Source organism: Kogia breviceps, chromosome X (genome assembly GCF_026419965.1).
Source record: "Kogia breviceps isolate mKogBre1 chromosome X, mKogBre1 haplotype 1, whole genome shotgun sequence".
Lineage (NCBI taxonomy): Eukaryota > Metazoa > Chordata > Mammalia > Artiodactyla > Physeteridae > Kogia > Kogia breviceps.
Window position 1 is genome coordinate 25858728 of NC_081330.1, and position 72089 is coordinate 25930816.

Consider the following 72089-nt stretch of genomic DNA (forward strand, 5'->3'; position numbering starts at 1 on the left):
GAAAGATCTCATTGAAAGCATTTGATATTGGAGCAAATACCTTAAGAAGATGAAGAAGCAAGCCACGCAAATAATTGGGGAAATAAAGTTCTAGGTAGAGGAAGCAGAATGTGCAAAGGCCTCTTTGAGTAGAACGATTTTCCTGGATCAGCACCAAGATCAGGGCAACTGGAGCAAGAAAGCAAGTGAAAAAAATAGCTAACAGTGAGGTTGGAAAGATAACAGAAAGCCATATTGTACAGCTTTGGCATTTATTCTGAGCGACTTGGGCTGCCACTGGAGTGTTTATGTTTTAAAAGGATCGATCTGGCCATTATGTTGTGTGCATAGAGTGGAAATTAAGGGCGAGGGTGAAAGAAAAGAGAACAGTTAGGGTGGTATTATAATCATCCAGGGCTGAGATGACGGTGATTTAGATGAGAATGGCAGCAGTGGAGGTGGTGAGAATGATCACAAGGTATTTTTCAAGAGTAGGGCCAATAGGAGGATTTACTGATAGACTAGCTTATAGGATGTGAGTGAAAGAGGAGTTAAGAGTGTTTCCAGGATTTCTTTTCCTAAGTACCTAAAATGTATAGACTCAATAACAGACAGGGAGGTAATAGCAGAAAGAAAATTATTATGTTTAGATGAGGAAATATTAGGAATTTGGTTTTAGACATCTTAATTTTAGATACGTATTAGATAAACAGTCTGAGATAGAAACTTGGCAGTTGTATATAGAAGGCTGGAGTTCAGGAAAGTGTTCCTAGCTGGGCATATGGATTCGGGATTCATCAGTATGTATATATTGTCTAAAGCCATTGGGGCAGGATGAGTCTATCAACAGAGTGACTGTACACAGGGAAGACAAGATGTCCCAGCCCTGAACCCTGAGACACTCCAAAGTTAAGAGGTTGTGAGGATGACAGTAATGAGAAAATGAGACTGTAAAGGATCAGATCATGAAGTAAGAGAAAATTCAAGAGCTTTTGAGATCACAAGCAAAATGAAAGTGTTTAGGGGGGATAGATGTTCAACCATGTCAGATGGAATATACATTCTGTACTATAACTAATGTTATTTATATTCTAAGAAGCATGGCATAAATTACTAGAGATGATAAACTCATGATCCTACTACTGCTACTACTGCTAATCATAATAATAACAACAACCTATTTTTATTGAGTACTTTCTATGTAACAGATGCCATAATTAGTGTTTTTCATACATAATCTACATGCATGTATCCTTACAACATCAAAATGGAGTAGATACTATTATTACTTCAATTTTACAGATAGCTAAAATTATCTCTACAGAAAACAGTATTCCCATATTTTAATCTTTATTATAAAACAATTCCAATGAGCTTTTAGAGCTAATGAATTTATTTTTAATAACAGATATGTCATGACATCTCCCTTAATATGCTGAAATTAAGTTCATAGTTAATGTAACCTATGTGTACACATAATTAAAAATTCATTTTAATGCCTCATACATAACTTAAAGGATAACTTTAAAAGTATATTATAATAAAATGATAAGTGTCTCAATATGCAGATACTTGGACTCCACTACTAAAAGAAACACAATGAAGTAGTTAAACTTGTACCTATAATATAGTATCACTACAAATGTGACAGCTAAAAATGCAAACCAATTCAGGAATTTTGAATTTGCCAGTTCAAATACTGTGTAATTTTCTGAATGATGGGCAGGTCTTGATACGTTTTAAACAAACCAGTGTGCAATGTACATTATTCCCTCAATTTACACACTAGCTGCATTATTATAAAAATGTGTTTATTAAAATCAATCAAAATGACTTGGTATGTATCATGAAGTTAGTTTCTAGAGTCACATAGTTTGCCAGGCTCAGATATTCATTTAACATAGATAATATCACTTACCTGAATGTCTAACAGGACATTCAAAAGTTGTTCAAGAAACAGGACCACCATTTTCTGTGGTTCCTGATCATTGCATCCTGCTCATAAAATGCCAGTTGAGCCCACTCCCCACAATTTTCATGACTCAAAATTGTCCCCACAAATTTCCAAAATGATATCTAAGGGTCAGTATCAGTTCTTTTGAGGACCACTGGACTGAAATGTGCTCTCCTACTTTGTGCTCTCTCACCCCTGCAAATGAATTACAGAGGGCATTATAGCTAAGAAGACATTAACTTTCATCCAATCAAAATGTCTTACAATAATAAATTCCACTAGCATGGAAATAATATAAATTCAAAATAAAATTTTGAAACAAATGTTTCATAGCTTATAGGTCGGAATGTGAAGAGCACACCTTTCTCCCTAACTAAAAGCACCAAAACTAGTCTCACCAGGGCATTCCAGCAAAATTCTTCTTTGCCATCATACAGACCCATCCTAGGCTAAAAGCTAAATAAACCATTAATGTAGAGCAAAATTACTTGCAGTTTTTCTAGAGATTCATAAATTATTTATTTTCTAAGCACAAGCAGTAAGAGAAGCAGCTTAGGTTACTGGTATTAAAAATATTTTGATTGGTTCATATATTAGAATTAAGCAAATTAATCTTATTTTTAAAAGTTCTGAATTGGAGAAATGGAAAAAAGTTCTAACCTTATAGGCTGAATATCAGAGATAAAGTTCTAATGTCATAAAGATTCATTGAATTGAAAGTCCATGCTAAATTAAAATATTTTAAGTTTGCTTTTACTCCTGTTTTTATTTTTTAAAATGAGTCATTAATGATATGGACAGTTTTGTAAAGTGCTCATCTAAAAAGCTGATGTATATGTATAACTAATTCACTATGTTTTAAAGCAGAAACTAACACACCATTGTAAAAGTTATACTCCAATAAAGATGTTAAAAAATGTTAAAATGGTAAAGTTTATGTTATATATATGTTGCCACAATAAAGAAACTCCAAATAAAAAATAAATAAATAAAAAGCTGATTATGCCAACATCCAAGATTATCTGGAGAAAGAGGTATTCCAAATGAAGATTTTCTTTTTTAGGCAGTCATTATCTCTTTTTATTGACACTATCATGGATCAACACACTCAAATGTTCTACCTTATACAACTGTCAAGCTTTAGATGGTTTGAAATTTGAGATATATTTCTAAGAGTATGTTTTCAGTGTGCTAAATACATCATCAGTAGCAAAGTACAGATGACATTTGATCTAGCCAACCTAACTGTTATTTTTGTGGCTCAAGCTATAAGCTGCATGGCCCCCATCCCTGCCCCTGCCCTTATATCCTGCCCTTGGTTCCATGAAGTTTTAAAGATGTGCTAGGTCATCATCTGTCCTCCAGGATGACTCCAGATGACTGGAAGAATGAAAAACTCATTAATAGAACCATGGGAGTGATAAAGGGGGGGATTTGGGGGTAGAAAGAGAGTGGAGTATAGCGATAAGAATAGTTGGTGCAGTTTGGGCTCATCATATTTTCAAGAAGATATAAACTGTCTGAAGAATTATTTGGTAATAGTAGAAGCTAGTATTTAAGTAACAGTTAAAGAATTCAGATGTTTGCTGGATACTTTGAATTGAATATTCAATGTAGATTAGCTGTTTGATTATCACACTTTAAATATGTACCAACAGAATAGATAGAAATAGGTGAAGGGAATTAAGAGGTACAAACTTCTAGCTATAAAATATATAGACTACAGGGATGTAATGTACAGCATAGAGAATACAGTCAATAATATTGTAACAACTTTGTATGGTGACAGATGGTAACTGATCTTATTGTGGTGATCATTTCATACCATAAAAGATACTGAATCACTATATTGTACACCTGAAATGAATATGATATTGTTTGTTAATCATAACTAACAATAAAAAAGTTTGGTCTTAGACCTCTATCTCTGTATGCTACCTGAATTAAACAAATAAAAAATTATTCAGAATTTTATGCAAGGCAGAAAAATGGGGGGAGGATGAACTATTGATATAAACTAAAACATGGATGCATCTCAAAATAACTATGCTGAGAAACAATCCAGACAACAAATAGTGTGTATTGTATGGTTTAATTTACTTAAGTTTCTAGAAAATGTAAACTAATTGATGGTAACAGAAAGCAGACCAGTGGTTGCCTGGGGATGGTGGGAAGAGGAGTGGAGAGGAAAGAGTGAGGGAATATGAAGGGCATGAAGAAACTTTTGGGGTGATAGGTATGTTCACTGACTTGTTGTGATAGTTTCACCGTATATCCATATGTCAAACTTAGCAAAATTTACACCTTAAATATATGTAGTTTATTATATGTTAATTATATCTCAATCAGGCTGTTAAAAAGTTATAATGCTTAAAAAAAAGAAATGTGTGCTGGAGACCTAGCAAGGGTAGAACAGGTGGATAAGCCATTTCCATGTAGAGTTGCTATATTCAAAAATATATATATAATAAAGCTGCAGACATGGTCTAGTTCTCCTTGGCCAGCTTATAACCTTTAAGTTACCTTTAAGTTTTGTATAAGGCAACGCTAGTGCTGCTTTGCTATGCACAGATTTAAAGGCAGGTAAGGTTGCAAAGTTCCATTTTATTTTCAAATATGCAACAGGAATTTGGCTTGTGCCTTCTGCAATGCTTTAATAAAGATTTAACACTAATTTCCTGCTTTCTGTCTACAATAAGGGAGACAAGACCACTTTCTTGGCTATCTTGTTTGTTTTCTTACATCAGGAATTCCCAGAAATTAACATGAGTTGGTAAACTATTCTTGAGCTTACTAAAATGTTCCTACCACAAAGAGATAAATTCCAAGCTAGCAATAATCCTTATTGAAAAGTTAACTTCAAGCATGAAATACACTTCTTTTAAAAATATCTTAAAACTGTCTTTGGGAAATGTACTGGAAATGCATGTGAAAGCTTTCTAAGATCTGTTTGTTTGTTATTTTTCCCCAAGATGTACCAAAATGTACTCAGTTTGAATGAAAAAGTTGACTTTCCCCTTGAAATGAGCTTTGCCATATGGATATTCTAAGCTGCATCTTATAACATATTAAGGATAGGGTTTTCCTTCAGAGAAAAGATCTCTCTCAATACCCAACCAGAAAACATTAGAACAGGCTTTTTGTGATTATAGCTATAAACAAAATGAATCCCAGAATGTTTAACAATGTATAAATGAATAATAGACTGAGGTTATAAAGTATTTAATAGTACCATCCAGACTACCTTAAAGAAAAATAAACCCAACTGAAAATAACATTTATTAAATGTGGACCTGCCTACAACCTGCAAAGGAATTACTGAGATTTATGATGCTAAATTTTATGGGAAGGGTACATTTGGAAATATATTTGTGCTAAAGAATCCAGGGCTATTCCTATTGAATTCATATGTTTTAGTTAAACCAGTGATATTGGATCCAGTTGAAAAGGCTTGTGAGATTACTCCAACCACTAAGGCCAAATTCAGTGTAAATGAAGTCATTTAATAACTGCCAATGATATAAAGTCTGAGAATGCAGGTATTGACAGTCCCATTTGATTGAAAGTGAATTTTTAGTGAGTCCCAAATGTGCTGTAAAAAATAATCTGTGCTAAGATGATATGGATAGCATTTATGTTGTGGTCCACATACCCAGTGAGAAATTCATTTGACAGTTCCAATTGCTGTCTTTCTCAATATGGGTTGACTCAATAGTTGGCTATGAATATGTTAAAATTTTCCTCAATGTAAGGATTATATAACTTACATGCATATAAAGTCCAAGTCACTGTGTACAAGATATTTGGGGAATAAAACAATAATTTTACTGTATTATATTTGCCTTAGCATATAATAGAAACTTTAAGGATGAAAAAGTATATTGGTGCTAATATCTATTAAAATTTTGGAAAGAAAAAAGAACGTTTACTTCTGAAAATACTAGGGTGTGCATGATTTGAAAAGGGAGAGCAGAAGAAAAGTTTTAATCTGCATATAAGGTGCAATGCCAAACAGTGGGAAAGTTGGTATGGCAGAGTTCTTAACATAAGGTGCATGGACCTCTAAGGAGACCCTGGGTGATAAAAGTATTTTTCTCAAAAATTTTCCAGTGTAGTATATATACATTCATATGTATTTATATTTATATATTTTAGTTACTCTTAACCAAAACAATGGGATTATACTATATACATTGTTATATTAACTTTTCACATATATTTTAGGCATCTTTCTATATAAATGTATAAAAATAGACATAAATAGTTTTTTGTTTTGTTTTGTTTTGGGGTTTTTTTTGCGGTACATGGGCCTCTCACCATTGTGGCCTCTCCTGTTGCAGAGCACAGGCTCCAGACGTGCAGGCTCAGCGGCCATGGCTCATGGGCCCAGCCGCTCTGCGGCATATGGGATCTTCCTGGACCAGGGCACGAACCCATGTCCCCTGCAGCAGCAGGCAGGTTCTCAACCACTGCGCCACCAGGGAAGCCTGACATAATAGATTTAATGGTCCCATGGCATTAAATGGATGCACTACAATTTAACTAACTCCCTAATGATGAACATATAGGTTGTTTCTCTTTTTTGCACAATTATAGCCACCATTAGAACATAGAATTTCTACATCTAAACCTATATTTATAATTCCAATAGGAAAAGTTCCTAGGTGTTGACTGTCCATATTAAAAGATATATCCAAGGGGAAGAGAGAAGGTGGCAGAAGAGTAAGATGCGGGGATCACCTTCCTCCCCACAGATACATCAGAAATACATCTACACGTGGAACTGCTCCTATAGAACACCCACTGAACACTGGCAGAAGACCTCAGACCTCCCAAAAGGCAAGAAACTCCCCATGTACCTGGGTAGGGCAAAAGAAAAAAGAATAAACAGAGATAGAAGACTAGGGACGGGACCTGCACCAGTGGGAGGGAGCCATGAAGGAGGAAAGGTTTCCACACACTAGAAGCCCCTTCACGGGCAGAGACTGTGGGCGGCAGAGGGGGGAGCTTTGGAGCCACGGAGGAGAGCGCAGCAACAGGGTGCAGAGGGAAAAGTGGAGAGATGCCCGCACAGAGGATCGGTGCCGACCAGCACTCACCAGCCCGAGAGGCTTGTCTGCTCACCCGCCGGAACGGGCGGGGGCCAGGAGCTGAGGCTCTGGCTTCGGAGGTCAGATCACTGGGAGAGGATCGGTGCCGTGCGGCACTCACCAGACCGAGAGGCTTGTCTGCTCACCCACCAGGGCGCACGGGGGCTGGGAGCTGAGCCTCGGGCTTTGGTCGGATCCCAGGGAGAGGTCTGCAGTTGGCAGCGTGAAAACAGCCTGAAGGGGTTAGTGCACCACAGCTAGCCAAGAGGGAGTCTGGGAGAATTCTGGAGCTGCCGAAGAGGCAAGAGACCTTTTTTTTTGCTTACTGGTGTGTGAGGAGATGGGTTTAAGCACGCTGCTTAAAGGAGCTCCAGAGACGGGCGCGGAGCTGCCAAAGAGACAGGAGACTTTTTCTTGCCTCTGCTTCCTGGTGCGCGAGGAGAGGGCTTTAAGCGCGCCGCGTAAAGGAGCTCCAGAAACAGGCGCAGAGCTGCCGCAGAGACAAGAGACTTTTTCTTGCCTCTTTGTTTCCTGGTAAGAGAGGAGAGGGCTTTAAGCGCACCGCGTAAAGGAGCTCCAGAAACGGGCATGACCTGCGGCTCTCAGTGCAGACACCAGAGATAGGTGTGGGACGCTAGGGTTGCTGCTGCCGCCACCAAGAGGCCTGTGTGTGAGCACAGGTCACTCTCCACACCTCCCCTCCCAGGAGCCTGTCCAGCCCGCCACTGCCGGGGTCCTGGGATCCAGGGACAGCTTCCCCGGGAGAACACGCGGCGCGCCTCGGGCCGGTGCAGCGTCACGCCAGCCTCTGCCGCTGTGGACTCGCCCCACATCCACGCCCCTCCCTCCCCAAGGCCTGTGCCAGAGCCCCCGAATCAGCTGCTCCTTTAACCCCGTCCTGTCTGAGTGAAGAGCAGACGCCCTCGGACGACCTACACGCAGAGGCAGGGCCAAGTCCAGAGCTGAACACCAGAAGCTGTGCAAACAGAGAGGGGGAGGTCTCTCCCAGCAGCCTCAGAAGCAGCAGATTAAAGCTCCACAGCCAACTTGAAGTGCCCTGCATCTGTGGAAAACCTGAATAGACAGCGACTCATCCCAAGTTGAGGAAGTGGACTTTGGGAACAAGGTATATTACTATTTTCCCCTTTTTTTCTTTTTGTGAGTGTGTATGTGTGTGCTGCTGTGTGAGATTTTGTCTGTATAGCTTTGCTTTCACCATTTGTCCTAAGGTTCTGACTGACCCGTTTTTGTTTTTTTCTTTTTTAATAAAATTTTTCTTCTTAATAATTATTTTTTATTTTAATAACTATTTTATCCTACGTTATATTGTCTTCTTCCTTTCTTCCTTTCTTCCTTTCTTTCTTCCTTCCTTTCTTCCCTCCTTTCTTCCTTTCTTCCTCCCTTTCTTCCTCCCTTCCTTCCTCTCTTCCTTACACCCTTTCTTCCTCTCTTCCTTCCTTCCTTTCTTGCTTTCTTCCTTCCTTCCTTTCCTCCTTCCTCCCTTCCTCTCTGCCTTTCTTCCTTCCATCCCTCCCTCCCTCCTTACTTCCTTCCTTCCTTTCTTTCCTTTCTATTTTTTCTCCCTTTTATTTTGAGCCGTGTGGATTAATGGCTCTTGGCGCTCCAGCCAGGTGTCAGGGCTGTGTCTCTGAGGTGGGAGAACCAGGCTCAGGACACTGGTCCACAAGAGACCTCCCAGCTACACACAATATCAAACGGCAAAAATCTCCCAGAGATCTCCATCTCAACACCAAGACCCAGCTTCACTCAAGGACCAGGAAAAAACAGTGCTGGACACCCTATGCCCAACACACAGCAAGACAGGACTACAGCCCGATCCATTAGAAGAGAGGCTGCCTACAATCATAATAAGGCTACCAACATCCCAAACACACCAGCAGACATGGACCTGCCCACCAGAAAGACAAGATCAAGCCTCATCCACCAGAACAGCGGCACTAGTCCCCCCAACCAGGAAACCTGCTCAATCCACTGAACCAGCCATAGCCACTGGGGACAGACACCAAAAAGAAGAACTACGAACCTGCAGCCTGCAAAAAGGAGACCACAAACACAGTAAGATAAGCAAAATGAAAAGACAGAAAAACACACAGCAGATGAAGGCACAAGGTAAAAACCCACCAGACCTAACAAATGAAGAGGAAATAGGCAGTCTACCTGAAAAAGAATTCAGAATAATGATAGTAAAGATGATCCAAAATCTTGGAAATAGCATAGACAAACTGCAAGAAACAGTTAACAAGGACCTAGAAGAAATAAAGAGGAAGCAAGCAATGATGACCAACACAATAAATAAAATTAAAAATACTCTAGATGGGATCAATAGCAGAAAAACTGAGGCAGAAGGACGGATAAGTGACCTGGAAGATAAAACAGTGGAAATAACTACTGCAGAGCAGAATAAAGAAAAAAGAATGAAAAGAACAGAGAACAGCCTCAGAGACCTCTGGGACAACATTAAATGCACCAACATTCGAATTATAGGGGTCCCAGAAGAAGAAGAGAAAAAGAAAGGGACTGAGAAAATATTTGAAGAGATTATAGTTGAAAACTTCCCTAGTATAGGAAAGGAGATAGTCAATCAAGTCCAGGAAGCACAGAGAGTCCCATACAGGATAAACCCAAGGATAAACATGCCAAGAAACATAATAATCAAACTGTCAAAAATTAAATACAAAGAAAACATATTAAAAGCAGCAAGGGAAACACAACAAATAACACACAAGGGAATCCCCATAAGGTTAACATCTGATCTTTCAGCAGAAACTCTACAAGCCAGAAGGGAGTGGCAGGACATATTTAAAGTGATGAAGGAAAAAAACCTACAAACAAGATTACTCTAGCCAGCAAGGATCTCATTCAGATTTGATGGAGAAATTAAAACCTTTACAGACAAGCAAAAGCTGAGAGAGTTTAGCAGCATGAAATCAGCTTTACAACAAATGCTAAAGGAATTTCTCTAGGCAAGAAACATAAGAGAAGGAAAAGACCTACAAGAACAAACCCGAAACAATTAAGTAAATGGAAATAGGAACATACATATCGATAATTACCTTAAATGTAAATGGATTAAATGCTCCCACCAAAAGACACAGACTGGCTGAATGGATACAAAAGCAAGACTCATATCTATGCTGTCTACAAGAGACCCACTTCAGACCTAGGGACACATACAGACTGAAAGTGAGGGGATGGAAAAAGATATTCCATGCAAATGGAAATCAGAAGAAACCTGGAGTAGCAATTCTCATATCAGACAAAATAGACTTTAAAATAAAAACTATTACAAGAGACAAAGAAGGACACTACATAATGAACAAGGGATCGATCCATGAAGAAGATATAACAATTGTAAATATTTATGCACCCAACATAGGAGCACCTCAATGCATAAGGCAAATTCTAACAGCCATAAAAGGGGAAATCGACAGTAACACAATCATAGTAGGGGACTTTAACACCCCACTTTCACGAATGGATAAGATCATCCAAAATGAAAATAAATAAGGAAACACAAGCTTTAAATGATACATTACACAAGATGGACTTAATTGATATTTATAGGACATTACATCCAAAAACAACAGAATACACATTTTTCTCAAATGCTCATGGAACATTCTCTAGGATAGATCATATATTGGGTCACAAATCTAGCCTTGATAAATTTAAGAAAATTGAAATCGCATCAAGTATCTTTTCCGACCACAACACTATGAGACTAGATATCAATTACAGGAAAAGATCTGTAAAAAATACAAACACATGGAGGCTAAACAATACACTACTTAATAATGAAGTGAACACTGAAGAAGTCAAAGAGGAACTCAAAAAATACTTAGAAACAAATGACAATGGAGACACGATAACCCAAAACCTATGGGATGCAGCAAAAGCAGTTCTAAGAGGGAAGTTTATAGCAATACAATCATACCTTAAGAAACAGGAAACATCTGGAATAAACAACCTAACTTTGCACCTAAAGCAATTAGAGAAAGAACAAAAAACCCCCAAATTTAGCAGAAGGAAAGAAATCATAAAGATCAGATCAGAAAAAAATGAAAAAGAAATGAAGGAAACAATAGCAAAGATCAATAAAACTAAAAGCTGGTTCTTTGAGAAGATAAATAAAATTGATAAACCATTAGCCAGACTCAGCAAGAAAAAAAGGGAGAAGACTCAAATCATTAGAATTAGAAATGAAAACGGAGACATAACAATGGACACTGTAGAAATACAAAAGATTATTAGAGATTACTACAAGCAACTGTATGCCAATAAAATGGACAACCTGGAAGAAATGGACAAATTCTCAGAAATGCACAACCTGCCAGGACTGAACCAGGAAGAAATAGAAAATATGAACAGACCAATCACAAGCACTGAAATTGAAACTGTGATTAAAAATCTTCCAACAAACAAAATCCCAGGACCAGATGGCTTCACAGGTGAATTCTATCAAACATTTAGAGAAGAGCTAACACCTATCCTTCTCAAACGCTTCCAAAAGATAACAGAGGGAGGAACACTCCCAAACTCATTCTATGAGGCCACCATCACCCTGATATCAAAACCAGACAAATACGTCACAAAGAAAGAAAACTACAGGCCAATATCTCTGATGAACATAGATGCAAAAATCCTCAACAAAATACTAGCAAACAGAATCCAACAGCACATTAAAAGGATCATACACCATGATCAAGTGGGGTTTATCCCAGGAATTCAAGGATTCCTTCAATATACACAAATCAATCAACGTAATATACCATATCAACAAACTGAAGAAGAAAAACCATATGATCATCTCAATAGATGCAGAGAAAGCATATGACAAAATTCAACACCCCCCATTTATGATAAAAACCCTACAGAAAATAGCCATAGAGGGAACTTTCCTCAACATACTAAAGGCCATATATGACAAACCCAGAGCCAGCATTGTTCTCAATGGTGAAAAACTGAAACCATTTCCACTAAGATCAGGAACAAGACAAGGTTGCCCACTCTTGTTCAACATAGTTTTGGAAGTTCTTGCCATAGCAATCAGAGAAGAAAAAGAAATAAAAGGAATCCAAATCAGAAAAGAAGAAGTAAAGCTGTCACTGTTTGCAGATGACATGATACTATACATAGAGAATCCTAAGGATGCTACCAGAAAACTACTAGAGCTAATCAACGAATTTGGTAACGTAGCAGATTACAAAAGTAATGCACAGAAATCTCTGGCATTTTTATACACTAATGATGAAAAATCTGAGAGTGAAATTAAGAAAACCGTCCCATTTACCACTGCAACAAAAAGAATAAAATATCTAGGAATAAACCTACCTAAGGAGAGAAAAGACCTGTACGCAGAAAACTATAAGACACTCATGAAAGAAATTAAAGATGATACAAATAGGTGGAGAAATATACCATGTTCTTGGATTAGAAGAATCAACATTGTGAAAATGACTCTACTACCCAAAGCAATCTACAGATTCAATGCAATCCCTATCAAACTACCACTGGCATTTTTTTTACAGAACTAGAACAAACAATTTCATAATTTGTATGGAAACACAAACGACCCCGAATAGCCAAAGCAAAGTTGAGAAAGAAAATTGGAGCTGCAGTAATCAGGCTCCCTGACTTCAGACTATACTACAAAGCTACAGTAATCAAGACAGTATGGTACTGGCACAAAAACAGAAATATAGATCAATGGAACAGGATAGAAAGCCCAGAGATAAACCCATACACATATGGTCACCTTATCTTTGATAAAGGAGGGAAGGATATACAGTGGAGAAAAGACAGCCTCTTCAATAAGTGGTGCTGGGAAAACTGGACAGGTACCTGTAAAAGTATGAAATTAGAACACTCCCTAACTCCACACACAAAAATAAACTCAAAATGGGTCAAAGACCTAAATGTAAGGCCAGACACTATAAACCTCTTATAGTAAAACATAGGCAGAACACTCTATGACATAAATCACAGCACGATCCTTTGTGACCCACCTCCTAGAGAAATGGAAATAAAAACAAAAATAAACAAATGGGACCTAATGAAACTTAAAAGCTTTTGCACAGCAAAGGAAACCATAAATAAGACCAAAAGACAACCCTCAGAATGGGAGAAAATATTTGCAAATGAAGCAACTGACAAAGGATTAATATCCAAAATTTATAAGCAACTCAGGCAGCTCAATAACAAAAAAAAAAACAACCCAATCCAAAAATGGGCAGAAGAACTAAATAGACATTTTTCCAAAGAAGATATACAGATTGCCAACAAACACATGAAAGAATGCTCAACATCATTCATCATTAGAGAAATGCAAATCAAAACTACAATGAGATATCAACTCACACCGGTCAGAATGGCCATCATCAAAAACTCTAGAAACAATAAATGCTGGAGAGGTTGTGGAGAAAAGGGAACCCTCTTGCACTGCTGGTGGGAATGTAAATTGATACAGCCACCATGGAGAACAGTATGGAGGTTTCTTAAAAAACTGCAAATAGAACTACCATACAACCCCGCAATCCCACTACTGGGCACATACCCTGAAAAAACCATAATTCAAAAAGAGTCATGTACCAAAATGTTCATTGCAGCTCTATGTACAATAGCCAGGACATGGAAGCAACCTAAGTGTCCATCAACAGATGAATGGATAAAGAGAAGATGTGGTACATATGTATAATGGAATATTACTCAGCCATAAAAAGAAATGAAAGTGAGTTATTTGTAATGAGGTGGATAGACCTGGAGTCTGTCATACAGAGTGAAGTAAGTTAGAAGGAGAAGAACAAATACCGTTTGCTTACACATATATATGGAATCTAAGGGAAAAAATGTCATGAAGACATTAATGGTAGGATGGATATAAAACACAGACCTACTAGAGCATGGACTTGAGGATATGGGGAGGGGGAAGGGTAGGCTGTGACAAAGTGAGAGAGTGGCATGGAAATATATACAGTACCAAATGTAAATAGATAGCTAGTGGGAAGCAGCCGCATAGCACAGGGAGATCAGCTTTGTGCTTTGTGACCACCTAGAGGGGTGGGATAGGGAGGGTGGGAGGGAGGGACACGCAAGAGGGAAGAGATATGGGAGCATATGTATATGTATAACTGATTCACTTTGTTGTAAAGCAGAAACTAACACACCATTGTAAAACAGTTATACTCCAATAAAGATGTTTAAAAAAAAAAGAAATACTATTATGAATTTGGTGAGTTCCTTCTAATTGTTAGAAATGCATTTTATGTACATAACTATGTCCACAGAAAACATATAACTTTGTTTTGCAGTTTTTATTTACATAAATCATTGTTATGCTGCACATTTCATCCAACGTCCTGCTTTTTTCACTCAATATTTTTATTTGAGATCTACCATGTTGATACATGTTGGTCTAACTTTTCTTTTCTTTTTTAACCATGGAAGAAGTTTTTATAATTTCAAAGTGAAGAAGGTCTTTTGAAGTACAAAACAAAACCTAGATGCCATAAAAGATTGGTAAATTCAACTATGTAGAAATAAAAATTGTCATAAGGCAAAAGCTACCATAAGAAGAGTCAGATGACAAATGATGATACACATGTATTTGCATTTCAAATCATAGGAAAATTGATTATTTTTCTTTTTTTCCAGCTTTATTGAGGTATAATTGACAAATAAAATTGTAAGATATTTAAAGTATAAAAAAATAAAATATATATCCATTTTACAAACTTTTGATAATTATTGCTGAATTAACCTCCAGAAATACTGTCCCAATATAAAACCTCACAGCTACTCTATCAGGTATCTTATTTCTCCACATCCTCCTCTCCCCTAGGTATTATCATTCTTTTATATTTTTCCTAATCTGATATGTAAAATAAATGTTTTAATTTGGAGTCCATTGATTCCTAATGGTTTAGAACTCACTAGTGAATATGAACTCTGGTAATTCAGGCTATTCCCAATACAGCCTTTTCTCCCTGTTACTTTGCAAGCAAACTTAACATTTTGTTGTTGCTTTTCCAGAAAAAAGAAGATTGGTGGCTTTAGGCCTTTTTGATTCTTTACTTTAGATTCGCCCCCACTTGAATGTGTTTATCTTGCTTATAGAAGATTCATAGTCTCTATCTTTAAGTACCAGTCCTACCACATGTTCAGTAATGCCAGCTTTTATCCTCAACATTTGATTTCTAGCAGAATCTGAATATAGTATTGGTCTCTGTATATGTAGAGTTGATATGAAGCCTGGTATATAGTTACAATTTGCCCCCAAAGAATTAATTTTATTGGAAAATAATATTTACTATTAGAGACTGGATGAGGCAGAGGATTCCTGTGTAAATGAAATTCCTAGGATAATAGACTTCAGGTGCTGAACTACTCACAGAAAAGACCAGCGTGGTACTCCCGGGACATCACATGTCATTGAGTTTATGGAATGAGGTGGAATTTAATGGAAAGAGCTTGAAGTAGGAAGAAACTTTATGGGGAATCATGGTAATGGTAATGGTAACAAAACTTGTTTCACAATATACAGTAGACCCCTCTTATCCACTGTTTCACGTTCACGTTCAATGTTTTCAGTCACCTATGGTCAACCTCAGTCTGAAAGTATTAACTAGAAAATTCCAGAAATAAACAATTTATAAGTTTTAAATTATGAGCCATTCTGAATGGCATGATAAAAGCGCTCACTGCCCTACCCCCCCCCCCCGCATGGGATCCCCAACCATCAACATTATCCGCTCCCAACATCCAACCATCAACATCATCAAGACTTGATGATCCAAGATCACCTGAAGCAGATGTTCCTTCTTTTGACATGTCAATCATAGCATAACGCTATGTCACAATGCCTACGTCATTCATCTCACTTCATCTCATCACATATGCATTTTATAATCTCATATCATCACAACAAGAAGGGTGAGTACAGTACAATGAGAAATTTTATGAGAGAGAGAGAGAGAGACCACATTCACATAACTTTTATTATAGTATATTGTTATAAGTGTTCTATTTTATTATTAGTTGTTAATCTCTTACTGTGCTTTACTTATAAATTAAACTTTATAATAGATATTTATGTATAGGAAAAAACATAGCATATATAGGGTTTGGTATTATCCTCAGTTTCAGGCATCCACTGAGGGTCTTGGAACGTATCACACGTGGATAAGAGGGGACTATCGTATGCATGGTATTGTGGTCCAGATTGTTAATATAGCCCCTTGCTTTAGGCAGTGGAGGTACTTGGCACCTATTGGACTGTACTCAGCCTGCGTGCCTCTGATGTTAAATTGGTTGTAAAAAAAAAAAAGTATTTTCAACATGGTCAAGAAAATATGAGCCCTGTGATTCAGTTACTGGTAAGTTTCCATAGGCATGGTTTGAAAACCTCATTTACCCTCTGCTGTAGAAGGGGATGGGATACAAATAATATGAAAACTCTGCTCTGGATGAGTTTGCAATTCACTTGGAGAGACAGGCTTAGCATAGAGGACACAACTGGAGGGTAATTCTGTGAAAGCTGGCTAAGTTTCTGTCACGATTGATTCTGGCAGGTAGAATCGTACTAAAACCCCTGTTGCTGGGACTTGTTTTTGGCCTTCTCCTGTCACTTGCAGTAGTCAGACATGGCAGTAGATTCTAGGTAAGGCCAAATAAGCCTCAGAAATCTTCAATGGTTGCACTAATTCGAATGAGAAAAGTATTATTTTCTAGAAGACATCAAATATGAAATCTGATTGCCAGCCACCTTTGCAAAAACCCCATAATTTCTGAAAAGAAGCCACCTTCAGTGATCTACTAGAACATGCATCTTTCATAAAGGTTATCTCATAATCATTTCATCAATTTGCCATGTAGGCCCTGCTTGCTATCAAAAGAGAATGATTCCCCGAAATGTATAAGCACAGTGCCTTTGAAGCCACCATTGTGCAGTAAAAAATGGCTGCCTTTAGAATAAGACAGACTTGTTTTTATGCCTCATTTCTGCTTCTTACTACTTAGGCAAGTTTGAATAGTGGTTAAGAGGATAAAACTAGAGACAAGCAGCCTGATTTCAGATTTCAGCTTTGCCACTATTTGCATAACCTTGAGCAAGTTCCTAAACCTCTTTGTAACTCAGTCACTTTATCTGTAAAGTGTGAATAACAATAGTTCCTACTGTATAAGGTAGTTATTAGAAGTAAATGAGCTTCCATATGTAAAACACTTAGAAGAATGTCTAGTAACATGTAAACACTGTGTGTATTTTGGCAATGTTGATAACAATGATGATGACTGATGATGATGATGGGACCAGGGATAATTTACAACTTAGAGCTACAGTTTTCTCATCTGAAAAGCTAGAGACAGTACTCCCAATTTCCCAGAATTACTGCAGGGGTTAACAGATAAGGCTATAAAGGATTTGTTATATAGTATCAACTAAATAAATGTGTTCCCACCACCCTACCCCAGCCATTCTTTCCTTTGTCTATGGAAAAATGGGAATGGCAGATTCAGAAATTGAAAGCCTGGCTTATTTGTTTTTCTTTTAACATCATTGAGCCTACAAGCATAAGCATGGTCATTCAGTACCTGTACAAGGTTAACTTGATACTTGACATAACCAGCAAAGTTTTGGTAATGTAACATTCATTAGAGATATCCCCAAACCATTATAACTGTTACTCCTTGATGAGTAATTTGGGGTGCATCACAAACACTGAGTCATTCCTCTTATCTTGGAAGGGGTGTTCCTTATAAAAGCCATCTGACTGGCTATCAAATAGGCCCATCCAATCAGACTGACAGATGAAAACTTCCCCTGATTCATTCTCCTGAAAGTTAACACCACTGCAAAATCTTCTAGCATTCAATAAACATTCACTGAATTCCTTCTACACATTTATCACTTTGTGATAGACATGAAAACATGTCCAAACCCCCTTCAAGGAAGGATTTGTTTGTTGACCTAGCTGCTAGAAGTGTACTCAACCCCTTCATGGACTGTCCAATGTCATACCCTTTTAGGGGAAGCCCATATAATGACCTTTTTGAGGTGAGGGGAATAATATCCTGGCAATTTAGGCTAAATGAGGGCCATTATAGTTCTAGAGTTCCCTGTCAGGGTGGCTGAGGCTCTTAGACCTGCAATGTAGCTCAATCTTTTCCTCTAATCATTTCTACTTCTTTTTCCTCCCTTCCACAGGTTTTGATCCCAAGGGCACTTCCTAGCAAACATCCAGCCCACTAAACTCCAACTAAGCATTTGCTTCTCAGAGAATTCAACCTGAAACATACTTTAGCTTGCCAGGTACTGTCTGGAGGGTCTATGTATTTTTGTGTTTGGACAAAAAAAGAAAAGCCCCTGCCCTCCAGGAACTTAGGCTCTCACTATGGTTATAAGACAAGTCCACACAAAATAGCACCTCTCAACCTAACACTTAATTTGTCTGAGCACACACAAAAAAAGAGATCGATCACTCTACATCAATTAAGTAAGAGACAGCTTCAAGAATGTACTAGGCCTTGAGCAGGATCTTAATGATAAATTAAATTTAGATTAGTAAAAGGAAATTGGGAGAACATCGTATGTGAGAGAAACAGCATGAACAAATGCATGACCATGGGAAGGATCATGGTATATTCAGTGAACTATAAGGAAATCTGTCTGACTGGTTCAGACTTCTCTTTGGGAAGCTGTGAGAGATATTTTTAGGTAAGTAAGAGGAGGTCACATTTTGGAGGGTTTTGAAAGCTGAGCAATGTTTCTTAGACTGGATAAAGTATTACATGCCTATTACCTTTCATAGTTTACCATTTGCAAGACACGTCTTTTTTTTCCTTCTGTTGTTTAAACTGGTTTTCTCTGAACCAGCCATTCTTTACTTCCTCCTTCCAGTTACTTCAAGGAGAGGTTCAAGAATATACTCTCTGACTTTCAAAGAAAGGAAAGCTAAGCAATTCAAACTAGGTTCAAAATCATTGCCTGGACAAAAGAGATACTGAAAAAGTTACCAAATCATGTTGGTCGTCTTATCCAACCATCTGAGATGCACACATTGACAGTGAAAAAGAGGACTGATATTTAGGGCTCAGAGTTTGAGAATCTTTGCTTAGCGTATCATCCAATCTGAGTCTAAAAATCTTTGGTTAGAAGCATTCTTTAGATCACTGGTTCTCAACCAGGGGTGACGTCCCTCCAACCTCCCAGGGGACATTTGGCATATTCTGGAGGCATGTTTGGCTGTTACCACTGGAGGGAATCCTATTGCCATCTAGTGGGTAGAGGCCACGGATCATGCTAAACATCCTATAATGCACAGGACAGCCCCCCCACAACAAAGAACTATCTGGCCAAAAAGTCAGTAGTTCTAAGGTTGAGAAACCTGGCTTTAGTCCACTTCCATCCTCGACATATATGAATGTTCACATCCTGAAGCATGAAACTGTACCTTTATCCTTTTCCAAGTAATAGTAACACTTCAGAATTTCCATGACCCTATAGGAAACAATCTTTATTAAAAGTTCTAGACTGTTCTATCCAATATAGCAGACACTGGCCATATGTGGCTATTAAACACTTGAAATATAGTTGATCCAAACTGTAAGTGCAAAATGTTCACCAGATTTCAAAAATTTACTATTAAAAAAGAATGTAAAATATATCACTAATAATTTTAAGTGCTTCTTGTTAAAATTATTGCATGTTAAAATATTTGAATATATTGGGTTAAATAAAATATATGATTAAATTCATTTTATTAATTTATATTCAGTTTTTAAGTATGCCTATTCAAAAATCTAAAATTACATATATGGCTTGCATTATATTTCTATTGGACAATGCTGATCTGCATGACTCCTCATCTTTATTGGTCTCCATTTAGGCTCCTAAGAGATCCAGATCCTCATGCCAATCATTTAGCACACCTAGAATCTACTGGGAATCCTGTTGTATTTAATCCCCTAGAGCTGCTGTTTCCAAAACTCAGCCTACCGATTACCTGAAGAATATGACACATTGTTATACAATTATTCTCCTCTATCAGAATTGTCCATATCATATCATAGGGTCTCAGTGATGAACTACTGTTTCCAGAGTACTCTTCCTACAAATACCACGAACAATTGCCTATAGGAGTTTCTCAAAGAAGAAAGCTATGGTTCTACCTTGGTAGGAGAAGCATAAAACTCTGGATATTGTTGATAGTGACAGAAGGCCATGATTAAAGAGATATAAGGAAATATGAAGATTAAGGAGGAAAATAGCAAAAAACTGGTCTTTCTAAAGAAGGGGTTTCAAGGTGATGACCTTTTCACTTTTCCCTGAGAAAAGAGATGCTTGGCTTTGTGAAATGGAAGCTTCACTGGACTGTTAGATGCCTGAATTCTAGTGGTGTGTCTGTCATGTATTAACTGTGTGACCCTGGGTGAACCACTTAACTTCCCTAACCATCAATTAACATATCTGTAAAATGAGGGGAAAAAAACCCTCGAAGATTGTTGTTCCAATCATATGAGAAATTGCACATAAAATACTTTTGAAACATAAAGTTATACACATATAAATATATAAGGGTTATTATTAGATCCCTTCTAAATGCACTGAATGTGCAGAGTGTATTTGAAAATATGTACACCAAAGGTAATAAAATATAAGAATATTGTAGTTCCAAAAATTTACAACTGACATCACTTCAACATCATATCTACATAAAATGAACTGACCTAAAAGTAGTTATCTATTTTCAATGAAACAGTGACTATACACTGGTTGTTTTCCAAATAACTAGTTATTTGCTTTCAATAGTGTTTTGAAATGATGGAAAAACACCATTTATGCCTAAGTATTCGGCTCCCAATTAGGATCTCACCATGTTGACAGTATTACAATAGTAGCCTTGTATTTGGAACAACTATGCTCCATGGTTGTGGTTAAAGGAGACATGCTTTTACACTCAATATATTTCAAGGGAAAAAGGAGTCTTTGTTCAACTGTTGAGCATATTTACTTGTTAAAGTACAATAATTAAATAGGAAACAAACTACAGGACAATTTAAAGACATATAAGGATTTGGGTATTTCATTAAACCCTTGAGAAGAGTTAGAGACATCACCATCCATTTACTCTTTTCTCAGGGTCAAAAAATAGCTCATTTCGTACTTAAACTTCTCTGACTATATAGGAAGGACTGATGATAACAACTTGATATGAAGTCAGCAGAGGGGTCTTTTACTTTTTTTTTTTTTTGGCGGGGTGGCTTAACTCTTTCACAAACCAGAAGGCTTATTTTATCTGCTTGGTTATCTACTTACCTAAATTGAGAGGATATAACCTTATTTCTGAGCCTTCTGCTGTTACCTTTTTTTTTTTTTTTTTTTTTGCGGTACGCAGGCCTCTCACCATTGTGGCCCCTCCCGTTGCGGAGCACAGGCTCCAGACGCGCAGGCTCAGCGGCCATGGCCCACAGGCCCAGCCGCTCCGCGGCATATGGGATCTTCCCGGACCGGGGCACGAACCCGTGTCCCCTGCATCGGCAGGCGGACTCGCAACCACTGAGCCACCAGGGAAGCCCTACTGTTACCTTTTTGACTCATTCAAGATTGCCTACAATTTTCCTTAAAGGTAAAAATAGACTTTAGCAAGTAGAAGATATAAGTGAACAAAAAAATGTCTATTCAATGAATGAATGAGTAAATGAATGAATGAATTTATGACTACTCTGTTATTTCTTTCCTGTTGATTTGCTTAAGAAATTTTTCATTAATTTTGAACTCCTTTTCTTTGGGGCTCTACTTTTCCCATATCTGTGTCTTGGTAGCATAAAGAAGAGACTGGTGATTATGGTCCCTGGTATACCTGCATATGAGAAACATGAATATTTTAGAACTACTCTAAGAGCAGTAATTTTCCCTGTTTATCACTATTCTCCTGATAGGTGTTTAATGATTACATTGTATCAAATTATTCTTAACATCTATCACTCAGAGAGCAAAGGTATTTGATAACCTGGGACCCACTGCTTATTGTTAAAGAACTTGGAGCTACAAATTCATGCTGTACCAGGACATCATTTAAAACCACATTTAAAAAAATACATTATTTTCAAGCAGAGTTATTTCTCAACAGTTGGTATCTTAGTCTGCTTGGGCTGCCATAACAAAATATTATAGACTGGGCAGTTTAAACAACAGAAATTTATTTTCTCACAGTTCTAGAGGCTCAGGTCCAAAATCAGAGTACCGGCATGGTTGTTTTCCACCTGCCTTGTAGACTGCTGTTTTCTCACTGTCCTCACATGACAGGAAGAAAGATAGCTCTGGTGTCTCTTTCTCTTCCTATAAGGGCACTAATCTCATCATGAGGGTCCTATTCTCATGACCTCATCTAAACCTAATTACCTCCCAAAGGCTCCCTCTCCAAATAATACCATCACAGCAGGGGTGGGGGGAACGGTTACAGTTTCAGTATATGGATTGGGGGCAGGGGCACAATTCAGTCCACAGCAGTTAGTAAAAACTAAAATGTCTCCTGATACTTTGAAACTGTAGCAGAACATAAACTACAAATCTGGTGCTATTTAAAAGAAAGTTACTTCAATGACTCCCTATTGTTTACAGTATAGTGTTCCAATTTCTTATCCTCAATACACATATCCCCAATCTGTTCTCCTATTAGTCTCCTTCATAAACTCTGCCATCAAGGTAGCAGATTCTCCTCACTGACCCCTAAATACAGTCCATACCCTTTTTGTAGCCCTAGTTCCATGCATTTGTTCATTCAATTTCCTTAAAGTGGTCTCCCTAATCCTTTCTCCCTGTAATAATCATTATCAAGAACTTTGATACCAAATAATTGCATTGAGCAAATGGCAGGCGCAGAGTTGGTTTTAGTTAAGTACGTAACATGGATTATCTCTAACCCTTGCAACAACCCAATGACGCTGATACTATTAGGATCCCTGTTTCACAGATGAGAAACCTGATATTATAAACATTAAGTTGTTCAAAGTCCCACCACTATATACTACATAATGGCAGAGCTTGAATTCAAACCCAGTTTTATCCTGCTACAAGAACTAAGTTTTAATGCTTGTATTATGCTTCCTGGAGTCAGAATTCTCAAAACAATTTTGTTTTCATAATGTGATTAATTACAGATAGTGAATGGCTCCAGACAACCATTTCCACTGATGATGATTCAGTGACTTTATTATTCTTTAAGAACTGGAAAACATTAGGTGTTAACTGTATGGACAAAGCATATCTAAAGGGAAACATCCACCACAAACAAAATTTATCCAACAGGCATTTCATGACCAAATAGTTTCCTTTTTAAAAATAGAATATTGTTGCAAGTTGATGGAAATATTGATAGCTTCTCAGACCTTCTTAAAGAAATCTTCTCGGCAGCAAACATTAGCCAATTTGTTTTAAAAAATTACAATTCCCATGATCTATTTGATATCACATAATGTTAGACAATGCGAAGTGGATGGGAGTGAAATGTTTGCATTAGCACTGACTGCTTGGGAGTCACATATCTCTCATTCTCAATCAAGATACTGAATGTACAACATGGACCCAAGTGCAGAGTGACTACAATGTACATAGACCTCTTTCAAGCATGATGCCATTTAAAGCCATACTACAACACCAAGTGAAATATTCTACACCACAACACAATAACCATCTCTATGCAGGACAGGCACAGACTCCTCACCAAATAATACATTTACTTAAATTAATGAATGAATGTTATGAATGCCTACTATATGCTGTCACCATTGGGGAAAAGCAGTGAACAAAAGATTGTGATTAGAGAGCTATCAGTATAGAAGAAAAGACAAAATGTAAACATGTAATTAAAATTACAGAGATTAAAATTAAGTTGTGTAATTAAAATTACACAATTCTGTGTCTGTCTCTAACAGGAAGACCTGTTATAGTCTGGGGATTCATGATTTCCTTCTTTAAGAAGTGATGCTTGGGACCTTCCTAGTGGTGTAATGGTTAAGAATCTGCCTGCCAATGCAGGAGACACGGGTTTGATCCCTGGTCCAGGAAGATCCCACATGCCACCGAGCAACTAAGCCTGTGTGCCACAACTACTGAGGCTGCGCTCTAGAGCCCATGAGCCACAACGACTGACCGCGTTCCACAACTACTGAAGCCCGCGTGCCTAGAGCTGGTGCTCTGCAACAAGAGGAGCCACCATAATGAGAAGCCCATGTACCGCAGCAAAGACTAGCCCCTGCTCGCTGCAACTAGAGAAAGCCCACGTGGAGCAACAAAGACCCAAGGCAGCCAAACATAAATAAAATAAATAAATTAAAACAAACTAAAAAGGAAGTGATGCTTGAGCTGAAACCTGAAGGATGAATAGGAGCTGGTCAGATATAGAGATGAAGGAGACTCACAGAGAAGGGGAACATTTCAGACAGAGGAAATAGCAGGTGTTAAAGGCCCAGGAGAGGGTTTGAAACATTCTAGGAACTGAGAAAAGCCTAGGATGGCTAGAACACATAGTACAATTGAGTCAAGCATGAGTGGAGCTTGTAAGGATAAATTTGCGATAGTTCCTTCAGAGACCTGTAGACCACGTTTTGTATTTTATGCTAAAAGGGGAGGCCACTGAATTCCCTATTAACCCATAAGAGAAAACTTTTATATCTAGCTCCTTTCTCTCTTTCATTCCATGGGCATGCACTGAAAATTGTTTAGGTCCTATATGTTTTATTGAAAATAGAGATTTACAATGTGGTTGTTGTCCTCAAGATGCATAAAGTCTAGTTTAAAGAAAGAAAACAAGATTTTAGACAAGTTTTTAAATACTTTTAGCCTCAGTCTACTCACCTGCAGACGAGAAATAATAATGCCAACTTCACAATAAGCACTCAGGGGAAACTGAAAGTGTTGTTATGCACCGAAGGTTAAGCACAGTTTCTTAATAACTTTGTATACACAAATCCCTCTGAATATTGGATGACTGAGTTCACCAGAATGATGGGGGGTGGGGTGCGAGGGTGGAACTCTAAGCTACAAATTCCTTGGTAAAGATTTTTCCAACCCTCAAAACTGCCTTTGTCCCACCACTATACTTACCTCTCTTATAGCACAAATCACACTGCATCACTATTATTAGTCTGCATTTATTGCTGCTGTGAATAACTTGAGGGTAGTTATATCCTATTCATCTCTGTCTCCAGAATCTATCACAGTAACAATTCAATAAATATTTATTCACTGAATGAAGATCCACACACATCAATCAGTTATTAAAGGACGGTGAGTTAATACCTAAAGTGCTACATTGTGTATTTAAAAAGACTGTAAGTAATAGAGTATCAGAAAAATAAAAGTAGTAATGGTAGGCTACAGTTGTTAAAGAAGACCTTGTGGAGGTGTTGGGATTTGAAATAAATGTTTAAATCATGACAGGTTGTGGAAAAATAGACCTTCATATGTAGAGAGAGAAGCATGGTAGCTATGTCAATGCTTTGGGAATGTTTAAGTAGGTAAGTAACAAAAATTTGAAATGTTCAGGTCAAGCTATATTAGGGAGGATGGGAAATATAATTTTTAGGTATCTATTACATCCCACGGACTGTAACAGGCTTTTTACATACATTTGTATCACTTAACTTTTGCTGTATAGCAATCTATCTCAAAATCTGGTGACTTAAAGCAAAAAATGTGTTTAGTTCATGACTTTGCAAGTTGGGAATTTGGGCTGGGCTCATCTGGACAGTTCTTCTGATGATCTTGGCTGGATTCATTCATACATCTGCTGTTAGCTTCTGGGAGTTGGCTTCTTGTCAACTGCAGCTATGTGGGTGGATGGATCATGTGTTTCTCATCATCCAGCAGGCTAGCTTAGGCTTTTTACACTTGGTGGTTGAGTTCCAAAAGGGGAAGGAGAGGGTAATCTTCAAAGCACAAACATTTTTAAAGCCTCTGCTTGCAACATGTTTGCTAATGTTTAATTGACCAGTTTATCAAATGGCCAATTTCAGATTAAGAAGTAGAGAATTAGACTCGACTTTTGATGGAAAGAGCTGCAAAGTCACATTGAAAAATGGCATGCATGCAGGGATGGGAAGAATTATTGAGGCCCTTTTAAAACAATCTATATCAACATTATCTCTAATATTCAAAATAATCATGGAGGTAGATATGCATATTTTCATTTGAGAGAAGCAGAAAATGAAGTTCAGAAAGTTTTAATGACTTGCAAACATTACACATTACCAGAGCATGGATTAGAGCCCAGCTTTGTCTAACTCCAAATTCTATGTTATTTCTACTGTATGAGGCATTGTCCTGGAGAATTATTAGTTTCCAGTTGTTGAGAGCTATTGAAAATCCTTGATTTTGATGATAACATGGTAAAAGCATTGTTCCTTGAAGATGGCTCCATGTGTTGGAGGGAATGGAGTAAGACAAGACTGGAGGGAAATTTCTCTGTGTTGTGGGAACCATAACCATGCATAGGATTTCAGACATGGACCCAAGCAATCTTCTAGTACCCAGGGAACACAGATAAATGCTCAGGAACCTACATGCAGCTATTTTCTACCTTCATAGCAGAAAAAGCCTTAGTATGTTTCCACAGTGAATAATTCTCTTCTTTAAAGCTGCTTTATGGAGGCAGGTTCAGAAACTCAAGTTCTTATAGTTCTCAAGTCCTTGTGTTGCCATAAATAATAAAATAAAAACCACCATAAATAATAAAAATTAGAACTTCATTAAAAGGAATTTATTTTATTTACAGGCATGCAACCTACTCTAAAATATGCTGAATAAGAAATACTCCCTATATCTTCTGTCTGAAATTGAACAAAATGTCAATTGTTTTCAGTGAACAAGGTTGTCCTATTGCAAAATACACTTATATAGGAGAATTAAGTTTAATATCCAATTGTCCCCTGAAGACACCTTTTCATAAATGAGCACACATTGCTTATTGCATCTCAGTACTTGTTCTGAATAAATCATGAAGGGTAAATATCTCATAATTCCATAAAATGAATAGTTACTTCCCTAGTGGATTGAGGTTTCAAAAGGATTTGTGGAAAACAGCCATCGATCTTCATTCCCTTCTGTTTCCCCTTTGTAGCCAACATTTCCTATTTCAGGAAATAATTTTGTTCCTAAGCATAGAACTTTTTGTTGTCAGGTGCTTTCCCACCCTGTTTCTTTGAGGTAATGGCTCAGCTCCTATCACTGTCTACCACACATACTCTAATTATAAAACCCACAAATAACTCATGGGGGTTTTAATTCATTTTATTTTCAGAGGAGCTAATCTCAGTCTCTATCCAATATATCTCAGAGAGTTATTCACAGTCAAGGGTAGACAAATGCAAAGCACTGCAGGAGTAGGAGTAGGAGTAGTTTAGTCCCTATTCCACAGTTTCATAGTTATATGTCCTTGAAGAAGATATCACCCTTTAGGGCTTTATGTATCTATTTGTGAAATGGGAATAACAACAACAACAACAATAATAAGACTACCGGAAAAGGTTAAACTGGATATCTCAGAGACAGAGAAAGAGATATACTCTGAGTCCTTTGAATCCATTCTGATCATCAATAAGAAAGCAAAGCAGTTTCCCAAGAAATAGTACTGTCAGCAGTATCAAACAGTTTTAGAAGGGAGTGTTTCCTGAGTATCAAAGACTGAATATTTCAGAGGTAAATACTGATAAACGTAACTTCTATTCGTCCTAGGAAAGCCTAGGACTCTGAAAAAATACATCTTAAAAGGATGGTATTAGCCTTTTGACACTTGACCTTATATTCTGCCAGTTGCAGAATCAATCAATGATGTTAGGAAGATGCTCATGGCTGGGATTCCTAGGACCTGGATTCTAGTCCTGTCTCTCCACTTCCTGCCTGGGTGATCTTGGGTTAATTTCCCCCTTCTATGAAACTCAATTTTATCATCTATAAAGTTAGAAGACAAAATTTTATTGTATGAGTGTGATTTCCGAAGCAGGATGTTGCCTGCCATTGCAAAAGCATTGGTAGCATAATTATACCTTTTCAAGCTAAATTAGCTCCAAGCTTTCCCTTCCACAGTGTTACATGGTGAACAGGCATGTCAGATTATTACCGTGTCGGCTCTCAGTGAAGTGAGTGATTTCTATTTATTGTCATTTTCACCCTCTCTTCAAGTGTCCTAACAAAACCTGACATTGTTCCTCTAGGTGCCATTTGAAATGACCCAGTATCCATAGCCTGCCCATTCTGACCAGGGCCTATATGTGTACTTTCCCCCACCCCAAAGCCTTTCAAGGTAGCCACTGTCCTGTCCCACTCATTCCAGAGCTACATAGCTCTATTCAAAGTTTACTTAAGCTGCCATTTCCTCAAAAGGCAGGGATAGATTAATGAGCTGGTGGGAGTGAGGACTCTACTCTGGATGAAAGAGTTATGAGCAATATGTCCTGTCCCTAATCCTAAATGTGGATAAAAATTGGGGGAGTAGAAAATAGATATGAAAATGCTAATGAATAATTAAAGAGTGTGCATCTTTATTATGGTCTTGAGAGCAATAAAATATTTTCACTTTTATGGTCAGTAATTAACCCAAATGCTAAATAATGATAATGATGATGATGATGATGATGATGATGAGTATGATGAATTCTCATATCCAGAAAGAAAAGTCCATCTGATCCAAAGTACTGGGTGTTTCAGGTTTGCTGAAACCCAAATGATTTATTTTGGTTATAAAAAGGTTACTAATCCATAAAATTTTGTTAAACAGCTCTGACTGATAAAACTTGGCACAGCACGATGATGATGTGTGCCTTGGTTTAAAATGCTCATTTTTATTTTTCCTTTTTATTCGTCAGCAACCAAACTGAGTCTCCTGCTTTCAGAGCATATGACTTCTGGTAAGCTCTGAGTATTCTGGAAAATTGATTTTTCCTGGGCATATTGCTGCTAGTGCCTCGTGCTGATGAATGACCCTGCTAGTGAAACACAATTTCTTCTAAATCAACAAATAGTTGTTATAAAGGCTCTAAGTCTTACTCTATTCCTGCAACAAAAGCTTCCACCTCCTGCTCATTAATCCTTGTAAGTGAGAGTCAAACAATGGGGAAAATTCCAATAAACTCTCTTCTTTTCTTAACTATTTTCTAGTTATTTCCTAAAATTCTGAGGAGGGGGCTCAATTCTGAGGAAAGAATGGTGAGATTTAATGTGGGACAGGATCATTCAAGTGCCAGCAGAAGTGTCCTCTCATTAGGATATGTCATCCATAAGCTTGTTAAATTGTGCTTGATGAAGGAAGGGAGGGAAGATATGGGGGAGGGAAGGAGCAAGGGAAAAAGGAAAGAAAGGGGGAAGATTAATGTTCAGGGAGCATCTTGTGATTGTTGGCTTGGATCTGCATAAAGACGAGTCATTCTTGTTGGATTCAAAGGACAAAAGCGTTTCTTTGTAGTGTGTTCTTTCTTGGCTGTGACCATACCGGTGTTTCACTGTTTTGAGATTACATTAAAGGAGAATCATTATTATTATTATTATTATATCAGTCCTAGGCCAAATGACAGAAACAATTAGAGATCGTGGGGAAATTGTTGAAATTAGAAACCCCCAAACCTAGTGTCTCAGTCTATTCAGGCTGTTATAACAAAGTACTAAAAACTGGGTGGCTTATAAACAACAGACATTTACTTCTCACAGTTCTGGAGTCTAAAAATCTGAGATAGGGTGCCAGCATGGTTAAGTCCTGATGAAATCCTTCTTCCCAGCTGCAGACTGCTGACTTCTTCTTGTAACCTCACATGACAGAGAGCAGAAAGGGGGAGGAAGCCCTCTTCTGACTTTTACAAGGGCACAAATTCAGTAGTGAGGCTTCCAACCTCATGATCTTATCTAATCCTAATTAACTCCCAAAGGCTCCACCTCCTAATATCATCACACTGGGGGAGAGGGTTTCATCATATGACTTTTGGAGAGGGGATACAAATATTCAGCCCACAACATTCCACCACTGGCCCCCCCAAATTCATGTCCTTCTCACATGCAAAATATTCCATCCCATAGCCCCCAAAGTTAACTTGGTCCAGCATCAACTCTAAAGTCTAAAGTTCAAGGTCTCATCTAAATAACATCTAAATCAGATATAGATGGGCCTTAGGTACAATTCATCCTGAGGCAATATTCTTCCCCAGATGTGAACATGTGAAACCAAACAAGATATACAAAATGAAACCAAAATACAGTGGTGGGACAGGCATAGAATAAATATTTCCATTCCAAAGGGAGAAATAGGAAAGAAGAAAGGGGTGACAGGTTCCCAGCAAGTTCAAAACCTAGGCAAACTTCATGAGATCTTGAGGTACAAAGATAATCCTCTTTGGCTCCATAGTCTGCCCTCCAGGCCCACCTTTGGACCCACTGGGATAGCAGTCCTGCCCCCACAACTTTGCCAGGCAGGGGTTATGCTACAGGGCTCTGCTGGACCACCTCACCCGTAGCCTGTTGAAAGCAAAGCAATTGTCCCATCTTTTCAAACTGAGGAGGCAGCCCTGATGATCTCTGAATCACCTTCGGGCTCATTCTTTCCTCGTCTTAAAGAATAGTATACTTTTTCAGCCAAATAACTCCTGTCTTATAAAATCCAAGAAGTCCAACAGCCTCCCTTCCTTCCTTCCCATCTTCTCCCACTTCACTTCAAACTGGCAGTTTTCTAACTGGGGTTACTGATTATGACTATGGCTCACACCCCTACTAATCTCCTTGCCAAAGGGGCCTTCGGTCCCCCCCCCCTTAGTCTTCTCATCCAAAAATGTTTTCCCATTTTTTGCAACATGGGTAGGCTGAGAATTTTCCAAATCTTTAAGTTCTAGTTACATTTTGCTTAACAATTCTATCTTTAAATCATTTCTCTCTTCTCACATTTTACTATTAGCATTCAAGAGGAGAAAGCTGTATCTTCAACACTTTGCTTAGAAATCTTTTCAGTTAAATATCCAATTTCATTGCTCACAAGTTCTACCTTCCACAAAACACTAGTACGTGAACACAATGCAGCCAAGTTCTTTGCTGCTTTATAATAAGGATCAGCTTTCCTCTAGTTTTCAATGTTTCTCATTTCCATCTGAGAACTCATCATAATGGCCTTTATCATCCGTATTTCTACCAACATTCTGTTCATAATTACATATTCTCTGAGAAGATGGAAGCTTTCTCTATAGCACTCCTCCTTTCTTTCTGAGCTCTCACCAGAACTGCCTTTTAAATTCCCTTCATGGCTATATTGGCTTCCTTTAGCATGTACTTCATATAAACAACAGAAATTTATTTCTCACAGTTCTCACAGGCTTAAAGTCTGCAATTCAGGTGCCAGCATGGTCAAATTCTGGTTAGAACCTTCTGCTAAGTTACAGTCAACTGACTTCTCACTGTATCCTCACATGGCCGAGAGCAGAGACGGGGAATGAGCTCTCTTAAGATTCTTTTTTTTTTTTAATTGGAATATATTTGCTTTACCATGTTGTATTAGTTTCTGCTATACAACAAAGTGAATCAGCTATATGTATACATATATCCCTCCTTTTTGGATTTCCTTCCCATTTAGGTCACCACAGAGGATTGGAGATTCTTAAAAGGGCACTAATTCCATTCATGAAGTGTCCACCCTCATGACCTCATCCAATCCTAATTACCACCCAAAGATCCCATCCCCTAATACTATCATATTGGGAGGTGGGGTCTCACCATATGAGTTTTGGAGGGACACAAACATTCAGTTTACTATACCAAACCACCATCATCTCTTGCTAGAGTTAACATGGTAGTCTCTTAATTGGTCTCCTTGCTCTCATCCTTGTCCTTGTACCTGAAACCTATTCTTAACAGAGTTGCATGAAAAACCCTTTTATAATATAAATCAGATTATGCCTCTTCCCTGTTCAAAGCACTACACTGGTTGATTGTCAAACATGAATAAAATCAATAATCCTTTAGTATCTGTCCAGTTTCACCTCTTTAACCCTACTTCTTTACATTCTTTTCTTCCTCAATAAGCATCTGTCACATTTCCCTTGTTGCATATTTCCCCTCAGTGCATTTGCATGTAATGTCTCCTCAGATAAAGGCAGCATCCATACTTGCACTTGATTCAAGCCTCTGTTCAAGTGTCACTTTCTTGGAGAGGCCTTTCTGACCACTCTATCTAAAGTAGTACCTCCTTCACTCTCCATTCTCTAAGTATCCTTTTTTTTTTTTTTTTTTTAAAGAAGATAGAATTTATTAGAGTGAAGGGTCGCTGCCAGAACAGTGGGCTGACTTCCTATTCCAAACATGTGCTATTAGTCAGTTTTTATAGCCAGAGAACAAAGGAATGGTCTGAGGTGAAAATTTCATTTTTTAAATATCCTTTTGTTTTTCTTCTAGCACTCATTAATATGTAACAGGCACATATAACATAACATAACAACATATGCATTCAATACATAGTTACTGAGTATTGGTTGAATGGATAATACAAAAAAAGAGCACACAAAGAAATGAAGCAAAAGAGTGAAATAGTGAACTAAAGGGCCAACTTGCAGAATTTTACCAGAAGAGAGTATAAAGGGATAAAGAGATGCCATATCAAAGAAAGATTTGTAAAACAAATCTATAAATTTCAATATCTTACAAATCAAAGTTCCAGATAGAGGAAATAGGAGTAAAATAATATTTTTAGGAAAATAATTAGATAATTAGAATTTTCCACAAATGGAGAAAGACTTGAATGCTTGAAAGAACACTGAATATCCTTCAGGACATGTCAAAAAAATGTAACAAATAATAAGCCCACACAGAGATACATTGTGATGCTATTTCAAAAATGTTAAATACCTAGGAATAAATCTAAGCAGAAGAATGACAAATCTGTAAAAAATACAGAAATTTAGTAAATAATATCAATGGATACCTGCATATACTGAGAGCTTCTACCATGATCTTGCAAAGAAATATTCACATTTTATCATTTCTATTCCTCTGCTTAATTTGGACTTAATTTTATCTTTTCTTTTAGTTTCCTAAGGTAGAAACTTAGATTATTATTTTTAAATCTTTCTTTTTATCTAATATATGCATTCAATCCTATAAACTTCCCTCTATACACTGCTTTTGCTGGATCCCACAAATTTTGAAAAGTTGTATCTTAATTTTCATTTAGTTAAAAATATTTTTGAAATTTCTCTTGAGACCTTGTCTTTGATCCAAGTGTTATTCAGATGCTTATTGTTTAATCTTTAAATATTTTGGGATTTCCCAGCTATTCTAATGCTATTGATTTCTAATTTAATTCCATGTGGTTTTAGAGCATATATTGTATAATTTCTATTATTTTAAATCTGTTTTATGGCCAAGAATATGTTATATCTTGGTGAATATTCCATGTGAGCTAGAGAAGAATGTTTTCTTCTGCTGTTGAATGAAGTAGTCTAGAGATATCAATTAGATCCAGTTTATTGATGGCTGTTCAGTTCAACTATGTCCTTACTAATTTTCTGCTTGTTGAATCTGTCAACTTACTGGTAGAGGGGTGTTAAAACATCCAATTGTAATAGTGAATTCACCTATTTCTCCTTAAAGTTTTATTAGTTTTTATCTAACATATTTTTGCCACTGTGTTGTTAGATGGATATGCATTAAGGATTGTTATATCTTTTTGGAGAATTGACTCCTTTATCATTATGTAATGCCTCTCTTTATCCCTGATAATTTTCTTTCCAGCTTTATTGAAATATAATTGACGTAACCTTGTGTAAGTTTAAGGTGTACAAGCGTTGATTGGATACTTATATATTGTAATATGATTACCACCATAGCCTTAGCTAATACCTCCATCACGTCACATAATTATCATTTCTTTTCTGTGGTGAGAACATTTAAGATCCACTCTCTTAGCAACTTTCAAGTATATAATAGAGTACTGTTAACCATAATCACAATACTGTGCATTTGATCCACAGAAGTTAATCTTGTAACTACAAGTTTGTACCCTTTGATCAATATCTCCCTCATTTCCTCCACTCCTCTAGCCCCTCATGGCCACCATTCTACTCTGTTTCTATGTGTTAGGCTTTCATAGATCTCACATGTAAGGGATATCATATAATATTTGTCCTTCTCTATCTGAATTATTACACTTAGCATAATACCCTCCAAGTCCATCCGTGTTGTCACAAAAGGTAGGATTCCTTCCTTTATTGTGGCTGAATAGTATTCCATTGTGTGTGTGTACATATATATCCACATATAATATATATGTACACATATATATTATATATATCTAGTACATTTTCTTTATCCATTCATCCATTGAAAGGGACTTAGGTTGTTTCCATATCTTGGCTATTGTCAATAATGCTGCAATAAATGTGGGAGAACAGATATCTCTTCAAAGTCCTGATTTCATTTCCTTTGGATATATACCCATAAGTAGGACTGCTGGATCATAGGGTAGTTCTATCTTTATTTTTTGAGAAACCTTCATACTGGTTTCCATAGTGGCTGTACTAATTTACATTCCTACCGACAGTGTACAAAGGTTCCCTTTTCTCCACATTCTCACTACCACTTTTTAGCTCTTATCTTTTTGAAGATAGCCATTCTAACATGTGTGAAGTGACATCTCATTGTGGTTTTAATTTGAATTTGCCTGGTGCTTAGTGATGTTGAATATCTTTTCATGTACCTAATGGCTATTTATATGTCTTTGGAAAAATGTTTATTCACTTCTGTCAATTTTTTAATTGGATTTGTTTTTTGCTGTTTTGTTGTATGGGTTCTTATCAGATATATGGTTTGCAGTTATTTTCTCCCATTCTGTAGGTTGCCTTCTCATTTTGCTTTTTGTTTTGCCATGCAGAAGCTTTTTAATTTGATGTAGTTCAAATTATTTTTACCTTTGTTGCTTACGCTTTTGGTATCATATCTAAAAAAGCATTATCAAGACCAATGTCAAGGAACTTTTCTCACATGTTTTCTTCTAGGGCTATTATGATTTCAAGACTTAGAGTAAATTTAATCCATTTTGAGTTAGTTAGTTTTTCTGAGTGGTGTAAGATAGGGGTCCAGTTTCATTTTTCTGGATGTGGTTATCTAGTTTTCCCAACACTATTTATTGAAGAGACTGCCCTTTCCCAATTGAGTGTTCTTGGCTTCCTTGGCAAATATTAGTTGATCTCATATATGCAGGGTGGGAGAGTTATTTCTCAAACTTGATTCTGTTATAGTGGTCTGTATGTCTGTTTTTATGCCAGTGCCATAGTTTTATTACTATTGCTTTGTAGTCTAGTGTGAAATCAGGAAGTGTGATGCTTCCAGCTTTGTTCTTTTTCAGGACTGCTTTGGCTATTTGGGGTCTTGTGTGGTTCCATACAAATTTTAGGATTGTTTTTTTCTATCTCTGTGAAAAATGCCATTGGAATTTGTTAGGGATTGCACTGAATTTACAGATGGCTTTGTGTAGTATGGACATTTTAACAATATTAATACCTCCAATCCATGAACATGGGATTCCTTTCCATCTGTGTCTTCTTTGATTTCTTTCAACAGAGTTATGCATGAGGAGGCTGCAATCAAGCTGCAACTGGGCATGTAGTCATCCGGGGAAGGAGGGTTGGCTTCCAAGTTCATTGACATAGTTGTTGGAAGGCCTCAGTTCCTCACCTTGTAGGTCTCTCTATAGGTTTCTTAAGTGTCCTCATAACATGGCAGCTGGCTTCCCCCAGAACATTCTTTAGCATAGAATATTTTTCAGAGTACATGTTTTCTTTTTCTATAATAATACATATGGTATATAAAAATTCCTTTGGAGAATGAAGAATGTTAAAACCAGATAATAAATAATGGAATCTGTCTCATAAAAAATGAATACAGCCTGTCAGGTATTAAGTTTTTTATTTAACACTTATTGCATGCTAAGGCTAAGATGATGTATTACGGGGAAATATAGTTTATTGTACATAATTTGTTGTCTCCCCAACCCCTTTTTACTCCTCTCCCAATTGTATAGCACCATGCACTCTAGGTAGGATTTAATTTAGGTGGGATCCATGGGTGAAACCTAATTGGCCAAAGGCAATTATTTCAGTCACAGGGATTGATTCAGGGAAAGGCATCTGAATTAAGTTAATACTTTCAAGGAGAATATCATGGAAATTTGATCAGTGTTTAGGAGAGACTATAGAAAACATTCCTTGAACTCTCCTACACCTAGAAACTCATTATGAGTTGAATAGTACAATCAAAATCTAGAGGACAGTTTTTGGTAGTTTCCTCTGGACTCTGTGTGAGGTAATAAGCTGTTTGCAGTAAGGCTTTTTAATAGTGAAATGTGTTACCCTTCTTCCACTCTTAAGGGTTTGAGAAGCTGCACATCTCTTTCCATTGGTTTTATATGATACTTACAAATTTATCTAATTAATTGCCCTGCTTTGTACATTATCTTGCTCAGCTCCATAAAATGTGGTCATAGAATGCTAATTGTGACCAAACCAAGGAGGAGGAGGACCCTAGAATATGCGTGAAATAAGCTTTTAAGGACTGATGTGGCTATATTTGTGACAGGAAGGTGAGGAGGCAATATTTCCAATTCAAATTTGAATGAAACTTGCTGGGAAATCAGCTGCTCATTGGTGTCTTTGCAGATCTACACTGCTTATTTAAGTGTGGCATTAGGAAACTCATCCTCCAAAACAATGGAAAAATAAGAACCGATGGCCCTCTCAACAACAACAACAACAAACTGAAGGAAGCTAAAAATTGAGTTATCAGCCATTTACTAAAGTAATGAGTTCATATCACTCCGGAGGCCTTTCTTATTTGGATATTTAGGAACACATGCATACTATTTCCAGATTGAAGTTGGAGTATTTACAATCAAATATTTTCCTGTTGCTGTTGAGTGGGTAAGAACTAACTGGCATCTAACCATCTGTTTTGGCTTTATTATATCAGTATTATTCTTCTCATATCATTATTTACAATGTTTCCACTGAATTATGAAAGCTTATTTGGCATGTTATCATAGCAACAATTATGAACACCCTATCCCCTCCAAACAAAGACTCATAAGGATGGGGAAAATGTTGATTACAAACAAAAAAAGAAGCTTGATTTTCTAAAGATACAATGCTGTTATTTCCATCGAAGACATATGGAAATGCCACCTGCCTTAAACTGATAGTTTAATAAGTATCTACCAAGCTAGTAAGCTATTAGAGAGAAATTAATAACATCCCACTAGGGAAAAACATATTTTTCTGTGCTAATTTCTGTTGTATGAAGATCTAAAGGAGGTCTTAGGTAATACTTGTGGACCACGATTAACTTGGTGATATTGGAACAACCATTGCACTACATGTTCTCTTAGTATTGCTTCTTTGAACAAACCTGACTACTAGACTCAAACTTGATCTGGGAATTGCACGGTGTCCATGCCTAAATAGCACCATTCACCCTGATTTACTACTTTATATCTTCTAGAAGAAGCTGCCATCTAGTATAGCACTAGAGAAATACTAAGGATTATCACATTACCATAGGTCCTCTTAAAAACAGCCTGGTTACCCCAAACTATGCTGTGAACAAGTAGATATTTTTAAGAAGCTGTCTTGATAGCTTAAGATGAATTTTTACCAACCAGAGATTAATTACCCTAGGATGAATGCCTAAATGGATCAACAAGGTTAGATATCAAGAGTGAGTGGCAAAGTTTTAGCTTCAAGGTGAAAATTTGATTAGTTCAGTTAGTAAGCACTATGGTGTGAAACATTTCTTTGTGTCATTCATTCTACAGGTGGAACTATAGAATTCTAGAGGGGTCAGTGCAGCTGATCACTCCCATGAAAAATACCCATTAGGTCAGGAGAGAGACATACCCTCAAAAATGGTTTTTACTATGAGAAAACTATCCAAGAAAAAATAACCCATAAAGACATTTTTCTCTTTTACTCCTTAGCACAGAAGCGTTTGTCTGATCAAAGGGGGAAAAGTACACAGTAGAAATGGAAGAGAAAGCAGATAAGTTGGGATAAAGGGAAAGTAGAAACATCTCAAATCAAGGAAGGGGATAACTGCATTATGTAGCATGTACTGATTTCTGTTTTCAAGCTCTCAACATGATGTCACTGAACAAGGAGTTGGGAAGAGATGCATGGCTGCACACCCTTATATAGTATTTCCACTGCATAGACACAAGAGATGTACATGACCTCAAGAGCATAGATCACAGTAAAAATATTGCAGGATAATTATAAAGTTATAAATTTTGAGTATTTATTTTCTTTGTTTTTAATATAATTTAATTATAAATTTACATAATGTATATTTTAAAATAATAACTGTGCTTTATACTTGGCTTGTAAAATATTGAAAATTTAATAATAGGCTCTCCTAAACCCATACAAGAGAGTTCTAGCAAACCACTGGTTGTAGTAAATAGAGCAGGACTAGTGAAATTTTTAAAACAGTTATTATATTTGAGGAAATAGGTAAACTCCCTTACCAAGACCATTTTCTTCATTCTCAATATTAGGTAGCTCATCCTCAATTTTGGAAGGAGAGCTTCAGGGGAAAATGTAAAATATGAATTAGACTATACAAATGGGAAGTCTGTTTTGACATACCATTTGGGAGTTGGTAACTCAATGTTTTCTTAGAGATTAACATCTAGAATATTAATCTCACAAAAGGTTGAAGAAATCCCAAGGTCTGTTCTGGGGCATAATTCTCAAAACAGAATAAGAAAACAAGAGTGTAAATCAGTGGTCTGAATAGTTTTAAAAATATTTTTCTGTTGCTAAAAGAACAACAATAATGTGCTTGGAAACTTTTCATTTCTTTATCTTTTAAGTTTCAAAGCACATGCACAGGCGTGGGTGAGGAGCCTGGAACCATACCTATCAGGGTTCTGCAGAACTACTCAAATAGATAGGTAAGAACGTTAGAAAACGTCTATATAAGGAGGCCTCTTAAAGCTTGCTTAACATAGCTTGTGACTGATGGGAGTCAAACACCACATATCCAGAAGTATTAAAGACACAGTTATAGTTCATAATTTATTATCCACATGCACATAAACATATTGCTGTTGTCACAGAACATTTACCTGCAGTAAGTCTAGCAGTGGAAAAGAGAGAACACTTGCTTAATCAGTAGGCTGATGTTTTGCAGACAAACTGCTCCATAATTCTGACTACAGTTTCACACTTATATGTGGGTCAGTGCGTATACACCCTCACCCCATACGAAGTACTTGCAGTAACTAGATCATAGATTTGGAATCAGTGGACTACATCATCTTCCCATAATAGGCACTTTAACTAATCGAGGCAACCTTTCTCACTTACTTCAAGACCACCCCAAGATCTTGCTCAACACAGTTGTTAGGGCAGCTACAGAAAATCAGAATTGGCATCCCAGCTGAAACCCATGTATTCTCTATGGACCAGGAAATCTTTCAGGTCACATTCAGCTATAATGTCTTAGCTCAGCACAAATGTCAACCTCATCTTTTCAATTCTTACTGCTATTATTTTACTCTCTCTTTCCTAGCCTGCATTACTTAAAGAAACAAGCAAACAAATACAAATATTTGAATCTCTAAATATTTACAGAGAAGAAAATAAAAGAAACTAAATTCATTAATTTCCCAGCAGAACATACAGAACATTTTATATGGTGCTAAGGTCTACTCAAGATTAATAGTTGGAGAAAAAATTGGAATCACTTCCTCTACCTGCTTCCCCTAGTCTGCAAAAAAAGAATAGGGTACATTCATTTCACTCATGGTGGTAGAGTTCCTAAATTGAATAATCACAGAAGGCCAGTTGCCAAGGACTTATTGCATGCTTATAGAAAAAATTTTAGGAATGCCCTATGCATGGGTGATTGTAAATTGGCTATGGGGTTTAATTAAGGGGTTTTCATTTTATCATCTAAACAACTGGGATTTGGGATTAGCAGTTGCTGTCTGTTCACATCAGTAACTGGCAGTGATTCTTCTAATCATACAAGGACATATTATTGTGCATATATTGTGCATTGCAAGATGGTGTTCCCAATAAAAAGTGACAAGAGGTTTCTGAACTCAGCATCTGTCACCCAGAACACATGGATATCCAGAATACATATATAGTTTATTTATAAAATATCTTCATTCCAAGGAGACCTTATTATTTATTTTTGAGAAGCTAATAAAATCTAAAGCAAGCAACCAACCAGACTTTACTTTCTCAATATCCCAAGGGCGTTTTTGGAAAACAACCATTCTTTAATCATCATACAGTAGTTTTTGACTATGTAGCTATGTCCACATAACAACTGAAATATTTTAGAAGCAGAATAAAAATTACAGAGTCAGTGTTTAGCTGAAGTAGTCCATTTACATAGGATTCTCATCTAACATTTCTCTGAAATTTTCCTTTTGTCTCAATGCTTATTGTTGCATCTTACTATTTTCTGGCATCTGTGTGTATGCTATCAATATACATTTTACCAAAATGGTAGTACTGATTTATAGATTGGATACAAAATATAAACACGATATAACTAGCTAGCTGGCATTTGACAGAAAGATTTGCTTAATATATTTGAGAAGTATTTTCCATGGAACATCAGCCCTTAATATTGTTGTTCATTTTACAAATATTTAAAGTGCCTAATAGGTGCCAGGCAAGGCATTGGATATGGGGATGTAGCAATGAACAACAGACATAATCTCTGCTCTTGCAGAAGTTTCAAGGTCCTGTGGGGAACAGGTGATGTATAATATAGACGTCTTGTGTAGATACAGAATTCATGTTGGCATATTTAAGTCTCTAAGAAGTTCTACAATAAGGAACAATCAAACAACAACAATGACAAGACCTGTTGCTTAACTGGTTGTTTCTCAAGCCAATTCAAATGAAACAAGTGGTCTGAAGAACCCACACTAGGGCAACTGCATGAAAAAAAAAATGGAGTCAGGTAAAAAGACCAGGAAATTCAATCTAGTTTTAGTATTAAGTATACTTTATTCTTTGAAAAATGTAATAGATGCCAGATTCTATAATAATCAGAATGTCTGAATTTATGGATAGCAGTTTATTCTGTACATACATGGACATAAGCTACAAGAGGAAGCTACTATCAGCTATCAGCTATGAGCTCCAGGAATCACTAAGGCCTGAAACATGTTGTATAGCAATACAAATTCTGTGCAAAGGCCTTTAGCTGGACTGTTCTTGCTGGAGGGCTTGATAGATCTCCTCCCCCAACTGGTAGCCAAACACAATCTTGGTGTCCCTTTTCCACAGTGGTTAATTATATTTTTAAGCCTCGACCATAAATAGGCAAATAGTAGTAAGGGAATTTTTTTGTAACCCACAAATGTCCTAATGCCCTGGCTGGACATCAATCTTATGTAAACTGAATGTCCCTAGGCCTCATAAGCTTAACAGTACAAATGAAGTCACATTGACATCTATGCCCAAATTAGACTGACTCATTGCTTCCACTTGGCTATATGGTCCATCCCATGGAGAATTTCTTGAGGTTTCTGGGATGGCATTGGGACTCAATTTCTTTTTCTTTTTCTTATTTTTTTTTGGCAAATCAGTCAGAGTCAATGTTCACTCCACAACTGCTGACATTCCTGGCTTCGCCTGCACACAGTTACTTCAGCACACTCGTGCCTTACTGCTGTCTGTAGCCAGCACGGTCTTTCCAGCTGAACTGAACTTTTCAATTCCAAGAATATGCTATGCTTCTCTCAACTTTAGGCCTTGTCAACTTGCTACTTCCTCAATTTGAAATATATTTTATTCAAATCTCATGTCAAGTGTAACTTATTGGAGAAAGCATTAATTGACTATAAATGAGAGTTAGGGGTCCCTCCTATGTGCTCATGTAGCATACTGTACTTATTCATATTGTAGCACTTATCACATTATTTTAATAATCTATTGGGAGAGAAGTAGGTAAACAGCAAGAACCTTATGGAGAGAGAGTAAGTCTTTTTTTATCTGTGTGCCTTGAGACTTGACATAGGGCCTTGCACATAACAGGACTTTTTTATAGGAGGGTTTGTAGCTGTCCTTATGCCATTCAACAGATATTCTAGTTATAACAAGGCTATAGATGAGCCAATCTTGATTATCAGTTTTCAAACTGAAGTTATACATACCAACTCTCTTTCCTTATTTCTCATATATAAAATATCACTGTATAACGTACCCCAGGCAATTCTGTGACAGAGAATGATCTATTGACTTATTCTATTCCTTTAGGCACTCAGAGTCCTCATTCTGAGCTTTGACTGCCTGAAGCCTCCCACAGTTTTACCAGGTCATCCTAGACATTGCTTTACACTCTGGATTTTCCTTCCCTATCATTTGTTTTCTGTCCTCAGTCTTATTTCCTTAGAACACTGCTTTCTGCTAAGTTGCTACTGACTCAATCAAAGTCCTTATAAAAGCACATTTTGGGACTTCCCTGGTGGCACAGTGGTTAAGAATCCGCCTGCCAATGCAGGGGACATGGGTTCATGCCCTGGTCTGAGAAGATCCCACATGCCGTGGAGCAACTAAGCCCATGTGCCACAACTATTGAGCCTGTGCTCTAGAGCCCACGAGCCACAACTACTGAGTCCATGTGCCACAACTACTGAAGCCCATGCGCCACACACACAAAAAAGCACATTTTAATTAACTTGTGGGAGGAAGAAATTTTTAATATTCATGATTAAGGAGGGCATATGTCCAATCTTTTTTCTTTTTACAGCTGGTGATAAGAAATGAACAGACTAGGGTAATAGTCTGTACCAGGCCTTGCAGTGGTCAACATATCACACTTCACAGTGGCTTGCTTCACCACTTTAATGTCAAATAACTCTCATTCTGACCCTGGGGCAAATGATAAGACCCTCAAACTAAGTTATATAGGTGGTACACAGGCATCCCTCTAGAAATCAAGCCTCCTTGCCCCCAACCCAGCCCTCATTACTGCTCCTTACTTCTTCCATACACAGTATCACCAGCAATCAAAGAGCCAGGGTCTCTGCATAATTTAAAGCAAATGAGGCTTCTGATTGTGAGATACTCAGCTGCGGTTGGTGTGAGAGGACTACTCCCCTGTTTCAATGACTAACCTACTGAGCTATGCTTGATGACAATGCAGGGTGAAAAAGAAAAGGAAATGGTGGGAGACAGAATCTTTGCAGAAAATGAGCTAGTGCAACTAAATAAAAAACGTCATATCACAGGAGGAAGATTAGGCATGAGAGCTGAGAGCAAGACAGGTAGAAGGTGAGGAGAGAAGGAGGAAGAAACTGAGACAGAGAGAGGAAGACAAAGTGAGAGGAGGAGAGGGAGAGGAGTGGGAGGGGGAGAGAGAGAGAGGGAGGGAAGGGAGGGAGAGGGAGAGAGAGAAATTGAAAACTATGAATAAACAATTAGAAAAAAAATGAAGGGCTGGAATTATGCCAAGATCACTAACTGTATAGAAGAGCCAAGAGGACTTCAAACTACACCCTGTGAACCAAATCTAGCCAGCTGTCTGCTTTTGCAAATAACATTTTATCAGAATAAACCACAGTCAATGCTTTACATATTGTCTATGGCTGTTTTAGTGCTACAATGGTAAAGTAGAGTAGTTGTGTCAGTGGTCTTGTAGCCCACTACATAAAATATTTAGCCTAAAATATTTACTCTTTGGTGCTTTCAGAAAAATTTTGCTCCATTCAGGAAAAGAAAATTGGAAAAATAGTTCATTTTCTCCAGTGATGGGGATTGAGTCCCAGCAGCAGGCCCATGGGCTCCACTTTGGGCACTTCACAACCTAAAAGAGAGGAACACGCAATCTTTGTGCTTTTAGAGTGGGGAAGAGGTGGTGTGTTGTAAACCCTTTTAAGTGATTTAGCAGTCTAACCTAAGTAAAGAATCTGCAAATCTGTGCTAAATTATTTCTGGTGGCAGTTCAGATATTGGTGAGTGCTCTGCTGATGAAGCCCTTGCATGTATACTTTTCAGATGGCAAACTCCACTTGAGCCTTTCCAGAAAGACTATGCCATACATTCTGAACTCTTCTGGCTGCCAAGGTCTTTTTCAATTTTGATGACCCTGAACAGACAGACTATGGGTTACATAAAAGTACATTTAAAAAAATATTTCTAAAAGTTCATGGCCATTTGGGTTTATTTAGATGTGAAAAAAATATTACTAACTGTATCTTGGTTCCACAGAATTCTTATGTCTCATGATTTTAAGTATTTTGCTCCTGGTGGATACAACAGGGTTTTGTATGTTTGTGTGTGTGTGTGTGTGTGTGTGTGTGTGTGTGTGTGTGTGTGTGTGTGTGTGTGTGTGTGTTTCACCATTTATACCTGTTTGGAGGTCATTGATGGATTTGGATGTTTTGAATATCTTTTTGTCTTCCTTGCTAGTTCAGAATTTTTCTCCTTATCTATTAAAATCTTATACTTTTAGCAAAGAAAAAATTCAAGCTTCCTTCTTTATCAAAGTTGCCACAAATGTATAAATGAATGACTAGAAATTTAGAAAAGTCAAGAAAGATAATGTTCATATTTAAGCACCAATTAAGTACTGTTAGTCAACTAACTATAAAAAGGAAGTACTAGAGACCTTCAAGATGGCAAAAGAGTAAGATGTGGAGATCACCTTCCTCCCCACGAATACATCAGAAATACATCTATATGTGGAACAACTCCTACAGAACACCTACTGAATGCTGGCAGAAGACCTCAGATCCCCCAAAAGGCAAGAAACTCCCCACATATCTGGGTACAGCAAAAGAAAAAAGAAAAAACAGAGACAAAAGAATAGGGATGGTACCTGCACCACTGGGAGGGAGCTGTGAAGGAGGAAAAGTTTCCACACACTAGGAAGCCCCTTCACTGATGGAGATGGGGAGTAACGGGGAGAAGCTTCAGAGCCACGGAGGAGAGTGCAGCAACAGGGGTGCAGAGGGCAAAGTGGAGATATTCCCGCACAGAGGATCTGTGCGACCAGCACTCACCAGACTGAGAAGCTTGTCTGCTCACCAGCCAGGGTGGATGGGGGCTGGGAGCTGAGGCTCAGGCTTCCGAGGTCAGATCTCAGGGATAGGACTGGGGTTGGCTGCATGAACACAGCCTGAAGGGGGCTAGTGTGCCACAGGTAGCTGCAAGGGAATCCAGGAAAACGTCTGGAACTGCCTAAGAGGCAAGAGACCATAGTATCAGGGTGCGCAAGGAGAGGGGATTCAGAGCCCCATCTAAATGAGCTCCAGAGAAGGGCATGAGCTATGGCTACCACTGTGGACCGCGGAGACGGGCATGAAATGTTAAGGCTGCTGCTGCAGCCACCAAGAAGCATGTGTGCAAGCAAAGGTCACTATCCACAACTCGCCTCCTGTGAGCCTGCGCAGCCCACCACTGCCAGGGTCCCGTGATCCAGGGACAACTTCCCTGGGAGAAAACACAGCGCACCTCAGGCCGCTGCAATGTTATGACAGCCTCTGCCACCACAGGCTTGCTCCGCATTCCATACCCCTCCCTCCCCCTGGCCTGAGTGAGCCAGAGTCCCTTAATCAGCTGCCACTTAACCCCGTCTTGTCTGAGCAAAGAACAGATGCCTTCAGGCGACTACATACAGAGGCGGGGCCAAATCCAAAGCTGACCCCCAGGAGCTGTGCGAACAAAGAAGAGAAAGGGAACTCTCTCCCAGCAGTCTCAGGAGCAGCAGATTAAATCTCCAAAATCAACTTGATGTACCCTGCATCTGTGGAATACCTGGATAGACAATGAATCATCCCGAAATTGAGGTGGTGGACTTTGGGAGGAGGATTGATATATATATTTTTCGTTTTTCTCTTTATCTGAGTGTGTATGTATATGCTTCTTCTTTGTGTGATTTTGTCTGTATATCTTTGCTTTTACCATTTGTCATAGGTTTCTGTCTGGTTTATCTTGTTTTTTTTTTCTCGTATAGTTTTTAGCACTTGTTATCATTGGTGAATCTGTTTTTATGGTTTGGTTGCTCTCTTCTTTCTTTCTTTTCTTTTTTATTACTTTTTCTTTTTTATTTTAATAATTTCATTTTTTATTTTAATAATTTTATATGTTTTTGGTTTGTTTCTTTCTTTTTTCTTGCATTTCTTCTGAGTCGTGTGGCTGACAGGGACTAGGTGCTCTGGCTGGGTGTCAGGCCTCAGCCTCTTAGGTGGGAGAATTCAGGACATTGGTCCACCAGAGACCTCCTGGCTCCATGTAATGTCAAATGGCAAAAGCTCTCGCAGAGATCTCCATCTCAACAACAAGACTCAGCTCCACTCAACGACCAGCAAGCTACAGTGCTGGACACCCTATGCCACACAATGAACAAGACAGGAACACAACCCCACCCATTAGCAGAGAGGCTGCCGAAAATAATAATAAGGTCACAGACACCCCAAAACACACCACCAGACGTGGACCTGCCCACCAGAAAGACAAAATCCAGCCTCATCCAGCAGAACACAGGCACGAGTCCCCTCTACTAGGAAGCCTACACCACCCACTGAACCAACCATAGCCACTGGGGGCAGACACCAAAAACAATGGGAACTACAAACCTGCAGCCTGAGAAAAGGAGACCCCAAACACAGTAAGTTAAGCAAAATGAGAAGACAGAGAAACACACAGCAGATGAAGGAGCAAGGTTAAAAACCCACCAGACCAAACAAATGAAGAGGAAAGAAGCAGTCTACCTGAAAAAGAATTCAGAGTAATGCTAGTAAAGATGATCCAAAATCGTGCAAATAGAATGGAGAAAATACAAGAAACGTTTAACACGGACCTAGAAGAACTAAAGAGCAAACAAACAATGATGAACAACACAACAAATGAAATTAAAAATTCACTAAAAGGAATCAATAGCAGAATAACTGAGACAGATAAATGGATAAGTGACCTGGAAGATAAAAATTGTGGAAATAACTACTGTCTGCAGTAGTTAAGAAAAATGAATGAAAAGAATTGAGGACAGTCTCAGAGATCACTGGTACAACATTAAACAAACCAACATTTGAATTATACAGTCCCAGAAGAAGAAGACAAAAATAAAGGGACTGAGAAAATATTTGAAGAGATTATAGTTGAAAACTTCCCTAATATGGGAAAGAAAAGAGTTAATCAAGCCCAGGCAGTGCAGAGATAAACATACAGGATAAATCTGAGGAGAAACACACCAAGACACACATTAATCAAACTATCAAAAATTAAATACAAAGAAAAATATTAAAAGTAGCAAGGGAAAAACAACAAAATAACATACAAGGGAATCCCCACAAGGTTAACAGCTGATCTTTCAACAGAAATTCTTCAAGCCAGAAGGGAGTGGCAGGACATATTTAAAGTGATGAATGGGAAAAACCTACAACCAAGATTACTCTAACCAGCAAGGATCTCATGCAGATTTGACAGGGAAATTAAAACCTTTACAGACAAGCAAAAGCTAAGAGAATTCAGCACCACAAAACCAGCTTTACAACAAAAGCTAAAGGAACTTCTCTAGGCAAGAAACACAAGAGAAGGAAAAGACCTACAATATCAGATCAAAAACAATTAATAAAATGGTCATAGGAACATACATATCAATAATTACCTTAAATATAAATGGATTAAATGCTCCAACCAAAAGACACAGACTGACTGAATGGATAGAAAAACAAGAACCGTATATACGCTATCTACAAGAGACCGACTTCAGGCCTAGGGACACATACAGACTGAAAGCGAGGGGTTGGAAAAAGATATTCCATGCAAATGGAAATCAAAAGAAAGCTGGAGTAGCTATACTCATATCAGATAAAATAGACTTTAAAATAAAGAATGTTGGGCTTCCCTGGTGGCACAGTGGTTGGGAGTCTGCCTGCCGATGCAGGGAACATGGGTTTGTGTCCCCAGTCCAGGAGGATCCCACATGCCGTGGAGCGGCTGGGCGCGTGAGCCATGGCCGCTGAGTCTGCGCGCCCGGAGCCTGTGCTCCGCAACGGGAGAGGCCACAACGGTGAGAGGCCCACGTACCGCAAAAAAAATAAAATAATAAAATAAAATAAAATAAAAATAAAGAATGTTACAAGAGACAAGGAAGGACACAACAAAATGATCAAGGGATCAATCCAAGAAGAAGATATAACAATTATAAATATATATGCACCCAACATAGGAGCACCTGAATACATAAGGCAACTGCTAACAGCTATAAAAGGAAATTGACAGTAACACAATAATAGTGGGGGACTTTAACACCTCACTTACACCAATGGACAGATCATCCAACATGAAAATAAATAAGTAAACAGAAGCTTTAAATGACACTATAGACCAGATAGATTTAATTGATATTTATAGGACATTACATCCAAAAACAACAGAATACACTTTCTTCTCAAGTGCTCATGGAACGTTCTCCAGGATAGATCATATCTTGAGTCACAAATCAAGCCTTGGTAAATTTAAGAAAATTGAACTCATATCAGGTATCTTTTCTGACCACAATGCCATGAGACTACATATAAATTAAAGGAAAAAATCTTTAAAACATACAAACACACGGAGGCTAAACATTATACTACTTAATAACCAAGAGATCACTGAAGAAATTAAAGAGGAAATTAAAAAATACCTAGAAACAAATGACAATGAAAACATGATGACCCAAAACCTATGGGATGCAGCAAAAGCAGTTCTAACTGGGAAGTTTATAGCAATGCAATCCTACATCAAAACACAAGAAACACCTCAAATAGACAATCTAAGCTTACAGCTAAAGCAATTAAAGAAAGAACAAAAATCTCCCAAAGTTAGCAGAAGGAAAGAAATCATAAAAATCAGATTAGAAATAAATGAAAAGGAAATGAAGGAAATAATAGCAAAGATCAATAAAACTAAAAGCTGGTTCTTTGAGAAGATAAAATTGATAAACCATTAGACAGACTCATCAAGAAAAAAAGCGATAAGACTCAAATCAATAGAATTAGAAATGGAAAAGGAGAAGTAACAAGTGACACTGCAGAAATACAAAGGATCATGAGAGATTACTACAATCAACTATCTGCCAATAAAATGGACACTCTGGAAGAAATGGACAAATTCTTAGAAAAGCACAACCTTCTGAGACTGAACCACAGAGAAATAGAAAATATAAACAGACCAGTGGCAAGCACTGAAATTGAAACTGTGATAAAAAATCTTCAAACAAACAAAAGCCCAGGACCAGATGGCTTCACAGGTGAATTCTATCGAACATTTAGAGAAGAGCTAACACCTATCCTTCTCAAACTATTCCAAAATATAGCAGACAGAGGACCACTCCCAAACTCATTCTACGAGGCCAGCATCACCCAGATACCAAAACCAAAGATGTCACAAAGAAAGAAAATTACAAACCAATATCACTGATGAACATAGATGCAAAAATCCTCAACAAAATACTAGCAAACAGAATCCAACAGCACATTAAAAGGTTGATACACCATGATCAAGTGGGGTTTATTCCAGGAATACAAGAATTCTTCAATATACGCAAATCGATCAACGTGATACACCATATCAACAAACTGAAGGAGAAAAACCATATGATCATCCCAATAGATGCATAGAAAGCTTTTGACAAAATTCAACACCCATTTATGATAAAAACCCCCCAGAACGTAGGCATAGAGGGAAATCTCCTCAAGATAATAAAGGGCATATATGACAAACCCGCAGCCAACATCATTCTCAATGGTGAAAAACTGAAACCATTTCCACAAAGATCAGGAACAAGACAAGGTTGCCCACTCTCACCACTACCATTCAACATAGTTTTGGAGGATTTAGCCACAGCAATCACAGAAGAAAAAGAAATAAAAGAATCCCAATCAGAAAAGAAGAAATAAAGCTGTCACTCTTTGCAGATGACATGATACTATACAGAGATAATCCTAAAAATGCTACCAGAAAACTACTAGAGATAATCAATGAATTTAGTAAAGTAGCAGGATACAAAATTAATGCACATAAATCTCTTGCATTCCCATACACTAATGATGAAAACTGTGAAAGAGAAATTAAGGAACACTCTCATTTATCTCTGCAACAAAAAGAATAAAATACCTAGGAATAAACCTACCTAAGAAGACAAAACACCTGTATGCAGAAAACTATAAGACACTGAGGAAAGAAATTGAAGATGATACAAACAGATGGAGAGATATACCATGTTCTTGGTTTGGAAGAATCAACATTGTAAAAATGACTATACTACCCAAAGCAATCTACAGATTCAATGCAAATCCTATCAAACTACCAATTGCATTTTTCACAGAACTAGAACAAAAAGTTTCATAATTTGTATGGAAACACAGAAGAGCCAGAATAGCCAAAGCAATCTTGAGGAAGAAAGCTGGAGCTGCTGGAATCAGGCTCCCGCACTTCAGACAATACTACAGAGCTACAGTAATCAAGAAAGTATGGTACTGGCACAAAAACAGAAATATAGATCTATGGAACAGGATAGAAAGCCCAGAGATAAACCCAGGTACATATGGTCACCTTATTTTTGATAAAGGAGGCAAGAATATACAATGGAGAAAAGACAGCCTCTTCAATAAGTGGGGCTGGGAAAACTGGACAGCTACATGTAAAAGAATGAAATTAGAACAGTCCCTAACACCATACACAAAAATCAACTCAAAATAGATTAAAGACCTAAATGTAAGGCCAGACACTATAAAACTCTTAATAGGAAAACATAGGCCGAGCACTCTATGACATAAATCACAGCAAGATCCTTTTTGACCCACCTCTGAGAGAAATGGAAATAAAACCAAAAATGAAGAAATGGGACCTAATGAAACTTAAAAGCTTTTGCACAGCAAAGGAAACCATAAACAAGATGAAAAGACAACCCTCAGAATGGGAGAAAATATTTGCAAATGAAGCAACTGACAAAGGATTAATCTCCAAAATATATAGGCAGCTCATGCAGCTCAGTATCAAAAAAACAAACCACCCAATCCAAAAGTGGGCAGAAGATCTAAATAGACATTTCTCCAAAGATATACAGTTTGCCAGCAAACACATGAAAGGATGCTCAACATCACTAATCATTAGAGAAATGCAGATCAAAACTACAATGAGGTATCACCTCACACCAGTCAGAATGTCCATCATCAAAAAATATACAATCTATAATGCTGGAGAGGGTGTGAAGAAAAGGGAACCCTCTTGCACTGTTGGTAGCAATGTTAATTCATACAGCCACTATGGAGAACAGTATGGAGATTCCTTAAAAATCTAAAACTAGAACTACCATATGACACAGCAATCCCACTACTGTGCATATGCCCTGAGGAAACCATAATTCAAAAAGAGTCATGTACCACAATGTTCATTGCAGCTCTATTTACAATAGCTAGGACATGGAAGCAACCTAAGTGTCCATCGACAGATGAATGGATAAAGAAGATGAGGTACATGCATACAACAGGATACTACTACTCAGCCATAAAGAAGAAGGAAATAATGCCATTTGAAACATCATGAATGGACGTAGAGATGATCATACTAAGTGAAGTCAGAAAAAGAAAGACAAATACCATATGATATCACTTATTTGTGGAATCTAAAATATGACACAAATGAATATATTTATAAAACAGAAACGGACTCACAGACACAGAGAACAGACTGGTGGTTGCCAAGGGGGAGGGGGTGGGGGAGGGATGGACTGGGAGTGTGGCATTAGCAGATATAAACTGGTATATATAGGATGGATCAACAACAAGGTCCTACTGTAGAGCACAGGGAACTATATTCAATATCCTGTGATAAACCATAATGGAAAAGAATATGAAAAGGAATGTATATGTGTGTACAACTGAATCAGGTGTCCATCAACAGACGAATGGATAAAGACTCATGCACCAAAATGTTCATTGCAGCTCTATTTACAATAGCCAGGACATGGAGGCAACCTAAGTGTCTCAACAGATAAATGGATAAAGAAGATGTGACACATATATATAATGGAATATTACTCAGCCATAAAAAGAAATGAAACTGAGTTATTTGTAGTGAGGTGGATGGACCTGGAGTCTGTCATACAGAGTGAAGTAAGTCAGAAAGAGAAAAACAAATACCATATGCTAACACATATATATGGAATCTAAAAAAAAAACATGGTTCTCATGAGCCTCGGAGCAGGACAGGAATAAAGATGCAGACGTAGAGAATGGACTTGAGGACACGGGGAGGGGGAAGGGTAAGCTGGGACGAAGTGAGAGAGTGGCATGTACTTATATATACTACCAAATGTAAAATAGATAGCTAGTGGGAAGCAGCGGCATAGCACAGGGATATCAGCTCCGTGCTTTGTGACGACCTAGAGGCATGGGATAGGGAGGGGTGTTTAAGATTAAGACTTAAGGAACTTCCCTGGCAGTCCAGTGGTTAAGACTCCATGCTCCCAATGCAGGGGGCACGGGTCTGATCCCTGGTCGGGGAACTAAGATTCCCACATGCCTCACAGCACAGCCAAAAACAAACAAAATAAAACAAAAAGATTAAGACTTAGGGCTTCCCTGGTGGCGCAGTGGTTGAGAGTCTGCCTGCTGATGCAGGGGACACGGGTTCGTGTCCCGGTGCGGGACGATCCCACATGCCGCGGAGTGGCTAGGCCCATGAGCCATGGCTGCTGGGCCTGCGCGTCCGGAGCCTGTGCTCCACAAAGGGAGAGGCCACAACGGTGAGAGGCCCGCATACCACACACACACACAAAAAAGAAGCAAGGAGTTGGGTGACTGTGTATATGATACTTTCAAACATTTTTGGAAAACTAACAAATATAATGAGATTGGCCAGTTGTTCCTAATGTCAATGGACAAAATGGTGAAAGAAAAGGATGAGTTCCGGGATTCATATTCCTAGCTCTAGTGTCACATAAATGACCTAAAGTTTCCATGCATGCCCTGAAGGAGAGCCTTAACGCCTACAGCCAACAGGGCTGAGACTGCTGAAAATAAAATGCAGAATCTCATAAGGAAACTGGCTGAATTACAACTCATGTTGAACTCTCAGCCTCTTAGGGTATCTTGTTAAATTGAGGGCAGTCATTGAGAAAGAATGGGCTCCTATAAGTTGGGATGGGGACATGTGAGAAGACTCTGATGAAACTGGGTACCCTGAGCCTCTAAATCCTGATGAGTCTTCTTTGCCAGTGAAAGAGATCTCCCCACTCTCAGTGGATGTGGTCTCCCCACCTTAGCAGAAGTAGCTTCCCAACCCCCAGCAGAAGCAGCCTCTCCACCCCCAGGGGCAGCAGCATCCCTACCCCCAGTGGTTCAGCCTCTCTACTCCCAGTCTTATTGGCCTTTCCACTCCTGCCTGAGGGAATTAACCCTGCACTGCCTGAAGAAAGTGTAATGGCTTTCCCTGAGGCAGTTGTCACATAAAACAATGCTGATTCTCCTCAGAACCCACCTCTACTATCCTTCTTTGCTTCTACACCTACAACTATACTCAAGTCTCAGGAGGCCCCTGTCAGGTACAAAGTGTCACCCATGAGGAGGTACAATACACTCCAAGAGAACTACTTGAGTTTTCTGATTTATACAAACAAAAATCCAGGGAAATGTGTGGGAATGGATACAGAGGGTGTGAGGTAATGAAACCGAGCAGGACCCTGTGGGGCTCCTGGGCACGAAAGCCTTTCTGTGTCCTCTTCCTTGGATTCCAAAGGGCAGGTTCAAACAGCTGCTAATCAGGGAAGGGAGGGGATGCAGAGACAAGGGTGGAGCAGTCAAGAAACAATAGCTCAGCCTTGGGGCAGGGTCCGGTTCCCCCTCAAGGGATACACATAACAATATCTTTGAGCTCTTCTGCAGAACTAAAACCCCCACCAAATGGAAGATGTTAACTACTTGATGAAGCACTTTTCATTCCAGAGAAGGTCACAGTTCGCCCATCATCACCTGACACCAGATGATCTCTGGATTGAAGGAGTGCGGGCCCTGCACGTACCCAGATCCTCATCAGCAATCCTGCCCCTTGACTATAAAACTCCTCACAAACCATTCCTCCCACCCCGGGGTTGGGACACACCGTTTTGAGGGCATTAGCCTGCTGTGACCCCCTTTGCCTGGCAAAGCAATAAAGCTATTCTTTTCTACTTCATCCAAAACTCTGTCTCCAAGATTTAATTTGGTGTCAGGGTATAGAGGCTGGATTCAGCTTCAACAATGGTGGAAGGAACATAAAGTTGGATCAGGCTGAATTTATTCACATGAGCTCATTAAGCAGAAATTTTGCATTTAATGTTCCAGATTGGGGAGTTAGAGAGGGTTCTAAAGGTTTGGATGGTTGGATGAAACATGGATGAAGAGGTGGCCCACAGTGAGGGAAGTGAAAATGTTGGACCTACCTTGTTTTAAAATAGAGAAAGGGATTCAAAGGCTTAAGGAGATTGGAATGTTAGAATGGATTAATTATTTAAGATCTACAGACCACATCCACTGACAGTGGGGAGATCTCTTTCACTGGCAAAGAAGACTCATCAGGATTTATAGGCTCAGGGTACCCAGTTTCATCAGGGTACCCAGTTTCATCTTAATTAGTAAAGATCGAACATTAGAATGTTAGAATGGATTAATTATTTAAGATCTTAATTATTTAAGATCTACTTCTGGAGGGTCCAGAAGACATACCTTTAACCAATGCTGCCAGAAACAAACTTTTGAGGGAAGCCTGAGCATCCCTCAGAAGATGAGAAGACCTCTGTGACTGTTCTTCTCTATAGGCCAAAACTTATAGTGGGAACTGCAGCCACTGAATTGGGGAACCTAAATGCAATGGGAGTAATTGGATCCCAGTTGGCAGGGGTAAAGTGGTGGCATTCAATAGCCACAGGCAAGGAGGGCATGGTTACCATAATGGACAGCAGAGTCAAAGCAGCAATCAGAATAGTCTGAGTCATACAGACCTATGAAGTTGGCTAATTATGCTATTCCTAGAAGTAAAAGAAATAGGAAGCCTAGTAAATTCTTACTTGATCTGTATAAGCAGAAAAGTTCTAGGTCAAGTGGAAAAAGTCTAAACTGAATCACAAAAACAGAGTCACAGCCCCTCAATCAATTCCTAGACTTGAGAGAGTTTATAGGCCCAGAAACCCCCATGAATGGAGGGGAGTCTGGGTCCCAATGAAGAAGGACTCTGATACACTATCAAAAAATGTATACTGTTGGGCTTCCCTGGTGGCGCAGTGGTTGGGAGTCCTCCTGCCGATGCAGGGGACACGGGTTCGTGCCCCGGTCCGGGAAGATCCCACATGCTGCGGAGCGGCTGGGCCCGTGAGCCATGGCCGTTGAGCCTGCCCGTTCAGAGCCTGTGCTCTGCAGCGGCAGGGGCCACGGCAGTGAGAGGCCTGCATGCCGCAAAAAAAAAAAAAAAAAAAGAAAAGAAAAAATTGTATACTATTAATCTTTTCCCCAGCCTTCCCCAAAGGGACCTACTCCTTTTAGCAGGGTAACTGTGAATTAGGGAAAAGAAAATAATCAGACCTTTCAGGGACTACTGGACTACTGACTCTGAACTGACACTAATTCCAGAAGACATAAAATGTCACCATGTTCCACCAGAGTAGGTGTTTATGAAGGTCAGGTGATCAATGGAGTTTTAGCTCAGGTCCAACTCACAGTGGGCCCAGTGGGTCCCTGAACCATCTTGTGGTTATTTCCCCAGTTCTGGAATCCATAATTGTAATATATATACTTAGCAGCTGACAGAATCCCCACAATGGTTCCTTGAACTGTGGAGTGAGGGCTATTATGGTAGTAGAAATCAAGTGGAAGCCACTAGACTGTCCCTACCAAGGAAAATAGTAAAAAAAAAAAAACAAAAAAACAAAAACAAAAACAAAAAAACTCCTAGAGGGATCTAAAAGATTAGTGACACCATCATTGGGAAACTGAAGGTGGTAGTTTCCACCACATCTCCATTCAACTCACCTATTTGTCCTATGCAGAAGACAGATCAATCTTGATAAATGACAGTGGATTATCATAAGTTAACCAGATGGGGACTTCAATTTCAGATGCTGTACCAGATATGGTTTCATTGCCTGAGCAAATTAACACATTCCCTGGTACCTGGTATATAGCTATTGATCTGGTTTTCTCCATCCCTATCAATAAGACTCACCAGAAGCAGTTTCCCTTCAGCTGGAAAGGCCAGCAGTACACTGTCACTATCCTACCTCAGGGGTATATCAACTCTCCAACCCTATGTCATAATTTAGTTTGTACAGATCTTGATCATCTTTCCCTTCCAAAAGATATCATACTGGTCCATTCCATTAGTGATACTGTGTTGATTAGACCTATTGAGTGAGAAGTAACAACTACTCTAGACTTATTTGTAAGATATTTGGGTGTAAGAGTAAATCATAAAAAAAGTTCAGAGGCTTTCTACCTCAGTGAAATTTTTAGGGGTCCAGTGGTATGGGGCATGTTGAGATATCCTTTCTAAGATGAAGGATAAGTTGTTGTATCTGGCTCTTCCTACAATGAAAAAGGAGGCACAACACCTACTAGGCTGCTTTGGATTTTGGAGGCAACATATTCTTCATTTGGGTGTGTTGTTCTGGACGATTTACCACATAACCTGAAAAGCTGCTATTTTTTAAGTGGGGCCCAGAACAAGAGAAGGCTCTGTAACAGGTCCAGGTTGTCATGCAAGCTGCTCTGCCACTTGGGCCATATGATCCTGCCCCAATGGTACTTGAAGTATCAATGGCAGATAAGGATGCTATTTGGAGCCTTTGACAAGCCCCTATATGTAAAGCATCAGCCCTTAGGATTTTGGAGCAAATCCCTGCCATCCTCAGCAGATAATTACTTTCCTTTTGAGAAACAGCTCTTGGTCTGCCACTGGGCCTTAGTAGAGATTGAACACTTAACCATGGGCCATCAAGTTACCATGCAACCTGAGCTACCCATCACAAATTCCATGTTATCTGACTCACAAAGCCATAAAGTTGGGTGTGCACAGCAGTACTCTATCATCAAATGGAAGTGGTATGTACACAATCAAGCCCAAGCAGGCCATGACGGCACAAGTAAGTTACATGAAGAAGTATCCAAATGCCCATGGTCACCACTCCTGCCACACTGCCTTGTCTCTCTAAGCCCACATCTATGGAATTTCCTATGATTTGCTGACAGAGAAAGTGAAGTCTCAGGTTTACAGATGGTTCTACAGGATATACAGGCACCATCCAAAGTGGGCAGCTATAGCACTACAGCCTCTTTCTGGGACATCCCTAAAGGACAGTGGTGAAGGTAAATCTTCCCAGTGTGTGGAACTTCAAGACCACCACCTGGTTTTACACTTTGCTTGGAAGGACAAATGGCCAAATATGGAATTATATACCAATTCATGGGTTGTGGCCAACGGTTACACTGGATGTTCAGGAACTTGGGAGAAGACTGGAAAATTGATAACAAAGAAATTTGGGGAAGAGGTATGTGGACAGATGCCTCTGAATAGACAAAACATGTGATGAGACTTTTGTCCAATGTGAATGCTCACAAAAGGCTGACCTCAGCAGAGGAGAATTTTAATAATCAAGTGGATAGGATGACCCATTCTGTACATGCCAGTCAGCCTCTCTCCTCAATCACCCCTGCTATTGTCCAATGGCCTCATGAATTAAGTGTCCAAGGTAGAAAGGATTAAGATTATACACAGGCTCAGCAACATGCACTTTCACTCACCAAGGATAACCTGGCTATGGCCACCAGTGAGTGTCCAATCTGCCTGCAGCAGAGACCAACACTGAGTTCCTGATATGGCACCATTACCGAGGGTGATTAGCTAGCTATCTGGTGGCAGGCTGATTACATTGCACTGCTTCCATCATGGAACGGACAGCATTTTGTTCTTACTGGCAGAAATACTCTGAATATGGAGATTTTCCTTCCTTGCCAGCAATACTTCTGCCAAAACTACCATCCATGGATTTACAGAATGCCTTATCCACTGTCATAGTATTCTGCACAGCATTGCTTCTGATCAAGGAACTCACTTCATAGCAAAAGAAGTATGGCAACAGGCCCATATTCATGGAATTCAATGGTCTTGTCATGTTCCCCATGATCCAAAGCAGCTGGCTTGACAGAATTGTGGAATGACCTTTTGAAGATTCAGTTACAGTGCCAGCTGGGTTGCAATACCTTGGAGGGCTGGGACAAGGTTCTCCAGAAGGCTGTATATGCTCTGAATGAATGGTCAGTATGTTGTGCTGTTTCTCTGACAGGATTAATGGGTTCAGGAATCAAGGGGTAGAAATGGGAATGGCGTCACTCACTATTACCCCTAGTGACCCATCAGCAATATATTTGCTTCCTGTTTTTGTGACCCTATGCTCTGCTGGCCTAGAGGTCTTACTTCTAGAGGGAAAAATCCTTCCACCAGGAGACACAACAATGATTCTATTAAACTGGAAGTTAAGGCTGTCACACAGCCACTTGGGCTCCTCATGCCTCTGAATCAACAGGAAAAGAAGGGAGTTACTGTGCTGGCTGGGGTGATGGACCTCAACTACCAAGGGGGAAACTGGATTACTACTCCACAATGGAGGTAAAGAAGAATGTGTGGAACACATAAGATCCCTTAGGGTGTCTCTTAATATCACCATGCCTTGTGATTAAGGTCAGTGGAAAACCACAACTCAATCCAGGCACTAACATCCACTGGGATAAACCACTAACATCCCAGACCTTTCAGGAATAAGGGTTTGGGTCACACCAGGTAAAGAACCATAATCAGCTGAAGTTCTTCCTGAAGGCAAAGGGAACATAGAATGAGTAGTGGAAAAGGTAGTTATAAATACCAGCTATGATCATGAGACCAGTTACAGAAACAAGGACTGTAATTGTAATGAGTATTCTTCTTTATTTTATTTTGTTATGGATATATTTGTGTGTGTGTGTATCAAATATCTTTGTTTTCTTTCTTCTCTTACTCCTTTACCATGTAACATAAGATGTATCATTAATTTTATATCATAGTATTGTTAATTTTACATCACAATATTTAAGTTATGGGATATTGAAGAGAAGAGTAAACATCACTCAAGGACTTTACCTCCTATTCTGGGGAAGCGGTTAGTGCATTTTTTATTGTATGCAGGAGAGTTGTATAATGTTAGAGTTATGACCTTGTTATTTATATGGAGATTAAGTATGGTTTAAGGAGGTGTGCATGAATGCCAAGTTGACAAGGGATAGAACTGTGATGGCTAACTTTTTGTGTCAACTTGACTGAGCAAAGGGATACTCACACATCTGGTTAAATATTGTTTCTAGGTATGTCTATAGGGTGTTTTTGGAAGAGATTAGGATTTGAATTGAGGAACAGAGTAAAGCACATTGCCCTCCCCAATGTAGATGGGCATTATCCAATCCACTGAGGGCCTGAATAGGACAAAAAGGCAGAGGAAGGTTGAATTCTCTCTTCCTGCCTGACTGCATGAGCTGAGATATCAGTCTTTTCCTGCCCTTGGACTGGGATTTATATAATCAGCACTGCTGGTTTTCAACCCTTAGGACTAGGATTGGAATTTATAGCACTCACTTTCCTGGGACTCTGGCTTGCAGACAGCAGATTGTGAGACTTTTCTCAGCCTCCACAATCTCATGAATCAATTCCTTATAATAAATCTCATTATATATATATATATTTGTATTTTATATCATAAATATGTACACATATTATATATATATATAAATATGAAAAATTATGATAGGAAAATATATAAGATATATGTAATATATAAAATTATATATTTAATATATACATATATATAAACTATTATTGGTCAAGTTTTTCTGGAGAACCCTGACTAATATAATGGCTGCTCTGTGTTGTTCCTTATATTTGAGCAAAAAGAAGAGCAAAGTGAGAGGAGCCAGCACAATTTCAAACTGGAAAGTCATTTAGAGATGATTCAGATTATCCTCTACATTTGATAGATGAGAAAGCTAAACTCTATATAGGTGAAGGGACAGGCCCAAAGAAGACAAGATGGGGGGGGGATATAAGCCAGACATATTGACATACAGTTCAATAGTCTTTTACTTTACATTATTTGACAAGAAAAATACTAATGCTAATGATGATGTTATATGTTAGCCTAAATCTATTGTGTATTTCATAGGTTTTTTTGCTCCTATTACCTTCTTTAAAGAAAAAGAAGAAAATTGGATCTAAATTGTACATTTTGCTAATTATCTCTAAGGTGCCTAACTTTACAGGTGCTGAATATGTTATATAATGAAGGTGATTAATAGAATTTAAGAATGTATGATTCCAACTCATGTTGAAGCCATGTGATCAGAATGAGTTTTAATTGGAGTTGGATGAGTTTCTTATTTCCAAATCTATTGGTGAGAAAAATGGATTCGAGCTTCAGTCAGTTTGATTTGTTGCATTATACTGCATGGCTACTACATGAATGACAGGAAATATCAGTGCCTTGGGGTCTCAATAAATTGGACTAATGTGAGGAGAAAAGCCTCTTATTTAGTGAACTAGTATGTTCTTCAAAATAAATGTAATTTAAGTCATATATAGGACTTCTAACTATACTAATAAAGTAATGTCACACCCCCAACCTCTAACCTAATTCTGTTTTAAAGAGGCATGTTTATATATTCAATTTTTTCTAGACTACTTTCTCTATCCATAACTTTTTTTCCCCTGACTGGAACCTGGTTCTCCTTGATGGAGAATGATTCCCATATAACACTATCAACTGATATATCCTCATTCTCCCAGAGTGGACATATACTAGGTCCAGGGAAATGAGTTGGTATACCCTTGATTCCCCTTTACTATTTTTCAGACCTTTGTTCAATAACTCATACTCCTTTGAAGCCTACAAAACTACCCTCTTCCTGTCCAATTTCATTTTCAAGTCATTCTCCCACAGTCTTTGAACATGTTGGCATCAGTTTTACAGTTATACATTTCTTCATTACCACAGTAACCCTACAACATTTCAACTGAAAAATAAATGGCACACCCATGACTCCCTTATACTTCCTTGACCATCTTCCACATTCTATTTCTGCAATTCACTAACAATGAAAATCACTAGAAATTGTCATCACCCATAACTATTTTACCTCTGTAATATTTAACAATGAAATTTATCTCTCATCACATACTTCTACCATTTAGCCTCTCCAACTCTTGTACCTTAAATAGCCTAGTTTTTTATTTCATCAAAATTTCAATCTTCTGTTACCCCTTCTTCCCATAGCTCCCTATATTACCTAAATACTTATGATAAGCTTCTTAAAGAGCACTCTCACCAGCAACTTGAATTTCTTTTTCCTCCCATAGTATCTGCCTAGATGATTATTAGTTCTAAGAGCCTTCGTCAACATGTCTATTTTCTCATTGACTACTTTTGGGCTTCTGAATATTGCTTGAGAATGTCACACAACAAATGGTGATTGACTCCACTGAAAATATATCATGTCCTGAGGGCAGACAGCAGAAGCAAGAAGAACTACAATCTTGCAGCCTGTGGAACGAAAACCACATTCACAGAAAGATAAACAAAATGAAAAGGCAGAGGACTATGTACAAGATAAAGGAACAAGATAAAACCCCAGAAAAACAATTAAATGAAGTGGAGATAGGCAACCTTCCAGAAAAGAATTCAGAATAATGATAGTGAGGATGATCCAGAACCTTGGAAAAGGAATGGAGGCAAAGATTGAGAAGATGCAAGAGGTGTTTAACAAAGACCTAGAAGAATTAAAGAACAAACAAACAGAGATGAACAATACAATAAGTGAAATGAAAAATACACTAGAAGGAATCAATAGCAGAATAACTGAGGCAGAAAAACAGATAGGTGACCTGGAACACAGGACGGTGGAAATCACTGCCATGGAACAGAATAAAGAAAAAAGAATAAATAGAAATGAAGATAGCCTAAGAGACCTCTGGGACAACATTAAATGCACCAACATTTGCATTATAGGGGTCCCAGAAGGAGAAGAGGAGAGAGAGGACATGAGAAAATATTTGAAGAGATTATAATTGAAAATTTCCCTAACATGGTAAAGGAAATAGCCACCCAAGTCCAGGAAGCTCACAGAGTCCCAGGCAGGATAAACTCAAGGAGAAACAAGCTGAGACACATAGTAATCAAACTGACAAAAATTAAAGACAAAGAAAAATTATTAAAAGCAACAAGGGAAAACCAACAAATAACATACAAGGGAATTCCCATAAGGTTAACAGCTGATTTCTCAGCAGAAACTCTGCAAGTCAGAAGGGAGTGGCACAATATATTTAAAGTGATGAAAGGGAAGAGCCTACAACCAAGATTACTCTACCTGGCAAGGATCTCATTCAGATTCGATAGAGAAATCAAAAGCTTTACAGACAAGCAAAAGCTAAGAGAATTCAGCACCACCAAACCAGTTCTACAACAAATGCTAAAGGAACTTCTCTAAGATGGAAACACAAGAGAAGAAAAGGACATAGAAAAACAAACCCATAACAATTAAGAAAATAGTAATAGGAACATACATACTGATAATTACCTTAAACATGAATACAGGATGGGCTTTTTAAAAAAATTAATTTGGCATGTTTGTGGTTGGCACTCTGATAATCGTGTGTCCTCTTGGAATTATTTAAAAATCAAAGCTCATGAAAGACTTGGCAATGAAGGAAGTGAGGATCTGAAGGAATTACATTCATTCCATTGAGGGCCCAGGTTGAAGCTGCCAAAGGAATGCTAACTCTACCCAGGTACTGATGTGCTCTCTGTCTGAGATTTAGAGGGTAAAAAATGGGACACAATTTTAATTTGAACTTTTAACTAGCAAGAGAAAAATAATTTAATTTAGGGTCTTAAGCATTTTGGACTTGAATTTCTATCTCAAAAATAAAAGCTATATTAGATACATCAAGAATTACAGTATATTCTGCTACAAAGAGATTCATTAATTCTTCCCAAATAGCTAGTCAGTCAATTGTCCCAACAAAATTTATCAAATAATCCATATTTTCCTACTTACTTAGAATACACTGAATCCCCATGGATCTGTTTCTGGCTTCTCTATTCTTTTCTGTTGTTTGACCTGTTCCTTGAATATAACCTAATTGATATATAATAGAGTTCATCTTGCATCATTACTCCTCTTTTCTATCCTCATTATTTTCACATTTATTTTTCAAGATAATTTTAGACTCATTTTGCCATGACTAAAACACAGTGAAAAATGAAAAATCTTACTAATATGTTAATAGGATCATATTAGATTTAAAAATTAAAAAGACTAAATATTTGGATTAGACCATCACTTTAGACAAGAACAAAGTAGCTTTTTCATGTAATGTAGTAAGGTTTTATCATTTTTCTTATCAGCCATGGACATTCCATGTTAAATATATACATAGACTTTGTTGATATTGTGCTACTGTAAGTGAGATGCTTCCTTCCATAATCTTTTCAAACTACTTTTTATTTATTTATAGAAGAGATAATTGACTTTTATGTATTACTTTTATGGCCAGTCACCTTACTGAATTTTCTTGTTTCCAAGAATTTTTCAATTGATTCTCTTTCATTTTCAAAAGATACAATCCTATCATTTATAAATAATGATAATTTTATTTCCATCATTCATTTTCCAGTATGATTTATTTTAGTCTAATTACCTGGCTAGTATTTCCAAAACCTATCCAACTGATACAGTGCTAGTAAGTAGATTTCTCATTTCTTATTTTAATGGGAAAACTTCTAATATATCACCAATGATGATAAGTAAATACAGTTGGCCCTTGAACAATGTGTATATTAACTGCACAGGACCACTTATACATGGATATTTTTCAACAGTAAATACTACAGTACTGCATGGTCCAGGGTTGGTTGAATCCATGGATGTGAAGGAACCACAGATACAGAGGGTCCACTATAAGTTATATGTGGATTAACTCCTGTGTTGTTCAAGGGTCAACTGTATTTCCAGAAGGTTTGTTTTAAAAATCATAATGGATATTAAGTTACATTAAATACACTTTGTAATTCATTGGGGTAACTATGTTTTTCCTCCTTTGACTTACTGATATGGTAAATTATAATAGTTATTTCTTAATATGCAACCATCCTTATATTTTTTATGAATGCTCCACTTGATCATGGTTTAATATATGCTTAATTAACTGCCAGATTCCATCCGCTAATGTTATTTTTAAGATATATGCATAAATAATTTTAGAGAGATTAGTTTCTACAGTTTTTTGGGTACCATTTTGTAAGGGTTTGTTGTCAGTATTATGATAGTTTTATAAATTATATTTTGAATTTTTCTAGTTTTTGGTCTTGGAAAAGTTTTTATAGTATTCATATTATGTGGTTCTTAGAGGTTCACAATAATTCACTTGTTTAATCATTTTGACTATATGCATTAAGGGGATGACGTGGAATAGGGACATGAAAAGATGCTCAACATCACTAATCATCAGGGAAATGCAAATCAAAACCACAATGAGATATCACCTCATATCTGTTAGAATGGCTAGCATCAAGAAGACAGGAGATAACAAGTGTTGTTGAGGATGTAGAGAAAAGGGAACCTTTGTGCACTGTTGGTGGGAATATATATTGGTACAGCCACTATGGAAAACAGAATTGAGGTTCCTCAAAAAATTTTAAAAAGACCTACCATATGATCCAGTAACCTTACTTCTGGTATATATCCAAAGAAAATGGAAACAGGGTTTCAAAGAGATATCTGCACTTCCATGTTTATTGCAGCATTATTCACAATAGCCAAGATATGGAAACAACCTGTGTATCTCTCAACAGATAAACAGATAAAGAAGTTGTGATATATTGTAAATTCAGCCATGAGAAAGAAGGAAATTAATTGTACCTTATGGGACAACATGAATGGTCCTTGAGGACATTATGCTAAGTGAAATAAAATAGACAGAGAAAGACAAATATTGTATGATATTCCTTATATGTGAAATCTATAAAAGCCTAACTCATAGACAGAGAGTAGAATGGTGGTTACCAGGGGCTGAGGGCAGGGGGGGTGGAGGAAATGGGGAGATGTTGGTCAAAGTGTACCAACCTCTAGTTAGAAGATGAGTAAGTTCTGGGGATCTAATGCACAACATGATACAACAATACTGTATTATATACTTGAAAGTTACTAAGAGAATAGATCTTAAATGTTCTTGCTACAGAAAAGAAATGGTAATTATGTGATATGATAGAAATGTTAGCTAACACTATGGTGGTAATCATACTGTCATCTATTAGTGTAACAAATCAATACATTGTACACCTTAAAGGTACACAAAATTATATGTCAAATTGTATCTCAGTAAAGCTGTGGGGAGCAGGGAAGGGGCATGACCTAGGAATGAAGAGCAGTGAACAGCTGTGGCTATTTCTTTCTGTTTCAGATTTTTCTTTATGTACTTTAATGCTAAACTATTTTGTTGCATAAAGATGTATGCTAGAACTTTATTGTGTAATATACTCTGTATATCACTGAAATGCTTTTAAAATCATTTTTTCTAGTAATACCACACTTAATGTACTTCCTTATGCATGAGGTTTGTATTTGATTTTTTTCCCCACTGATAATCTGAAAGGACTATATCCCTGAAAATTTAAATAATACTTGTCGACCTCTATTATTGATTTGCCAGCTTTAGATGATATTTATTGATTCTCTGTTATTCATTCAATAAATATTTATTGAGTGCTTACTATGAAACATGTATTATTTTAGGTACTGTTTCAGTCATATGTGAACAAAACAAAATAACTGTCATAAAACTAACCTCTAGCTGTAAAAGGTAAGGGATATATGGAAAAAATGAAACTCTAATTTGAAAAGATACATGCACCCCAATGTTCATAACAGCACTATTTACAACATCCAAGACATGGAAACAACCCAGGTGCCCATCAACAGACAATTGGCTTAAGATGTGCCACAGACACACAGACACACACACACGCACACACACACACACACACACACATGAATATTAGCCACAAAACAGAATGAAATATTGCCATTTGCAGCAACATGGATAAATCTAGGAAATATTACACTTAGTGAAGTAAGTCAGACAAAGACAAATACTATATATCACATATGTGGAATCTAAAAATAATACAAATGAATCTATATACAAAACAGAAACAGACTCACAGACATAGAAAACAAACTTATGGTTACAAAGGGTAGAGGAAGGGAGGGAGGGACAAATTAGGATTATGAGATTAACAGATACAAACTACTATACATAAAATAGATAAGCAACAGGGATTTACTTTATAGCACAGGGAATTATATTCAATATCTTGTAATAACATATAATGGAATATAGTATGAAAAAATAACTGAATCACTTTGCTATATACCTGAAAATAACACAATATTGCAAATCAGCTATACTTCAATTAAAAGAGGTAAGGGAAATTACAATTTCAAATACGTTCCATCTTTTCTTCCTTAACCTCTTAATTTTTGTTATATGCATTATACATTTACATTGCCAATTACTATAATTTTATGTTCTCTTCTTTAATAACAATATCCACACAGTACTTGACCTTAAATCTATAATTATTTTCCTCAGTGATTCCTGCAGGTTCTTTCATACCCAGATCTCTACCTTTACAAGAGCCGACTTTTAAAATTTGATCCACTGACTAGTTATAGAAAATATTTCAAAACATGCTTGTGTGTACTGTGAATTCTCAATTTTTTAACATTGACAATATCTTTTGTCAAAGTTTTCATAATAGAACAGTAGCTTGGTTAGGTATAAGGTTCTTTTTCTTAACATCTTTATTGGAGTATAATTGCTTTGCAATGGTGTGTTGGTTTCTGCTGCAAAGTGAATCAACGATATGTATACACATATCCCCATATCCCCTCCCTCTTGTGTCTCCCTCCCACCCTCCCTATCCCACCCCTCTAGGTGGTCACAAAGCACTGTGCTGATCTCCCTGTGCTATATGACTGCTTCCCCCTAGCTATTTTACATTTGGTAGTGTATATATGTCAATGCCACTCTCTCACTTCGTCCCAGCTTACCCTTCCCCCTCCCTGTGTCCTCAAGTCCATTCTCTATGTCTGCATCTTTATTCCTGTCCTGACCCTAGGTTCTTCAGAACAAGTTTTTTTTTAGATTCCATATATATGTGTTAGCATATGGTATTTGTTTTTCTCTTTCTGCGTTACTTCACCCTGTATGACAGACTCTAGGTCCATCCACCTCACTACAAGGTTCTTGAGTCATGTATCTTAGCTCTCTCCACCTTCCCATTCCATTGTAGTTTTATTTTGGCACTGGGTTTTTCTGTGAAGTTCTGAAGTCAGCCTGAAGTCCAGGTGACTTTTATTATGCTTGGATACATATGAGGATACTTGCTTTATATTTAAGCTTCAGTAAATTATGAAGAAAATGTGTAAGTTTTAATCAGCCTTCACATTTTCAAATAGACTTTATATTTAGAACAGTTTTAGATTACAGAAAAACTGAGAAGATTGTACAAGGAGATACCATGTACCCCATACACAATTCCCCCTATTATTAACAACTTACCTTTTTGTGGTACATTTGTATAATTAATGAGCTACATTACTTGTATTTACTTAATTAATATTATATATAAATATATTATTATTAACTAAAGTCCATACTTTATTCAGATTTCTTTAGTATTTACCTAATGCCTTTTTTCAGTTTCAGGACCTTATTCAGGATGCCCCATTAAGTTTAGTCATCATGTCTCATTTGGCTTCTCTTGGCTATGACAAATTTTCAGAATTTCCTTGTTTTTGAAGACCTTGACAGTTTTGAGGAGTATTGGTCAGGTATTTTGTAGAATGTCCCTCAATTAGAATTTGTGTGATGTTTTTCCCACGATTAGTCTGTGGTCATGTCTTCTTGCAAGGAAGACTACAGAGGTACAGTGTCATTTCCATTGCATCATATCAAGGGTACCTACTATTAACATAATTTGTCACTGTTGATGTGATTTTGATAAACTGGCAGAGGTATTTTGCCAGATTCCTCCACTGTACAGTGACTCATTTCTCTCTTTCCATATTGTACTTTTTGTAAGGAAGTCACTATGCACACCCTATACTAACTACTCTATTTTGTTGCTCAAATATTTTCCAACTTTGGCCCTTGAGAGCAATTTAAATGGGCTCTTGTGTCCTTTTGACATACTCCCATCAAAGTGGGCATTTCCTTTTTGAGAATCTACTTACTTTATGACACTATAGGATGTCCTAGATTCATTTTGTGTATTACTTATAATAGTCCTAGGATCAGCCATTTCTCCTCAAAGCCTTGGTTCCTTTTATTGGAGAATGGTATTATAAACCAACACCTGGGCACTAGGTGTGTTTGCTCCTACTTGGGTACCATTTCATCTAGGATATCTCAGATGACAGAGCAAGAAAGTATATGTGTGTATTAACCTGTGCATCTACACATATCTATAAATGTTTCTGTATGCAGCCTTCTATGTGTATATTAAGCTGCACATGAGCTCACACTGATGTCTCCAACTCTAATCCATTACCACATGTATCATTCTAGCTTCCTACTCTTACCAATATGTAAAGTCCCACTCTAACAGTGAAAAACTGGGCTCATGGCACATGTAACTCGTGTATTAAGTTATTCAAGGACAGTATATTGTAAAGCAGTATGAAAATTGTTAACCTGTACCCCCATGGGAAAGAACTTTACCAACTAGAGTGGAGTGAATTTCCTTTGTTTTTTCTTTTAGACTCATTTCCAAAGTTACTTAGGGCAGTGCCTATCCTCCAAAACCCTTCAGTGAGGTTGTTTCAAACACTTATAATACAGTTAGATTTTTGTCACAGTGTGCCTTTTATCCTGGTATCACCCAACTTTCTAAATATATTTTTAAATTGCTATACACTAAGGTTAACTCTTTGTGCTATGAAGTTCTATAGGTTTTGACATACACATAATATCACATATACATAATTAAAGTATCATATGAAATAATTTCACCACCATAAAAATCCCCCATGCTTCACCTATTAAACCTTCCCTCCCATTCCTTAGCAAGCACTGACTTTTAATTGAATTATAATTGACCTAAAATATTATAGTAGTTTCAGGTGTTCAACACAGTGATTCAATATTTTTATAATTATGAAATGATCACCATGATAAGTCTAGTTACCATCTGTCACCATACAGAGTTAATACAATATTACTGACTATATTCCCTAGGCTATAAATTACATCTTTGTGACTTATTTATTTTAAAGCTGGAATTTTGTACCTCTTAATCCCCTTCACATATTTTGCCCATCCCTCCTTCCCCCTCCCCTCTCATAACCACTAGTTTGTTCTCTATCTATGAGTCTGTTTCTGTTTTGTTTTGTTTGTCCATTTGTTTTTTTAGCTTCCACATACAAGTTAAATCATATGGTATTTGTCTATCTCTGTGTGACATATTTCACTTAGCATAATATGCTCTAGATCCATCCATGTTGTTGCAAATTGGCAAGATTTCATCCTTTTTTATTGAGTAATATTCCATTGTATTCATTCATTCATCTATGAGACACTTAGGTTGCTTCCATATCTTGGCTATTATAAGAAATGCTATGATGAACACAGATTTTATATTTCTTCATGATTCAGTTTCAGAAGACTGTATATTTCTAGGAATTTATCCATTTCTTATAGGTTCTCTAACTTGGCATATAATTGTTCATAGTTTTTTGTATGATCCTTTGTATTTACATGGTATCCGTTCTAATTTCATCCTCTCTCATTTATGATTTTATTTATTTGGAGTCTCTCACTTTTTCTTAATGAGGCTAAAGGTTTGTCAATTTTGTTTACCTTTTCAAAGAAGTTTCATTGATCTTTTCTAATTTTTGCCATCTCTATTTCATTTATTTTCACTCTGATCTTTATTATTTCCTTTCTTCAACTAATGTTGAGCATTGTTCTTCTTTTTATAGTTGCCTTAAATGCAAAGTTAGATTGTTTATTTGAGTAAAGCTGAATGCTTTTCCTCTAAAATCAGGAACAAGACAAGGATGCCCACTCTTGCCACTTTTACTCAACATAGTAGTAGAAATTCTTGCCACAGCAATTAGGCAAGAAGAAGAAATATAAAAGGCATCCAAATTGGAAGGAAAGATGTAAAACTGTCTTGAGGTAAGCCTGTATTGCTATGAACTTTCCTTTTAGAACTGTCTTGCTGTGTCCCATCAATTTTGGAATGTTCTATTTCCATTTTCTTTTGTCTCAAGGTATTTTTTTGTTTTCCCTTTGATTTCTTTGTTGACCCATTAGTTGTCTAATAGCTTGTTGTTTATTCTCTATGTATTTGTGATTTTTCTAGTTATCTTCTTGTAATTAATTTCTAGTTTCACACAATTGTAGTCAGAAAAGATGCTTGATATCATTTCAATCTTAAACTTATTGGGACTTCTTCAGTGGCCTTATATGTAATCTATTCTGGAGAGTGTTCCATTTGCACTTGAAAAGAATGTGTATTCTGCTGCTTTTGGTGGAATGTTCTGTGTACATCTATAAAGTACGTCTGGCCTAATGTGTCATTTAAGGCCAGTGTTTCCTTGTGGGTATTCTGTCTGGGTGATCTATTTCATTGATGTAAGTGAGGTATTAAAGTCCCCTACTATTGTTGTATTGCTGTCTATTTCTCCCTTTCTTTTTATTTGCTTTATATATGTAGTTGCTCCTATGTTAGGTACATAAATGTTTACAAATGTTAGAGCCTCTTGTTGGATTGACTCCATTATCATTATGTAATGCTCTTCTTTTCTTTTGTTACAGTCTTCGTTTTAAAGTCTATTTTGTCTGATATAAGTATTGCTGCTCCATACAACAGTTTTCTTTTCATTTCCATTTGCATAACATATATTTCATTCCCTCACTTTCAGTCTGTGCGTATCTTTAGGTATGAAATGAGTCTCTTCTAAAAAGCATATATTATGAAAGGGTATTTTAAAAAAATCCATTCAGCCACCCTATGTCTTTTGATTAAAAGTTTAGTCAATTTACATTTAAAATAATCATTGACAGGTATGTACTTATTGCCATTTTGTTAACTGTTTTCTGGCTGTTTTTGTAGTTCCTGTCTATCTCTTTCTTCTTCTCTTTCTCTTTTCCCTGGTGGTTTGACTGTTTTCTTTATTGTTATGTTTAGATTCCTTTCTATTTACTTTTGTGTATTTACCATACATTTTCTTTGTGGTTACCATGGGACTCACATACGGACTCCTATGTATTTAACAATCTGTGTTAAGTCAGTAATAACTTAATTTGAATGCATTCTGAAGCTTTATATTTTTACTCTTCCTTGTTTCATATATTTGATGACACATTTCACATCTTATTTTGTTTCTTTCACCTAATAATTATACTTTTAATTAATTTTACAACTTTGGTCTTTTGCCATTTGTACTTGCTTTATAAGTGATTAACCCACTACATTTATTATCTTTTCCAGTGAGATTTTTATTTTCATATGTTTTCTTATTATTAATTAGTGCCTTTTCTTTTTAGCTTACAGAAGTCCCTTTAACATTTCTTATAAGGCTGGTTTAGTGGTGATGAAACCCTTTAGCTTTTACTTATCTGTAAAACTCTTAATTGGTCCTACAATTCTGAATGATAACTTTGCCAGGTAGAGAATTCTTGGTTGGTATTTTTTTCCTTTCAGCACTTTGAATATGTCATGTCACTCCCTGGCCTGTAAAGTTTCTGCTGAAAACATCTGCTCATAGCCTTATGGGGTTTCCCTTGTACATAATAACTTTCTTTTCTCTTACTGCTTTTAATATTCTCTCTTTATCCTTAACTTTTATCATTTTAATAATAATATGACTTGGTGTGTTTCTCTTTAGGTTCATCTTATTTGGAAC

At 37.6% G+C, this 72089-nt stretch overlaps 1 pseudogene; it reads left to right on the top strand.

Moving 5' to 3' along the window:
- The first annotated feature begins 28637 nt into the window (after positions 1-28637).
- LOC131748026 (uncharacterized) lies at positions 28638-58999 on the top strand (annotated as a pseudogene).
- Positions 59000-72089: the final 13090 nt, after the last annotated feature.